This window comes from Glycine max, chromosome 18 (genome assembly GCF_000004515.6).
Source record: "Glycine max cultivar Williams 82 chromosome 18, Glycine_max_v4.0, whole genome shotgun sequence".
Classification (NCBI taxonomy): Eukaryota; Viridiplantae; Streptophyta; class Magnoliopsida; order Fabales; family Fabaceae; genus Glycine; species Glycine max.
This window is the reverse complement of record NC_038254.2, coordinates 8322582-8394670: the sequence shown is the minus strand read 5'-3', so window position 1 is coordinate 8394670 and position 72089 is coordinate 8322582. Positions and strand designations below refer to the sequence as shown.

Below are 72089 nucleotides of genomic sequence, written 5' to 3'. Positions count from 1 at the left end.
CAGAAGTGGGAAAATTGTTCAGTGTCCTTGCCCCTTTTCAATTTGTTATAAGCTTGTAATACTGATAATTTTCTTGTTATTGAAACAGTTGTTCAGGGGGTATATTCTCGGACTAATAAGTTTGATGGTAACAAGCTTCCCATTCGCAGTGTTGAAGACGTAGCTAAATTAATAAAATCACCATCTACAGGCCTGTGGCTAAATATTCAGGTAAATGGAAGAGTATTTGTTTCTTGTCCTTGAACTGGAATACACTCTTTGTTTCAAGGCAGGTCCTGAATTTATGCATTTGGGGTCTGAGTTTAATCTCTATTGTTGACTCATCTTGTTTTTTGCATTCTAAAATACAATGCAGCATGATTCATTCTTCAAGCAACAAAATTTGAGTGTAGAAAATTTTCTGCAATCCCTCCCTGCTAAAAGTGTACCTGTCAATTACATCTCATCACCTGATGTGGATTTCTTAAGAAGAGTAAAATCAAGCTTTAGTTCTGGACCAACTGGCTTCATCTTCCGGTTTCTCGAGCAGTCTAAACTTGAACCTACAACCAATCAGACTTATGGTGAACTCTTGAAAAATCTCATGCTTATCAAGACATTTGCTTCAGGAATTCTTGTTCCCAAGGGCTATATATGGCCTGTAGACTCAGGCCTTTATCTACAACCACATACCCCTCTTGTCACTGATGCTCATAGAGAAGGGCTGCAAGTTTTTGTATCAGACCTTACTAATGATGTTCCATTTAGCTACAATTTCAGCTATGATCCTCTGGCTGAGTGTCTATCTTTCATCGATGGTGATGATTTTTCTGTTGATGGTGTGCTGTCTGACTTCCCAGTAACTCCATCTGCAGCCATAAGTAAGTTTTGTTTCCTTTGTATAGAGTCTAAACATTTCTACACAGAGATGCTTTATAATTATTTTTCAAACTAATGCTACATCCTTTAAATAAGACTTGAATTTTCTTCAACCTTCTATTCTTTCACCTTTCTTAGCAAAGTCCTCCCCCGACCCCCAACACCTTACCAAGTACAATCTATTAAGACATATAATGTATTCCCTAAATAAACTTAAATGGAATTGCTATTTTGGAAAACTAAAGCAAGCCAGAGATGAATACATGTAATTTATGGGGACTGAATTGCATACAATTTTCTTTCTATTTTGTGAATTGGGACATGAGAATTAAGATTACAGCATCCCATTCAGATTCTAAAATCTCATATCCTACTGCAGATTGCTTTTCTGGCCTAGGAAAAAATGCCAAAAAACAAGGTATATTTATTTGATTCTCTGTTTATGCCAAAAAATTCCAAAAAAACAAGTTATAGCATGTCCTGAGGGAACATAATATCTAAATGACCTATTTGGTCATTTTATCTTCTTTTTTTTTTAGTTTAGTTTTTTATCTTTTGAAAAGTTCAATTTGGTTATTTATCTTGATTTTTTTGTTCAATTTAGTCCTTTATTTTTTTAAAAAGTTTATTTGATCTTTTTATCTTATTTTTTTGGTTCAGTTTGTTGCTTTATCTTTTTTTTATCTTAGTTTGATCCTTCAAGTCTATTTAAGATTGATGTCATTAATCATTCAAAAATAAATTCTTTTGTTTCAGTTTTTTTTCCTTTTCCTTCACTTCATTTTTAACAAAAAAAAATCATTTTTAAATGATTAACGATGTCAATCCTAAATGGATCAAAAGATTAAACTGAATAAAAAAAAGATTAAATAAATGATCAAATTGAACTTTTAAAAAAATAAATGACGAGTTAAATAACCAAATAGGTTATTTGGCCACCTAATATTTAAGTTGTCTTTATTGATCATGCTATAGTGGACACTTTGGTTATCACAAAATATGGAGCAAGTGGAGATAATCCTGCGTGTACTGACCTTGCATATAATCAAGCTAAATCAGATGGGGCAGATGTACTTGACTGTCCTGTTCAAATGTCCAAGGATGGAATACCCTTTTGCTTAAGCTCTATAGATCTATCAGAGAGCACAACAGTTGCTGATACACAATTGAAAAACCGTGCAACGACTATTCCCGAGATTAAATATCGCAGTGGCATATATACATTCAGCTTGACATGGGATGAGATAAAAACATTGACTCGTAAGTTGAATGGTGTTTTTAATGCTTATTATCCAGGTGTGATATTGTTTAGCCATTCTCCCTCCTTGTTTTATTTCCTAATGGGATATCAATGGGAACTTTGGATTGTTTAAAATTGTTCGAATCATCTGTTCCTAATTTTTTCCCTCTAAAAGTCCCTTATATAATTTTATTGAAAAGTTATAGCAAAGGAAGAACAAAAAATGATGTAACTTGTTCTCAATAAATGCCTACATCCCTCACTTTTGCCATTTTTTGCTTTTCATTGCAGCCTCAATATTGAACCCTTATGAGAAATACATATTGTCCCGGAATCCAAAATCCAAAAATCTAGGAAAACTTATAACCTTGTCTGACTTTTTGTCCCTGACTGAAGGCTCTCGCATCTTGATTAGCATAGAGGTGAGTTCTGTCTTTCCATCTTATTAAGTGTTGAGGATTGTTCATGTTTAAATGATCATATGATGAATATTTTGTTAGAGAAAGAAATATGTCTTTATGAAAAGGCTATAAAGGATCACATTTGTTATTTGTATAGGAGTTAAAAGACAGGAGTGTTATTATGTAATAATGAAACCAATTTACACAGTTGGATGGTACTCGTTGTTTAGTTGTCTTTAATTCTTGCAACATGACCAGAAGCTGATTCAAAATTTCATGTGTATTTCAAATTATTGATTTCTTGACTCCAAACCTCTGTTCTGTAGGATAAGTGAAGTTCAAGTGATTGCTACTTAGACAATGTTGTATTTCATTATTATAAAAAATGATTAGATAGTTCATCAGCAACACACAACAATTGTTTCCTCCTTGAATAATTCCTTTTATGCTTTGTTAATGCCATTTTCTTTTTTTGGTTATCAGAATGCAGCCTATCTTGCTGAGAAGCAGAATTTACGTGTGACTGATGCAGTCCTTGATGCTTTACAGAAAGCAAAACCAAGATCACATAAAGTTATGATTCAGTCAACTCATAGCTCTGTGCTTAAAATATTCAAAGATAAATCCAAATTTGAAAGGGTTTACAAGGTTGATGAGAACATTGGCGGTGCAGCTGACTCGGCCATTGAGGACATCAAAACATTTGCTGATGCTGTTGTTATAGGAAAGGCATCTGTTTTTCCTGAAAGTTCAGCCTTTCTAGTTAACTTTACAAATATTGTGGCAAGGCTAAAATCATTTAAGCTCCCAGTTTTTGTAGAAACTTTCAGCAATGAATTTGTATCTCAAGCATGGGACTACTACTCAGATCCATCCATTGAAATAAATTCATTTGTCATTGGAACCAAGGTTAATGGCATTATTACTGACTTCCCCAAGACAGCAAATAGATACAGGAGTAAGTTGAACCATATCAACCTTTGCTTCTTGAACTAGAGATTTTTTAAAATTGACATCACTTAGTCCTTTGTGTTGGTACTTGGTACAACTTGAAAGCTCAAAGTCAAAGTCTGTGGTTTAAGAAAACATTTTTCTGTTTTCATAAATAATTACAAAACTGTCACCTTATGTTTACTTTATTTCCTGTTTTTACAGATGTATAAAACCTAATGAAAATACGGTAACAATTTTGTAATTATTTATGAAAATAAGAAATGAAAGCAGAAAATGTTTTCTCAAATCATACAACCCTTGCTTTACATAATATTAATGAGACCTGGGCTCATCAGTGATGATACTAATTCTTCATACTATAGTAGGCTAGTAACAGACCTGTGCATAATGCAAAGTGCAAATTGAAAATTTATATGGATGTAATGCAATTTTTTTGTAGTCTACAGTTCTTCATTCATGATCATTGCCAACATAGTTATTGGTTGCTAGGTTAAGCTATTAGTGTAGAAATACCCATGCCACCATACAAGTTTTTTAGGTCTTACCATATTTTCTATGGTTTTTTCATTTCTATTATGTGCCTAATAAAAACAATTCTGGGAAAGAACTAATAACTGTTTGTCTGAATCTATTATTGCCCCATTTCTGACTTGATTGTTGTTCTACTTGTTGCAGGGAACTTGTGTTTAAAGCATGGCAATGAAGCACCTTATATGAGCCCTATTGAACCTGGCAAACTTTTTAAACAAATTTCTAACTTGTACCTTCCACCACTTCCCCCTCCTCTCCCAATCTTGACTGATAGTAATGTGACAGAGGCACCTTTGCCTGGTGTCTCTGGAAGAGTTCCAACTCCTGGAGTAGGAGTAGCTCCAGCCCCCATTACAGCATAAAGAAATGTAAACAAGAAAACTAAGTGTGGCATCCATACATGCCATAACCTTGTGAACTCCATATATAGTTGGAAAAGGAATTAAAGGATTTCTTTCTCTAAGGAGTATTTTTTTTATTAAATTGAACATTAGAGTTATTATGATATATAGTTGCTATTGTAATGATCCATAGTGTTTCTTCATTATCAATTACATTCATTTGGACTGTAGAGATTCTTTTTTCTTGCTAGTTGCTTCTATCAAGTGCAAAACAATTACAATACACTACATTTGATCTTGAAGCAAATCTGAACCAGTAATATATATATATATATAATCCTAAAAGATTTTTACTATCACATTTAAAAAAAATATTAATCTATTAGTAAAACAAATCAATTACAATTGAAACTATAAACATAAAATACAAAAATAGGACATGCATTTTTCGTTAAATTGTTTGTACATCATTTTTGTTCTGGTAATGTCACATCATTCCCCAAGATTTTAGAGATTAATATCAAGTTGACTTAATAGTAAAGAAATTAGAAGAAGAGAAGAGGGAAAGTTGTGGGTTAGAATTTTTCCACAAATAAAAAAAATTAACAATTAACGATTAATATTTATTGATGAAGAAAACATATTTTTAATATTAATCTATTACTTAAACAAATCAATTAAAACTGATTATGAATATAAAATAAATTAATAATTAATTAATAAATTCACAAACTATCACAAATTGGGTTAAAAAATTTATAGTTTGTAAATTTATTAATTCAATTAAATTAAACAATTTTCCCTTCTTCTACTCTCCCCAATTTTTAGGAAAGTTAGAATTTAATAAGAGGAATTTACACCACCTCCATTTTCTTCCCTTTTCTTTTTTTTATTATTATTAGCTCCTTGATTCTTAATCTTTAACAAAATTGTTACAAAGATCCTAGCAATCAAGAAATATCATCAAATGGCAAAGACGCGCGCAATGCCTAGACTCTCGTCTCAATCCAAAGATATTTGAGTATCTAATAGACTAATATCATCCTCCTTATTCGCATATACTCAACCAATTCTTATCCATGTACTACAACATTTCCTTTCCCAAGTAGAGTCTCACGAAATTTTCCACTTTGTCCTCAATTATATAAGAAAATAATTTGTAAATTTTATTATAACAGTTCCTCATTGGTTGTCTGCAGATTTCGATCCATTATCAAGAAGTTTGTATCTATGTCTTATAACTTTATGAATATCCACCCTGAAATAGTTACTCAGTGAGCAAAAATTAATTTGTCACTGTTAATTGGAAACTATATTGATAGTTATTTAGTCTTATGAAAGTTTATTTTGTTTTTTCAATTAAATTTGAAGTCAACGTCAACCCTATAAGATGGTTATTATGTTCTTTAAGCATACCGAAGTTTGATTTCATGATAATATGTATGAAAAAAACTTTATTATACTTCATTGATCTCTATTTCTCAGAAGATTAGTTTTAACACACATGTTTTTGAGAATACATTTCTCTTTCACGAAAAAAAAAATTGCTTTCGAGCAGAGGCAGTGCAACAATAAAATATAAAGTTGCTTTTGGAAATAGGAAAGTAATTGACCGTCAATACAGTACATTAAAATTTGAAATGAAAAATATTGAAAAACAATTTAAGAATAAATTTCTAATAGATATCTTGTTAAGATTGTTTTTTGAATAAAAAGATGAGTAATAATCTATGCACATATATCGAAGTATTTATATTTTCATTTAATTACATTATAACTTAGTTAAATTTTATAATAATTATCCTAAAAAATATTTATAATATTTTTAATTAATTGATTATGTAAAAGGAATAGACTAACAGTATGTAGCTATTAAATTTAAAAAATTAAGGGTATTTGTTTCACGGAATTTTTTTCATTCCTAGGAATGTTAAATATAACAGGCGAATATTATTTCTGATCATTTTTAAAAAAATATATTTAGTTATATTTTAATATTCTTGAGAATATCTTTTAAAATTTAAATAAGAAAACACAATAAAAAAGAAAATAATTTTCCTGAGAATATTTCATTTCCGTCCTTTTTCATGGAAATAAAAATATAGAAAAGTATAATAAAAATGAAAGTTTTTATATTCATGAGAATCAAACAATACTCGAGAATTAACTTTTCAAAACTTGTAACAAACATATACATTTCTGGGAATGAATTTTTATTTCGTGAAACAAACAATCTAAAAGTAGTTTAGTTTCAACTTTTTTTTGAACATTAATAGATGAACAAGCCTTTTATTATCCACATATAATCATATATGGTCCTTGGAATAAATAATAAAAAGGACATTTTTTTTGTATCCTTCTCGACATATTTTCCTTAGTTAGTATCCATGGATTTCTTTGTCAATAATTTTGAATGGGTCAAAGAATTTTCAAAACATAATTTAAAAAATTTACAAAAGATTTGTCCAAAATTAAAAGTTGCTATCATATTTTTTCATTGAAAACTACGTAATGTTGATCTTCTTATGCATTAGATTATTAAACAGCCTTTTTTCCCCTTAGGTACAGGATATAGGCTACGGTAAGGTATTTTACTAATTTTTAGTTTTTTTATTAGTTGAAAAAAATTATTTTGATTTTTTAATATTTTATTAGTAATTTTTAATATTTTTTTGAACGTGTTGAAGTAGCAATTTTTAGTAACTTTTTAAAAATATTGACATCTAACTGTTTATATTTTTTTTCGTTTTTCTATTCAATATATTCATTTTAAATGAATCGTACTTTTTTTTTATCATTTTATGCTTTTTAACTATTTGGACAGTTAATTTTATTTAACATTTATAATTTAATAAATTGATTTATTTTTTAGTTTTCATTAACTTTTTAACTTTCAATTATTTTTTAGCATAACCAGTGTTTCTGAATAACTTGTGATGACTTTAATTTGCATGTTGATATATATTTGTTTTTTCCTGGTTTAAGGCGACTGCAATTCCCGCAATTTTGGAAAACTTGGTCAACTAGTTTTCATAATGAAACTCATTCTTGTAGAAGCCTTTATCTTTAATTTCTTTCAACTTTTGCTGAGAAAGTGTTTTAGTTTATGTTGATTAATTATTTATGTACTCTTTAGTTAAAAGGGAAAGACGGTAGAAATTTCCGACGAAAAAAAGAAGGAAGAAATACCTTATTTGATTAAAAAATCAATTTTACTATTATATCTTAAAAAGATATAAATAAAATTATTAAGTTAAAATATTAATTCAATTAAATTAAACATTTTTACCTTCTTTAAGTCTCTCCAATTTTCAGGAAAGTTAAAGTTTATATAATTTATTTTCGTTGCTCCCCTTCCTTTGTAATCAAATATCTAAAAAAATTAACTAATAAATTATTAAATTATAAATTTGATAAAATCAACGGATTGAAGTAGTTGAAAATGTAAAATAGCATAAAAATAATAGTACATCATAATTTTAAAAAAAATTGAATAAATGTATTGAAGATAAAGAAATAAAAGAAAATATAAAAAATTAAAAATTAGAAGTTAGTATTTTAAAAAATACTAAAGTTTTAAAAAATGTTAAAAATTACTAACAAACTATTAAAAAAAATTATTTACTAAACAACTAAATAAATTTTTCAGGCAATAAAAAAATTAAAATATCCTACGGAACATAACCATTTTATACCGTATTATAGTTGATTATATATGGTATTATCGTGCTGATTGAAAATTATAATGTCCAATTTTAGGTGGATGGTTAAATGGGGATTTCCAATTTTAAAGCAACTCCCATTTTTCTCAAACTAAAACTATGAATAAATTGTAGAAACTTCAAGTAATGCCAATCCACTTTACTTCAACAACTGTAACTTTTGGCCACTAATAAAGGTTCGGGTAAATCGTTTTAGCTCTTTGAGTTGATCACTGCCAATAAAAGTAATTTGAGACCATCTAGGAACGAATATATGTGGCAATTCAGCAAGTGGTGGTGCCTAATTGGTCAACTATTCAGAAAATGCCTATATATATAATATTCATATCGACTTTCCGTTTAGTTCGGGAATTATACATAAACATCCATGCCTAATAAGATCTTATTATATTTCATTTAAAAAGTATAGAGAGAGAGGGGAAGGGTTGGGAACTTGGAATATTGGCAGTTTAACTTATTTATTTCTTTTTCTTTTTAGTTATTTAAAATTTTGATTGCTTAAAATAATTTTATGTACTTTCTTTTTACTTTATTGCTTATAGTTATGTAAACATCGTATCTAAGGATTAATTATGACTCAAACTGAAAGTCATTAAAATAAATTTTAAAGAATATTAAAAACTGCTAAATTGATTCAAAACAAACTGTCAGATATCAGTTTAGTTTATTATATCCAAATTGAATTAAATTAAACCATATATGATTTTTATATTTAATTTAAATAATTTTTATTCAAAAATCAAATCAAATCGCATAAAAATAAAATAATTTCCCTGTCTTTGTGGGATAAACTTAAAAAGATAATTGAACTTTGAAATAGTCATAGGCTAAATGCATTCTCTCTCTCTCTCTCTCTCTCTATATATATATATATATAAAGACATGAAGTTGATTCCTTCAGAAAAATACCAAATAGTAGAAAACAAAATGTTTGTGGAAGTTGATCATTAACTCAAATCAATGTCACATCGACATGTTTCTGTTTTTGTTTTTAAAGTAGACTCACTAAAAGTCTACGAGACTAAAATATCAATGTAATATGCTAATCAAATACATTATCAGGGACCACTGGGGAACTGTAGTTTTTTCCTTTGCATCTAATATTGGTTCTCCTCAGTCCTTCATGAAGAATTATGGGCAATATATATTGGCATTGAGATATAGCTGATAGGTTGGTAAATTATTAACTATCTTTGGACAGTCATTTAAGAGTTTTTTTTATTATTATTAAGTTTTGCCTTGTATTCCTTATGTCGTGATGGCTGATGTATCTTTTACCGTGTGTTTTTTGCGTTTTTTAATGCATCCAGAGTGTGTTTTGCCCTAGTGTCTTTCACAAAAAAATCAACTATATTATTTCATTCATTGAATAGCCATAAAAAGCCCGACAGATGAATATAATTATTTTACATTTTATTTTTTATGTAAAATACAAAATTTTCATTTGAACACATGTTTAAGCCGCACTATTTATTTAGAGTCAGTCTAACGATTAAATTTAGGCTAAAATACATATCTAGTTTTTTATGTTTTAATTTTTTTTTTCAATTTGATTCTTTATCTTTTAGAAATTTGTTTTAGTCTCTAATATTTTTTAATAGTTTCAAATTAATCATTGTTGTGAATTGCTAAACGTGACATAACAAATATATATACACATATTTTTTAAAATGGTCATTTTCGTCTTTAATGTTTTTAAGAAAGGTTTAATTTAGTCCATTGTGAACAAAATCAAAAACATGAAACATGAAATTGAATCCTTCTAAAAAAATTAAGGTAAAAAATGATCTTTTTAAGAAATATATGCATCTATTTCCGTTAGGTCACATTTAACAATTGATAATATTGAATAATTTGAAGTTATTCTCTATAAACTAAAATGAAAGTTCTAAAACGTAACACATTATTAAACTAAACAAAAACTAAAACATAAAAAATCAAATATGTATTTTAACCTTAAATTTATTTTGTCAACACGTCTCTGATAGAAAAAAGAGTTAATAATAAACATAATAATCATTATAATTAATATAGTGTAATAATTGTTATTATCTAAATCAAATATTAAGTCTCATGTTTAATTCTCACTACAGTGCAACCCTATGTAATATAATTAAAATATCAAGAAAGCTTTGCTTAAAAAAATCAAGAAATCTGAATTTTGATGATTGATTTCAAATAATTATTAAGAAAATATTTATGATTATTATCATTTAGGTGTGTGCCTACATGCACAAGAATATCTCCTTGTTATATCCTTTATCAAAAGAATTTGACTTTTCCAAACTGTTGTTAAAATTATTTATTAGTTGCTATCAAAAAAGAAAAGGGCAGAATGGGAGGGGCGGAAGACAAGAACGTGATTATGAATGTGACTAGCTATAATAATAAAAGAAACAAAAAGAAAATTGTACGTTTACTCATTGACTAGTACTCCAATTTTGCATTCGAGGTCTTCTCTTGTTGTCTTTTGGGGCTACTATTCTAGTAGCAATTGATAATGTTTGGTGAATAATAAAGTGAGATAATAAAAAAATTTATTTTAATTTTGAGGGATATTTTAGAACATGTGTATACAATTTTTTTAAAAAAAGGTAAGAATAACTCTATATAATATTACATATAATGTTGAGAAAAATTGGTTATGCACTAATAATATAAAATTTTTACAATATTAAATTGTTATCTAATTATTATGAATGATACGTTTGTTTGGAAAAAAAAAGTATGGTACATTTGTTAATTTTTTTTATGATTATTCATATTAATGATATTTTTTAAAGAAAAAAAATTATATACTAACATTATACAAAGTCATTCAATCGCAATTAAAAAGTTTATTAAATTTTAAAATAATTATTTTAATATAATTCAAACGCTGATATGAAATTAAATAATAATATCAATATATAAACATGAATTTTTATTATTATTATGTATAACTATTAAATCCTAAACGCACCGTTTCGAATCGTCATTATTGGCCCCGCAACTGATGTATTCATGCAGGTGCTGCCATTTAGTGGACCGTACTCTTCATGGCTCAAGCTAGTTATAGTTAGCCGTTATCCTTCAAAAGGGAACAAAATTTTGTAGCACATTAAAAAAATTTAACATTTTTTTATCAAGCTAAATTTATATTCATCTTATCAAGTATATAAGTCATATTTTCTATTTAATAGGTTTTATTTTTAAATTAGTGAGACTTTTATAAATTTAACTATCATAAAAGATTTTTTTGTACATATACAATTTATATGAAAAAGAGAGTTGAATAGTTTTTTTTACAATATTTTGGACAAAATTGTAATGCAGATTCTTTGTTTGGGGTAAAATGAAGCCAAATGAATTAGTAAAGTAGGAAGGCGTGATTGAAATATTAAATTTTCTTCATTTAGATGAAGGAAAAATAAGAAGAAAACTTAATTTTATTAGGACCTTTTCTTTTACTGAACTTTTATTGGACCTAAAAAAAATACTTCTCTTTCAAATTGATATGAAATAGAGAAAAATAATCTCTTTTTATTTTAATTTCTTAAAAAATTAAATATTTTTTATAACATATTTTTAAAAAATAATAAACAATTATATGTTAAAAAATAATAGAGTAAAAATATTAAAAAATTAATTAGTTTGAAAATATTTTTATCTAATTCCTTTTCATTAAGAGAGAAGTGACTATTTTTCTTATTATTATTCATCTAAACAATATAATTTTCTGATTTATTTCTCTTTTATTTCATTAATTCTATTTTTTTCCAATTTCTTTTCTCTTTATTTCACCTTTTATAGTATATATATCACACAAGTACACAACCAACCTAGTCAGTTACCACTCATAGTAAGCTGACTAAAACTCTCGGCTTTTTCTCCGCCAGGCTTTGCCGGAACTTCGCCGGAATGTGGAAGCCACGTGCCGTTCCCCGTGCTCTCTCTCTGCTTCTTCTTCTTCTTCTTCACTCGGTGCTGGCTCTGGTCTCTGCAAAAGTCACTAACAGTACCACTTGGAACACTCTCACTGGTTCGTGTCTCGTTTCATTCTTCTTTCTCTTCCTTCTGTTTTTCGCTTCATCATATGTTGCTGAGAAAATGCACCAAAAAAATAAACAATAAGAGGAACATTTGTTCGAAGCTTGACATAGCTTGTTTAGAGTTCTTTGTTCTTCTTCGTCGAGTTGGTGCTTAGAAAATATATGTATTTATATTTGATGTTATGAGAATTTGAGTGGGTACGTAGGAAAGTGAGAATTTCGGTGTTGGAGCAGGGAATCAACTCGTTGAAGTTGGTGTGGTCATTGTGGTGTAGTTGAGTTGTTCTCAGAATTTCGAAAATCTGTTTTTGTATGTTATAAATGGAAACTAAACCTAGGAGTCTAGCGTAGTTGATTGAACAACATGTATCAGTTATTGTAAATCTCCTGCTATCTATCTTCAATTCCTACGAATAAAAAAAATGAAAACTAAGAAAGCATGTAGCAAGTGGAAATACAAGATATTCAACGCTTTTAGTATAGTCAAGCTATTTCGGTACGATACCATTGGTATCTTCCACAGGAGAGTTAAGTAGGACGACTATGAATGACGAAGCTCTCCTTCAAGGATTTAATGTTACTGTATACAAAGCTCCAACTCAAGGTCACTAGTTAAGTTGGAACAACATTGAGTCAATTGATCCGTGCCTTCCATGGTTTTGTATAGCAAAGTTATGAATTATTAATTATTAAATAGAAATAAATTAAAAGGGGGAAATTTTTGTTAGTTCAGAGTATGTAACGAGGGGGAATTAGTTTCTAGAGCATATTTTTTGTGAAATGGAATGTTTGTGAATTCGAGAAATTCAAATTTTTGTATGGTAATAATGGATTGGAGAGGCCTTCTACAATGAATACAGCTCTAGATATAATTATATTAATATAAAGTTTTCTTCCTTATATAATTTAAGAAGCCACTCTGAATAGTATTTGACACGTACATGAATGATTTATGCACTCTTTTTTTTAGGGAAACATTCTGCTGTGTACTTTGTGTCTTGAAACTCACTTGGACAAGTTCTTTGGTGCAGGAGCTCCACCGTTGGTCATAGCACGTGGAGGTTTTTCAGGATATTTCCTGATTCCAGTGATTTGGCCTATATTTTTGCAGTAAGAACTGGTTTAAAAAATCTCATTGCATGGTGTGATGTGCAATTAACGAAAGATAGGCAGGGGATCTGCTTACCAGACATCAAGCTTGAAAATGCTACCAACATTAATTATGCTTTTCCAAATCGAAGTCAGACTTACCCAGTTAATGGTGTACCAACCACGGCTTATTTTGCTGTGGATTATACCCTAGAGGATCTGCGGTCCTATGTCGTCTGTAAGTTCAACTTATATTACACAATTTCAGTAATTGATGGACTAACTGATTCTTTTCTACCTTTTCAATAGATCCAACACTAATACATTTGTATTATAATGATATTAGAAGTTAAAAGTAACAAACACTTCAATTTAGGTTTGTAATTTTTGCTGTTAAGATTCATGGTAGGATCTATGAACAGACAAAGAGAATTCTTGTCTGTGAACTGAATTTAAAAGTTGAGTGTATCATCTATTCACTGCAAGTAGTACCAGATATTTTATAGAGTCCTGTTATAGGTGACAAAAACTCCATGACTGTCTAACTAACAAAAAACGGTGGTCAGATGTCACTAACAGTGTGTGGTACACTCATATGCTGACTAATACATATACACAAACAGTTTTTAAGAGGGTTGGAGGATGGAAGTGGAGAAGAAAAAAAAAACACCACATAAGCTAAATTGGAAGGCCTAAATTGTGTCTTTGGAAATCTTGTAGGAAAAAAGATGTTCAAAAACTCACATTGCAAAATAAAATGATCTATTTTGTATTTAAATTATATTATAAACAGGTGACATATTAAAAGGCGTACCGGTTGATAGTTCTTAATGTTGAAATATAAACTTGATTTGGGCCTAAATTAATTATTTGGTTCCTTGGACTTAGTTATTTTGGGTTTAAGTAATTATGGGTTATGTTTCTAGAGAATTCTTGTAGTGTTTAGAGTGTCTAGATATTTCTTATGGTTGTAATATTCTCTAGAATACTCTTTGGATCTCTAGAGTTGAGAACTCTCTAGAATTAGTGTGTCTAGAGTTCTCCTTAGAGTAGTATAAATAGAGATATAATCCTACACATTTGTATCAAGCAAAAATACAAAGTTCTCTCCTCCATAAAGAATTCTCCTTCCTATCAAGTTTCTATTCAAAGTCTCCAATATTCCTAAACACTTTTCCTAAACATAAAAAGCCTTATTTCCAACAAATTGGTATCAGAGCTTCAAGATCCTCAAAAGATGGCGAATGGAGGTTTTCCTTTCCAAATGTCGATGCTCACAAAGAACAACTATGATAATTGGAGTATCAAGATGAAGGCGCTACTAGGAGCTCAAGATGTGTGGGATATCGTAGAGGATGGCTTCGAGGAGCAAGATGAAGCCTCGCTAAGCCAAGGTGTAAAGGAGACGTTGAAGGAGTCAAGAAAGAGAGACAAGAAAGATCTCTTTCTCATTTATCAATCGGTGGATGAAGATACATTTGAGAAGATATCCAACGCAACGACGGCCAAAGAAGCATGGGATAAGCTTCAAACTTGCAACAAAGGAGTTGAGCAGGTAAAAAAGATTCGTCTTCAAACTCTTAGAGGTGACTTTGAGCGTTTGTTTATGGAGGAGTCCGAGTCAATTTCTGATTATTTTTCTCGAGTATTGGCCGTAGTCAATCAACTTAAAAGAAATGGTGAAGATGTTGATGAGGTGAAGGTCATGGAAAAAATACTTCGAACTTTAAATCCAAGTTTTGACTTCATTGTTACCAACATTGAAGAAAACAAGGATTTAAAGACCATGACTATTGAGCAACTCATGGGTTCCTTACAAGCATACGAAGAAAAACAAAAGAGAAAAATTAAACAAAAGGAGGCTACGGAGCAACTACTACAACTCAACGTAAAGGAAGCAAACTATGCAAATTACAAGAGCCAAAGAGGACGAGGTCGCGGCCAAGATCGTGGACGTGGACGAGGACATGGAGGAGAAGGAAGAGGTGGTTACAACAACCACTCCAACAAAATCAACAATGGAGAAAGAAGTTGGAATCCACAAGTAACAAGAGGTCGTGGAAGAGGAAATTCATGGTCGAGGTATGACAAATCACAAATCAAGTGTTTCAATTGCAACAAGATTGGTCACTATGCATCCGAGTGTAGATTCTCGAAGAAGGTTGAAGAGAAAGCTAACTTTGTAGAATAAAAAGGCGGAGAAGAAGAAACTTTGCTACTCGCGTGCCAAAACAAATTTGAAGAGAAAAGAAACAAGTGGTACCTCGACACCGGTGCAAGCAACCACATGTGCGGCGATAAAAGCATGTTCGTGGAGATCAATGAAGCGGCAACTGGCGATGTCTCATTTGGAGACGACTCAAAGATACCAGTCAAAGGCAAAGGTAAAATTCTCATACGTTTGAAGAATGGGAGTCATCAATTCATATCCAATGTCTACTATGTGCCTAACATGAAGAATAATATTTTGAGCTTGGGACAATTATTAGAGAAAGGCTATGACATCCATTTGAAAGAACATAGTCTTTTCTTAAGAGATTGTAGACATAACTTGATTGCTAAGGTGCCTATGTCAAAGAATAAAATGTTCCTCTTGAACATTCAAAATGATGTGGCAAAGTGTCTCAAGGCTTGCTATACCGACTCTTCGTGGCTATGGCATCTACGGTTTGGGCACCTCAACTTCGACGGTCTAGAACGTTTAGCCAAGAAGGAGATGGTGAGAGGCTTGCCTAGAATCAACCACCCAGACCAACTTTGCGAAGGATGTCTAATTGGGAAGCAATTTCGTAAAAGTTTTCCAAAGGAATCAACAACAAGAGCAACAAAGCCGCTAGAGCTCATACACACCGATGTCTGTGGACCAATCAAACCCAATTCATTTGGTAAGAATAAGTACTTTCTCCTCTTTATTGATGATTATTCCAGAAAAACCTGGGTTTATTTCTTGAAGGAGAAATCAGAAGTGTTTGAAAACTTTAAGAAGTTCAAAGCCCTCGTGGAGAAAGAAAGTGGTCTTTCCATCAAGGTCATGAGATCTGATCGAGGAGGAGAGTTCACTTCAAATAAGTTCAACAAATATTGTGAAGACCATGGAATCCGTCGCCCACTGACAGTGCCAAGATCGCCACAACAAAATGGAGTAGCAGAGAAAAAGAACCAGACCATACTTAACATGGTGCGAAGCATGCTCAAAAGCAAGAAGATGCCGAAGGAGTTTTGGGCTGAAGCAGTGGCATGTGCAGTTTACCTAACAAACTGTTCCCCAACAAGAAGCGTGCATGAGAAGACACCACAAGAAGCATGAAGTGGAAGGAAGCCCAGGATCTCTCACCTCAAAGTGTTTGGAAGCATTGCCTATACCCATGTTCCAGATGAAAAGAGGACAAAGCTCGATGATAAAAGTGAGAAGTACGTGTTTGTGGGTTACGACTCAAGATCCAAGGGATACAAGCTCTATAATCCAAATAGTAGAAAGATCGTCATAAGTCACAACGTGGAGTTCGACGAAGAAGATTGTTGGGATTGGAGTGTTCAAGAAGATAAGTATGATTTTCTTCCTTATTTTGAAAAAGATGATGAAATTGAACAACCAATCATAGAGGAACATATTACACCACCTGCCTCACCGACACCAAGGCTGGATGAAACAAGTTCAAGTGAGAGGACACCGCGACTAAGAAGCATTGAAGAGATTTATGAGGTAACCAAAAACCTAAATGACATTAACCTCTTTTGTCTTTTTGGTGATTGTGAGCCTCTAAGCTATCAAGAAGCAGCGGAAAACATAAAGTGGAAAGACACCATGGACGAAGAAATCAAGTCAATCACGAAGAATGATACGTGGGAACTTACTACACTTCCACGAGGACACAAAGCAATTGGAGTAAGATGGGTGTACAATGCAAAGAAGAATGCTAAAGGAGAAGTGGAGAGATACAAAGCAAGATTGGTGGCTAAAGGCTATAGTCAAAGACAAGGAATTGACTATGATGAGGTATTTGCTCCTGTTGCTCGTCTTGAAACTATTAGACTGATCATTTCTTTGGCAGCCCAAAATAAATGGAAGATCTATCAAATGGATGTGAAGTCAGCCTTCTTGAATGGTTTTCTCAAAGAAGAAGTCTATATTGAGCAACCACTGGGCTATAAAGTAAAAGGGCAAGAAGAAAAAGTCTTGAAGTTGAAGAAGGCGTTGTACGGTCTCAAGCAAGCACCGAGAGCTTGGAATGTTCGAATCGACAAGTACTTTCAAGACAAGAACTTCATCAAGTGTCCATATGAGCATGCACTCTATATCAAAGCACAAAGTGGAGATATTTTGATTGTGTGTTTGTATGTAGATGACTTGATCTTTACAGGGAACAATCCAAGCATGTTCGAAGAGTTCAAGAAAGATATGTCAAATGAATTTGAGATGACGGATATGGGGCTCATGGCATATTATCTCGGCATCGAAGTAAAACAAGAAGACAAAGGAATTTTCATCACCCAAGAAGGCTATGCCAAAGAAGTCCTTAAGAAGTTCAAGATGGAAGACGCCAATCCAGTTGGCACCCCGATGGAATGTGGCAGCAAGTTGAGCAAGCATGAAAAAGGAGAGAATATGGATCCAACTCTTTACAAAAGTTTGGTTGGAAGTTTACGTTACTTGACATGTACAAGGCCGGATATTCTCTATGCTGTAGGAGTAGTAAGTCGCTACATGGAAGCTCCAACCACAACTCACTTCAAGGCGGCAAAGAGAATCCTTCGATACATCAAAGGTACAACAAACTTTGGCTTGCACTATTACTCTTCTGACAATTATAACATTGTTGGCTATAGTGATAGCGATTGGAGTGGAGACTTGGATGATTGAAAGAGCACTACTGGTTTTGTGTTCTTTATGGGAGATACTGCTTTCACTTGGATGTCAAAGAAGCAACCAATAGTCACACTATCAACTTGTGAAGCCGAGTATGTCGCTTCCATATCATGCGTTTGTCATGCAATTTGGCTAAGGAACTTGTTGAAAGAGTTAAAAATGCCACAAGAAGAACCTATGGAAATATGTGTTGACAATAAATCATCACTCGCTTTGGCAAAGAATCCAGTCTTTCATGAAAGAAGTAAGCACATCGACACCCGTTACCACTTCATAAGAGAATGCATTGAGAAGAAGGAGGTAAAGTTGAAGTATGTGATGTCTCAAGATCAAGCTGCCGACATTTTCACAAAGCCACTCAAGTTGGAAACTTTCGTGAAGCTAAGGAGTATGCTTGGAGTCACAAATCAAGTTTAAGGGGGGATGTTGAAATATAAACTTGATTTGGGCCTAAATTAATTATTTGGTTCCTTGGACTTAGTTATTTTGGGCTTAAGTAATTATGGGTCATGTTTCTAGAGAATACTTGTAGTGTTTAGAGTGTCTAGATATTTCTTATGGTTGTAATATTCTCTAGAATACTCTTTGGATCTCTAGAGTTGAGAACTCTCTAGAATTAGTGTGTCTAGAGTTCTCCTTAGAGTAGTATAAATAGAGATATAATCCTACACATTTGTATCAAGCAAAAATACAAAGTTCTCTCCTCCATAAAGAATTCTCTTTCCTATCAAGTTTCTATTCAAAGTCTCCAATATTCCTAAACACTTTTCCTAAACATAAAAAGCCTTATTTCCAACACTTAAAACATACAAATTCTTTAATAGCGTGAAGACTCTCCGTGTATTCACACCGAGACTCATCTCTATTTATCAGCAACTTTGACAGGTGAAAAAATACGAATACAGTAGTGATTTTTGAAAATCCATTTAGCCTAAGGCTCTATTTATAGCATGCTAAGGATATCAAATTTCTAATCAGATCAAAATCATTATTGATAGTATCCCTTTTTAAGCTATATTATTTCTTGTTACCTTTTATTTGCTAATCATTTAGCAATTAAAATCAAAATAATAATTGACCAAGTCAAACTTATACTTAGTCGTCTTTTCAACCAAAATTTCAAATACAAAATCATATCAAATCTTTCATATTATTTATATTTTAAGTGCTAACAAAAATATAATAATATTCCACCTTTTGAAATCAATTAATCATTTGATCATATTAAATTCTCTAATTTAATTAATCATCAAATATTAAAATAATTTCTTTAACAGAGATTAGAACACTCGTTTGTATATGATCCCGAAGGTTTAATACTAAGTCGATAATATATTAATTAAATTAATATACTAATCAAGAACCATTAGAAGAGTAGTGAAATAATTTCTTCCATCTTTACAGTTCTGGGTTAACTCTAGAGTATAGTATTACTGTCAAACTCTTTTGAATTAACTCATGATGACTTAAGAAACTTGTTTCTTCTTTCATTTAATTTTCCTCGTCAGGATTTAATTTTATTCATAGGGCTCAAATTTATTATCAAGAGTTGATAGATTCCTTCTTAATTAATCATTAATTCTATAGGTATTTAATCATATCCAATATCCATTCAACAAGTGCTCTAAAGCATTAGGTGTCCGAAATCAAAATACAACAAATAACCTGTTAATTACTAATTTACTATGACAATCTCAAGTCAAAAAACTATTATACCTTTTCTTGAGAATTTTCTATTGACAGTTTATGATAAATTTTAACCATTAGAAAATTTTGATTAAGTCAGTTCAATTATCACATCAACATATGACTCATCTATATATGCAAATTAATAAATGAGATCTATTAATATTTATCAAATAAATACTATCACATATATATTAATCTATCCGGATTATTGATATCCTATTTACAATAGTCCTATGATCAAGAATGGTTTAGATTAAAATTAGAACATACTTATTTTTTATTATCATAATCTCTATTATAATAAAAAGTCTTTAATTTTAATCAATGACATTATCAAATGGTGAAATATGACAATGAAAATAAAATAATGCTTTATTATTAAAATTATAATTGATTAAATGATGACTTGGATGGTGAACATACAAATTTATTCTCAATAAATCTTGCAATCAAATTACTGACATACTGTTCTACCAAATATAAAAGTGGAAGAAAATGGAACAAGATATGCCTCTCAAGTTTTAAAACAGATAATTCCTGCTAATTTAAGGAATATATAATACATAATCAACCTGACATTAAAATTATACCTCATTTCGTTAGTTCTGCTATGTTTTGTCAGATTGTTTGATGAATGCATCAAAGGTTAAACCCGAGCAAATAGGAAATTTATGAAGGAGAAGTTATATTCCTGCTAGATTAAGTCAATCCTTATTTCTTTTATTTGATATCAAGCTAACCTTAATTTATTTCGGGTTATCCCTTAAATTTAGTTCTCTCATGCATATAATCATTGTCTCACGCATATGATCACCGGCTTCAATTAATATTACATTGATAGTTGCTATTGTGTTAATTTAGTCTCTTTGCAACTTACACATTTAAGACTAATAAGTTTCACATAATAATAGTTTGTTTTGGGAGTGATGTATACTATTTGTCAACAGAAATTGTCATTTTTGGAGATATATTGCTGACTTTTTTAGTAATTGTGCAGTGAATCAGGGAGATTATTCTCGAACGACCTTGTTTGATTACAATTTATTTGAAATTCTTACTGTGAGTGACTTGGTTAAAAGAGCAGCCCCGCCAGGATTGTGGTTGAATATTCAGGTATAATGTATTTTCATCATCCAGTATTCTAATTTTTCCACAACTAAGACCATTTTTTTCTGATACTTTGCAGCATGATTTATTCTACACAAAACACAATTTGAGTATGAAAAACTACACACTCTCTGTTTCTAGAACAGTAAATGTTAGTTATATCTCATCACCTGAAGCTGGTTTCCTGAGAAGTATAAGGACACAGATCAACCAAAGAAAAACAAAACTGGTCTTCAGGTTTCTGAAAAAAAATGAAGTAGATCCATCAACCAGTCTCATGTATGGTTCACTATTAAAAAATCTAACATCTATCAAGACATTTGCTTCAGGAATTCTTGTTCCCAAAGAATACATATGGCCTGTACATCCAACAAATCTTTATCTACTTAACCATACATCTTTGGTCTCCGATGCACACAAAGTGGGGCTGGAAGTCTTTGCTTCAGATTTTCAGAATGACATTCCTATCAGCTTTAATTACAGTTATGACCCTGTTGCCGAATACCTGAATTTCATAGACAATGAAAACTTCTCTGTTGATGGTGTGCTGTCTGATTTCCCCCTAACATCATCTGAAGCTATAGGTATGCATTTGAACTGATCAAATCTTGTTTACTATTATCATTTTTTTCTACTCATAATTGTATTTTTTCATTGGAATGGAATTGATGCATCTATGATCCTGTTACTAGTTTTACTTTGTTAATTTTTTAAGTGCCCGTGCATGTTTAAAGCAAGGATTTATCATCTATGGTGTGAATCACCTTGTTTGATTTTGTCTAATGATTGAATTCTGAGATCAGTGTAATCAGATATTGATTTGTCTGCGAGCTAGTTTTATCATTATTTTGAAATGTAGGTAAGGGTATATAGCATTTCCATGAGGATGGCACTCAGATAGTTATATCATATGAAATTATTCTTGATCAAAGAAATTGCACTGTTTTAATTTATATTGACCATTACATATAGGATTTCATGTCTTAATGCTTTTGCTAGTGTATGCACATAATCTTACTAAAAATCTCTTGGGCCGACCACTACCAACCCCCTTTTTATGCTTCCACCTTTTAAGCAAAGTCTAGTTTAGACTAGGCTCTTTCACTAGGCAGATTCCAGCTATATACTTTAGGGGACCATTTTAATAAATGACATGATGTTCATTTTCCTTATTGGATTAACACAAATATATATATTTGCACGCTATTATCTTTCCAAAGCGAAAATTTCAGTATCAGTTTACTATGGTTCTGCACCTTCTAAAAATGTCTATGCACTTAAGTATTTGATTTTAGTTGCATGTGGATTCTACATAACTTAACATTCCTAACCTGACTAACTTCAGAATACGCGTATGCATGATTAAACAATTTTCCCCCTTCAAATAAATATTGAATGTTTTTCTTATTATGCAGACTGCTTTGCTCATGTAGGCCTCAATGCAACAAAGAAAGGTACATTAGAATTAATGCTTTGTTATGCTTTTATGAATATGTACTGTTATCTTGTTCTTTAGTCTATGCCTGTTTGATTCATTGAACGACACTTCTACGCTGGTGTAGGTTGCATCATTGTTAACCAGATTCATTCATTCTGTTCATGTTTCAGTTAAAACTTTGGTCATCTCAAAATATGGAGCAAGTGGAGATTATCCTCCTTGTACCAACTTGGCATATGAAAATTCTATTTCAGATGGGGCGGATATTCTTGATTGTCCTGTTCAAATGTCACAGGATGGAATACCATTTTGCTTAAGGTCTATTGATCTTATAGAGAGCACAAATGTTGCTCAAACAATTTTCAGCAACCGTAGCAAAACTATCCCGATCAAATCTGGCAGTGGAATATTTGCATTTGACTTGGCTTGGGAAGATATAAAAAACTTGACCCGTAAGTCAAATAGTCCAATACTCTTTATTCGGGTTATTTATATAGAAGACCTATAAAACAGTAAATGATATATACCTCAAATAAGTGAAAATTCACGTAGAATGAGATACATATGCACAACAGGAACAAAAAAAAAAGGATCTTATCGCTTCTCTTCACAGGATAATCAATTTTGCATATCATAATTGTTTCCGTGCTTTTATTTGTGTAAAATATATGCTTTAAGGCTGGATTTGGACCTGAAGGAGGTGCACTGAACCCTGCTCTGACAAACCCTAAGTTATTTAGAGCTGCTTGAAAGACTAATCTCATGAAAATTCTTTTTTTTTTCCCTCACTTCCAGTTTCTTTTAACTGCCCACTGTTAATATATTTTACCTATAAATATCTGAAAAATTATAAGCAAATATTTGAAGTCTGTATTTTTCTGTTCTTCCTTTTCCCTGCAGCCTCAATGTTCCACCCGTATTCCAACTACCATTTGTTTAGGAACCAAGAATACAACAAGCAGGGGAAATTTTTGAGATTGACAGATTTCTTGAACTTGATAAAAGGTCAGACTTCCCTATTAGGTGCTGTGATCATCATTGAGGTGCGTTCTTCTTATGCCTGTTATTTAAGTAATCCAGTCTTCAATCATTCCATTAGCTGTAGATTATGTGAACATGTAATATTCCTGCCGCCTTCACAATTATCCTGATCAAACTATAATAAAAGAAATGTGCTTCTAATTGTAGCTCTAGAAACACATTGTGGGCTTTACATTTAATATTTCTTCTCTCTGCTGCTAAATTATTTTGAACAAAGATTTGTGGGATACATGGCTTTGTGACCCAGTAGCACTTGCCCTGGTCACAAGGAGTCTGTGGGGGGAATTCAATCCCTGCACTCCCCAGTTTCCTATCTAGATCCCATCGGGAATTTCAAATCACTAATAGTTCTTAACATGTTGTAGAATAAAATAATAAATATTTATAAAGTTATCTTCTCTCATTGCTTTTTATTGAAATTATGTTGTTTTCTACTATTGTCATTTGTCAGAATGCAGACTATCTTGCAAGAGAAAAAAACTTACGTGTGACTGATGCTGTCATTGATACTTTGAGCAAAGCAGGCTATGATAAACAAGGGGCTCCAAATGTTATGATTCAATCCACTAATAGTTCAGTACTACTGAAATTCAAGGAGAAAACCAATTATGAACTTGTCTACAGGATTGATGAGATAGTTGGTGATGCAGTTGATTCAGCTATTCGGGATATCAAAAGATTTGCTCATTCTGTGATTGTCCAGAAGTCCTCTGTATATCCCCTTAACGACTTCTTCCTGACTGGCTCTACAAAGATTGTGCCAAAGTTCAAATCTTCTAATATCTCTGTTTACGTAGAAACATTCAGCAATGAGTTTGTATCTTCTGCATGGGATTTCTTGTCAGATTCAACCGTGGAGATCAACACATTTGTTCAAGATGCTGAAATTGATGGTGTCATCACAGACTTCCCAAAAACAGCTAATAGATACAGAAGTAAGTGCATACAAAACCTTTATTTCTTGTTCTTGGAATTAATGCTGCAATTTTGGCACTATTTGATTTTGATACTTTATGTTTAATCACTCTAGGGTATGACACCTTTTACTTGCAGTTCTCTTCCAAGCATTATTTCAATGTAGTAAAGTATCACTCACAGTCCATTGCTTTCTTTCTCCTGTTGATTTCTTTCCATAATATTTTGCTACTTTGTTTCACTCCTTTCATTTTCCTTTCCTTTATGTTTGGTAGAGGAGAAAGAGAAATTTGAAATTAGAATTGAAGGGAAGTGGAAGGAAAGAAAAAAAATTCTAGAAGTCAACTATTCTTGTTTTTCTTCAACTTTCTCTCCAAACAAATAAAGAAAAAGACATCCTTATGCGTATTTTCTTTCCTCTCAGTTTTCAATCGTTCCACATTCATATCAAATTCAGATATACAATGAAGTCTCACATCTGATTACTGATATGATAGTTCCTCATCAAACTGCAGGGAACAAATGCTTGAATTTGGGTGAGAACACACCTCCATACATGAAACCAGTTCAAGTAGGTGGCCTTTTCAAACAAATAGCCAAATATTCCTTGCCACCGGCTGTGGCTCCTGCCCCTGCCCTGACTGAAGATGAAGTGACAGAACCCCCTTTGCCTTCTGTTTCTAAAATAGCCCCATCTAGCCCTATTGCTGGGACTGGGCCAGTAGCACAACCACCACGAAATGCACAGACTAAGGTCGCTGTCTGCTTCTTTATGTCCACTCTGTCTCTGCTTGTAGCTTCTCTTCTACTTTGAGTGGTGCAGGTCTCCCATTTCCCACTAAATAGAAAGAAGAAAAATTGATAAGAAAAAGTGTTGGTTATGCTGGCTTTAGCTCTCTAGTTCCCCATTTCTTTCTGGGTTAAGTAGAACAAAGCTTCTGGCTTCAGACTGCTTGAATAATCCTTATTTCTTACTTGAAGAAGTAAATTGTTTCCATTCACTGTGGTAGCTTGCTACGTATATTCCCCCTTCTCCAATCTCTTTCTGTTGCTGCTGTAACTATTACGGGTACATATCTTATATCTGAAATGTTTTATAGATGAGTTTTTTATATCTTCTGTTGTAATATATATAGTGAGTGGCTCTAGTGTGAATTACTTAGATAGGTGATATACAGATGAATCATCAATTATTACTATCATATATATTTATAAAATATATAAGTTCCGAAATTAAAGAAGGATAATCACTTAATTCACCGGTAACTTATTTGAAAATTCTGTTTTTTTTTCTTCAACTCATTCTCTCTCCCCTCGTCCTTCTATTGCTGATTTCATCACTATGAAACTGAAAAATTAGAGTATGCTCAAACAAAGTGTGGGTTTGAAGACCAAATTTCATTTTTGCACCACCACACCATCCAATCCATTCTCCTTGAAAACATCCCAAGTCTCTTTCTCAGCCAAAGTCTTGGACAATGAATACATACCGCAACTATTCGAAACACACAAACATAAACACTTATTGCACTCCCAGAAAACACAAAAAATATTCTTTTTTTTATTGGCAAATTGTTAGTTCGTTAGGTTTTTTGGCGGATCAAACCCACAACCTTTTTTTTTCCTTCCCCTCCTTCTTAACCATTCAACCAACCTTATATCTCTTCAAAAAAACGAAAATGAAAAAAATTGAAAACCCCCACTTTACCGCCACGAGCACATTCATGGTTACTTTTCTTAATTGTGGAGTCTAGAAGCTCCTTATGGTGACAAAACTGAAGTGGGGTTCGGCAAAAAGTGAAAAAGATTCAAGATTTAAGAGAAGTTTGTGTGTGTGAAGAAGAGCTAAGTAAGGGTCGTGGGCTTGGTCGACAATGCAGGGAGAGGCAAGGTGGAAAACACCGGCGTAACTGAGAATGACGGCGAGAACAAAGAGAGGGAAGTGGAAGAGAGTTCGTCGGAGATCGAAGAAGAGACAACAGAGATTGCAACGAAGGCTTCGTGGTCGCCATCGGTGACTTAGTTTGAAACCTGTTGTGCTGGTGTTGAATTGATTCGGGATGAAGGCAAAGTAGAATTTGCAAACATATACTTCCTTTTATGTTCTAGTATCTGAATACTCCTCTTACATATTAGTTTTTAACTTAATAAAAAATTTAAAATTATTTCTATTCATAAGTTTTACAAAATAATTCTTTCATTAAATTTTATATATTATTAGTAATTTTAGTGCACGTATCAACATGACACTGATGATGGGCACCAAAATATCAAACCTCTCTCTCTTGTGATTCACTCCCCTCCCCCCTCCTTTCTTTCTTGGAGCTGCTCGAGGGTTGCGATATCTTCATGAAGAGTGCAGAGTGGGTTGCATTATCCATCGTGACATGCGGCCTAACAACATTCTTATCACTCATGATTTTGAACCACTGGTAGGGTTGTGTTTTGCGATTCCACTGGAGGAGGATAGAGGGGGTTTGGGTTTTTTGGGGGTTAGGGTTTTGGAGGGGAAGAGGGGAGAATGAGGGCGATGGTGGCGCCAAGAAGAAGGTGGAGAGATGACTTTGGGAAGGAAAGAGAGGGAGAGGGAGAAGAAGATGAAGGATGATGAAGAAGAAGCACAGTGGTTGAGTGAATGAAAGGGAAGAAGGACCATCTTGCAACATTGTCAACAATAGTGTCACGTTGAATAGTTTACGTGGCACTATAATTGTCAACAATATATCTCATTAACGATGTTACCTTCCAATGTCACGACAATGACTATTTTGCAAAACTTATGCAAAGATAGGGACTATTTTGGATTTTTCATTAAGTTAGGGACTAATATGCAACAGGGGTACAAAACCAGAGACTAAATTGTCTATTTACTTGTTGTTTTTGGCATATTAAGTTTTGGGTAAATACTGACTTGTGTTTTTTAATGGATAGAATATTGATAAATTCATTTACGAAAGATAAAAATTTAAATTTTAGTATCCAAAAGTGAAAAAGAGAACGATAAACTCATCCATCTACTTAACGAAACAGCCTACGAGATACGGAGGGACGAAAATCTCACCAAAATAATTGCTAACATGGTTGCTAAATAGATTGAACCAAAATGTTAGTAAGCTACCATAAAACCAAAATGTCACTAAGTTACAATTGGACCAACTTGTTAGTAATTTTTTCATTGGACCAAAATGTCAATATTTTTTTTAGATCAAAATGTCATTTCTATCGAACTAAAATGTTAGTAAATTACCATTATACTAAAATGTCAATAATTTTTCATTAAACCAAAATGTCAATAATTTTTTTGAACTAAAATGTGAATAAGTTTTCATTGGACTAATTTGTCATACCCCAAATTTCGTTTCATTTAAGGATAAAATATAATTTATTATTCATCTTACACCCTTTTTTTATCATTACAAGGATACCATTACACTAAATAACTAAAAAATAGAGAAACAAACATAAGTTAAAACAAACATAGTAATAAACATAATATTCATTAATAAGCATAATTAATCTAACAAAAATTGTAACTCAATGCAACCACAACAAGAGTAACATTTTTTAAAATTTAATTAATTATTTTTATTGTTACTTACAAGTTATTTATGTTAGATGTTACTTATTTGTAGGATGAAATTAATTACTCTCAACATATTCCAGAAGTTGAACAACCTCTAGCTAATTTTGAAAGAACTCTAACTCCTAATGCTGAAAGTGCTTCAGTTCCAACTCCAACTATCACTCAAAGTGCTCCAACTCTTAGTGTTGTGAGTGATTTTTACATATAATTGATTACTTATTGTTAAATTATGTTATGCATAACTAGTCACTATTTATAATTGTTGTAGAAAACAAGTTTCATACCTCTATGACTATCATTTGTGTTTAGACCACCTCCGGTTAGGCCTTCTGCACCAATTCAAATTATATTCCCAAATGTACTATCTCATACAATGAACAAACCAAATTACATAAGCTTCATACCTAATAATATAATTACAATTATGATCCTGTTGCTGAGTACCTCAATTTTATTGACATTCGAAACTTCTCTGTTGATGGTGTGTTGTCTGACTTCCCCCTAACACCATCTGAGGCTATAGGTAAGTTGTCTTTCTCCTTTTTGTTAGAATGGCCTTCCACAAATATGATGCATTTGAACTGATCAAATCTTGTTTACTATTATCATTTTTGTTTCTACCGAGAGATTGTATTTGTTCATTTAATGAAGTTCATGAAGCTATAGATCCTGCTTACTGCTGGCCTTGTTCATTTCGAGTACAAACCATTCATCGTTATCCTTGTCAAGGAGTTAACAATATTGTATAATGCTAGAAGTGTGAGATCACTGTACTCAGATATTTATTTATATGTAGGCTAGTTTATCTTTATTTTGAAATCAAGGTAAGGGTATACAGCATTTCCACGAGGGTTCCACTCAGAGAGTTATACAATCTGGAATTCTTGATCAAAGAAATGACACTGGCTGAATTTATAATTACCATATAGGATTTCATGTCTTAATGCTGGTGCTAGTGCACGCGCATAATCTTACTAAAAATCTCTTAAGACGACCACTACCAACTTTTTTATGTTTCCAACTTTTAAGCAAAGTCCAGTTTAGACTAGACTGACTTCTTTAGGAAGATTCCAACTATATACACCATTGTAAAGAACATGATGCTCATTTTCCTTACTGCATTAACACAGATATTGATATTTTTTTCTCAAAGTATTGCAAGTGATTATCTTTCCAAATAGAAATTTTCTGTATCGGTTTACTATGGTTCTGCATCTTCTAAAAATGTGTATGTACTTAAGTAGTTAGTACTTGATTTTAGTCGCATGTGGATTCTACATAACTCAACAATCCTAACCTGATTAACTTCAGAATAAGTGTATGCATGAGTAAACAATTTTCCCCTTTGAATACATATTGAATGCTCTTCTTATTATGCAGACTGCTTTGCTCACATAGGCCTCAATGCAACAAAGAAAGGTACATCAGAATCAATGCTTTTGTTAGGCTTTTATGAATATGTTCTCTCATATTGTTCTTTAGTCTATCCCTGGTTGATTCATTGTATTACACATCTATATTGGTGTAGATTGCATCATTGTTAACCAGATACATTCATTCTATTCGTGTTTCAGTTGGCACTCTGGTCATCCCAAAATAGGGAGCAAGTGGAGATTATCCTCCTTGTACTGACTTGGCATATGAAAAGGCTATTTCAGATGGTGTGGATGTTCTTCACTGTCCTGTTCAAATGTCAAAGGATCGAATACCATTTTGCTTAAGCTCTATTGATCTTATTGAGAGCACAAATGTTGCTCAATCAAGTTTCAGCAAACTTGGCAAAAAAAATCCCAGAGATCAAATTTGGCAATGGAATATTTACATTCGACTTGGTTTGGCATGATATAAAATCTTGGCCCGTAATTCAAATGGTCCAATACTCGTCATTCAGGTCATTTATATAAAAGAAAAGACCTATCAAACATTAAATGATATATACCCCAAATAAGTGGAAATTCATGTAGAATGAGAAACATACACACAACACAAACAAATCATATGCCAGGAATAATAGGGATGAAAATGGCCTTATTGCTTCTCTTTACAGGATAATCAATTTCGCTAACAGGTATATTATCATAATTATTTTGGAGTTTTTATTTGTGTAAAAGATATGCTTTAAGGCTGGATATGGACCTGAAAGAGGTGCCCAGAACCCTGTTATGATAAATCCCAAGTTATTTATAGCTGCAAGGAAGATTAATCTACGAAAACTTCTATCCGTTTTGCCCTCACTTGTATCTTCTTTTTTGTGCTTCACTGCCTGCTGTGAATATATTTTAAATTTTATGAAAATATGAAAAAATATTGTAAGCAAATATTTGATGTTCTTGAAATTAAAGGTGCAATTTTGGGAGTTATTTGGTTTTGATATTTTCTGTATAATCACTTTGGGGTTTAGGTATTTTTTACTTCTAGTTCTCTTCCATACTTTATATTAATGTAGTAAATTTTCCCTCACAATTCCTGTAGATATAACCATACAATAAACAGTAGATTACTTAATCCTTTTGATTTCTTTCCATCATATTTTTTATTGTGTCTCACTCATTTTGTTTTCATAGTAAAATTGATTTTCCCTTCATGTCAAATTCAGAACTACAATGGAGTCTCACTCTCACATTTGATTACTAATATGATTGTTCCTTGCCACCGGCTTTGGCTCCTGCCCCTCCCCTGACAGAAGCTGAAGTGACAGAACCACCATTGCCTCCTCTTTCTAAAATAGCCCCATCTAGCCCTATTGCTGGGACTGAATCAGGAGCACAACCCCTGCAAAATGCACAGGCTAAGGTCACTGTCAGCTTCCTTTTGTCCACTCTGACTGTGCTTGCAGCTTCTCTTCTACTTTGAGTGGTGCAGGCTTCCCAATTCCCATTAAAAGGGGAAAACAAAAAATAAAACTTGAAATTTAGTCCTCTAGTTCCCCTACTTCTTTCTGGGTTAAGCAGAATGAAGCTTTAGACTTCAGATTGCTTGAATAATTCTTATTGCTTACTTGCAGTAGTAAATTATTTCCATTAGCTGTTGTAGCTAGGTACATTCCCCCTTTCTCCAATCTCTTCCTGTTTTAGCAGTAGCATATGGAGTAGGAAACAGTTTTTGGGAAGTAAGAAACCCAACTATGGTGGATCTTTGGTTGGTATTGTAAACAATGGCTTCAATGTTTTCAAGTTTCTACCATAGTTATTGATTCTGAAGTGCCATATATGTTATATTAATCTTTGAAAATTGAGGTGCGTAAGAGTATATAAATTGTACTGATCTTTACTCTCCCCACCCTTCCTATCTGTATTAATTGAGAAAGAGTCTAAACCTTTGAAGCACATCCCTCTTCTCTTTGAATATTGTCTTTCTGCGTATGATTGGTTTAAATTTAGTAAAAATGATAAATTTTGTAGATTTTCCACTATATTTAATGTTTTTCTCTTCTGATTTTAACTTTAAAATAACGTAATTCAAGTATTAGTGTATTTTTTAAGTTATAAGGAAACAGCTTTTTAAGAAAATATATTAAAGAAATGCCTTTTTTTTAATATTGGACTTAATATAATACTGTCTTTAAGTCTAAACAAAATATGTAGAGAAGCTTTTTGTTCAATTAAAATAAATCATATCAATCTTTTTTTAATTTTTTATACACAAAAGATGATTTTAGGTATTTATAATATATAGGCTAAATTACATGTTTCTTCTTTTATGTTTTAGGTTTTGTTCAATTTTGTCCTTTATGTTTTTGAAGCTCTAATTTAGTCTTTTTATTTTTAAAATGAGCCAAAATAATTTTTTTGAAATAATGATCATTTTCAATTCTGAAATTTGATTTTGAAGTATTTTTTTTATCATTTTGAAACAAAAATCATTTAATTAAATTCACTTACATAAAAATTATAAAATTTAATTGATGTTTGAATAGAAAAAGGCAATAAACATAATAAAAATCAAATGAAAAATAAATCCAAGGAGCAATAAAATAAAAAGATTTTAAAAATCTAATATTAAATTCTTTTCGAGTTGTTCATGAGACTCATTTTTTATCTGATTTTCATCATGTTTGAGTTTTTTTTATTTCTTATATTAGTTGTTTCCACAAATTTTATGTAAGTAAGTTTAATCGAATAATTTTAATGTCTCAAATTATTTAAAAAATAATTCAAAATCACGTTTTATAATAAAATAATTATTATTTTAAAATATCATTTTGACTCACTTTATAAATATAATATAAAGGACCAAATGAAACAAAAACTAAGACACAAAATATCAAACATGTAATTTAGCATTTGTGCATTTATGCTAAAATTGGACGTGTTATATAGTTTTCATTTTTTTTAAAAAAAAACTACAGTAATTCATGAGGAATTTCTTATAGATTTCAACATGTGAAATTTTCTGCAAATTTATAATTGGCAGAAATCTTACCTGCTAAGTTGGAATTCACAATAAATTTACGTGAGTTTTTTTTTTTTTTTTTGCAAGCGATATCCCATTTTTTTATAATTGAAATGACGGATATAGTTTGTTACTTACTTTCAATTAAAATGACAGATTTTTATAATGAAATACAAGATAATATTACTTCCCTAGCAACTATCATTTGTATCCCAAGTTTAATTACTTACTTTTAATTAAAGTGAAAGATTTTTTGTTATAATGAAATACAAGAGATAAAATAAATATTATCGCTTCACTAGATTTTTTATATGATTAGAATGAAAATAAGTCATGTCAACTTTGTGTACATAAATCTGGTTTGTTATAAAATATGAAAGTCTGGCTTGTTAACTTATCAAAGACCTTTTTTTAGGTATGATTTGACCTCTTCAAAAGTCAGATATGATCTAATAACTTATTTGAATGTCTTTTTATTTTAAATATTTATTTTATTTATAATATAAAATTATTAACTTATTAGGATATTAAATATAAAAATATAATGCACATATATTAATTTTTATTATATATAAATGAATTAACAAAATAACCTATCAGTTTAATAAATTTTTTTATAAGTTTAAATCTATATAATCCATTTAAATAAATAAACTTTTAAAAAACTTTAAATCTATCCTTTTTATTAATCAAGCCAAATCAAGCTTTAAACAAACCATAGGTCTCTATGAGGGGGCCTATTATTATTCTTATATATGTGATGTTAATTGACACAAATGAAATTGAGTTTCTTTTCCCCTTCGTTATGCTTTTATTCCAGTGATGTCATTAATTGAATTGCAATGCTAGTCCATCTTCTCTCCACGAAGATGCTTTTTTGGCTTAGCATCATGATAATTGAGTTAAATTTATTTTTTTAAGGATTAATGGTATTTGTCACCCGTTAATTATAAATCAATTTTGAAATTATTGAAATAAATGTATTTCTTTGATTAACGCAGTTTTTAGAGTTTTAAGTAAAGTTTATGTGTGTAAAAAAAAATAGTAAAGTCTATGTAACTCAAATTTTGAAGAAAAAAAAATACAACAAAAGAATGCTTGGTATTGTTGGTAAATAACAGCTCGCTAGCAGTTATTGACTTCCATGACAAACTCCTTGACCACGCAAATTTTGGATAGAAATTCTTTCAACTTTGATGGCACATTTATTGAATGCAAAATCCTTTCAACATTTGTGTAGGTACTTGCGGTTTTCACCCTTTCACAAAATGCCACAGAAAAAAGGTTGCAGTTTTCTGAATGAGCCTCGTCTTGTTGCCAGGAAATTCTTGGCACGACCTCAGATTGAGGGTGTCGGGGCTGTTGTTAGAAGAAGCATAGGACGGTAAGTAATAACAGAGAATGGAAAAAAGTAAAAAATAAAATAAAATTTCGAGACCCTTTTTTCAATTTGCATTAGAAGTTTGCACTCATTGCAAAGTTGAGATCTTTGAGTTGATTTGTTAAGTGGGATTGATCAGGTTTGAGCTCAAGTACTTTGATCCCTTCATTGTGTTGGATGAATTCTCAGGTGCCAAGCCCTGTTTTTTGCTCTGTTTTATTGCAGGGGAAAGTGAATGTGTTTGTTTGTTTGTATGTTCTCTAAGAATGTCAAATTTTGTAACATTGCACTTACTGCTCCTGCTGGTTTTCCTGATCACCCCCATAGGTTTTAAAAATTGGCCTTTTCTAGTCATTTTATTTTGTTTTTGAGAAATTTTCTCTGATGAGATATATTGACTAATCTTTCCTTCTTTGTGATGCTTTTTTGTTTGTTTGTTTTTTTTAAAACAGGCTTTGAGACGGTCACATACATGTTGCAGATAGAGGAAATTGAATGTTTCAATTCACAGGCTTCTTCTCATACTCAATTTTCCCAATGGCAAACATCTCATGAGGCCTATATAACTTTTTGCCATCATTGGGCAAATCTTTTTATTGGTTATTTGACTTCTGTTGAAATCCTTTATAAAGTTGGAAACATATTATTTTGATGGACTAATTATAAAGGTGAGGCCCAAAATAATACATAAATGGAAACTGAGGCCATGTAAAATGTTTAATGCCCTTCTCATTTTCATGTTTTCAAAATTGTTTTGTAAAACAATTGCACAGTATTTATCAAATCCATTTCTATTAAATTTTGAAAATTGTTTTTAAAATAAGTGTTTTAAAAATCAAAAGACAGAAACAGATGAGAGACACATTTTTTCATTCTCTTATATTTTCTTCAAGTGTTCTATTTAAGTGCTTCTAGAACAAACATTTAGATAAACACTTTCAAACATACTCAGACTCTCGGAGGGAGAATTTGTTTTTTTAAAAACGCAACTTTTTAGAGACAATAAAAAAAGCAAGCCTAAATATATGGTTTTCTGATTTGAATAACCAGATATATTATGCCATGCATACACATGTAAAAGTTAATTCACGGTTGCCAAATCAGCCATATTAATAAGTGACATCTAAACAACCACGAAAGAATTGCCCCTAAAGCTGGTTACATAAGCAAAAAGACAAGAATGACCCCACATGTTAATGTCTTTTATCTGCTTCTAGAATACCAACTAAGCTACTACCAACTTGTACCTAAAGTTGTGATTTGTGAAGGTGCTATGTAAGTCCCTTCCCTTGTGCCTGTGCATTTATTTATTAATAGTGTACAATCTTTTGTCTTATTAAGGGAGTTATAATGCATGAAGATTTTGAAGGACATAAGGGAACAATAGAAGCTGGTGACTTGCAATGGATGACTGCAGGGAGAGGGATAGTTCACTCAGAAATGCCTGGGGCTCAAGGAATTCACTCAAAAATGCCAGGGGCTCAAGGAACCCAAAGGGGTCTACAGTTGTGGATCAACTTGGCTTCCAAATATAAAATGTAAGTGAATTAAATTTCTTTTTATTTGCTCATTGGATTTTTATCATAGGGCATTTTTTGAAACATTAGTTTTTAATTGAGTCGAATAATGTTGTATTATTCGTACATGTAATCTCATTTAATGGGATAAAATTTTGTTGTTATTGTTGTATTTTGATCGGGGTATTTTTTATGTTTCATTATGTTGAATAATCAATACTCTCACAAATAAAATTATTCATATCCATAAGAATAGTGAGAATACAACAAAGATTCCACTATAGAAAAAATAATAACAAATACAAGAATTTAACACCTCTTGTCTACGCCTACAGAACTGTCTCAAAATAGTTTAATATCACAAAAATGGTTACAAGATTGTAACTCACCTCAAATAGTGTATCACTCTACAAACCTAAGTATCTTATTCAATGGTTAATTACTAGAAATGATAATGCTTTCATACAAACACAATTTTCTCTCAACAAAGTGATTTTATTTCACAATCTCTCTTCTCACACACTCTCTCTTCATGTGTTTTGTTTCTCTACTAATTCTCTTCTCTATTTATAGTGAAAATTGTCACCAACTATAATAAATAAGTTATCTTTGAAGTTGAAACAAAAACAACTTCCAATGCATTCATTCAACTAAGGTTCATCTAGTAAAATGCAATCTTCCACTTTGCATTTAAATCACCTAAACCTTAGTGATAAAAAAATTCAATTCCCAATGTGCATGCACTTTATCTTTTGGCATGAAACTCTACAATTCTCTCCCTTAAGCCAAAAGAGAAATATTTTTCAATCAATTTGAGAGTGAACAAACTTCTCCTCCAACGGAAGTATCTCCAAACACTTTTATAACGTTAGAAAACTTTAATTTCTTCTTCACTTTGCTTTCATGGTTTCTCTTCAAGGCTTGTCCATCCAAATAACAAAGGTTGCTGTTATTTTTCTGTCCTCACAACACCAAGTGTCTCCCCTTATACACTTTGCATCCTCACTTTGAACCAACATATTTGTACCCTTGTGATGTCTTCTCCCCTATCTCTAACCTTTGTGTGCTCCTAGCCATAGCTCTGATACTATTGTTGGGTAATTAACACTCACAAATAAAATTACCCACACTCACAAGGATTGTGAGAACACAACAAAGACTAGACCGTAGGAAAAATAATAACAAACACAAGAATTTAACGTGACTTGACATCTCTTGCTTACATCCATAGAACCGTCTCAAAAAATATTTCACTATCACAAAAATGATTACAAGATTGTAACCCACCCTAAATAGTGTATCACTCTACAAACCTGAGTATCCTATTCAATGGTTACAAAAAATGATAATGCTTTCATACAAAAACAATTTTCTCTCAACAAAGTGATTTTGTTTCACAATCTCTCTTCTCACACACTCTCTCTTCATGTGTTTTGTTTCTCCACTAATTCTCTTCTCTATTTATAGTGAAGATTGTCACCAACTATAATAAATAAGTTTTCTTGGAAGTTGAAATAAAAATAACTTTCAATATATCCATTCAACTAAGGTTCATCTAGTAAAATATAATATTTCATTTTGTATTTAAATCACTTAAACCTTAGTGATAAAAGAAATTCAATTTCCAATGTGAATACATCTTATTTTTTTGGCTTAAAACTCTACATATTAAATCTTACCTAGCCCACCTTTAAGAAAATTTGAATAATAAAGATCCCCCAATAAGGATATTAGAGGTAACCATCAAGGAGAAGACTTTTAAGCTTTTCTCTTTTCTCAAAAATGTTACCTTTGCCTTGGCCTCAAGGTTAGATGACATATTTTTTTGCATCGTTGGTCATCATCATTATGTCATCTTGAGTGATTGTTTAATTCGGATTATGCTTACCATCAATAAGACAAAAAGCGATTCCTTTCTTTAGAGTAACTTTAGTGGTAGATTTTAAATTGGGATCTTAGATCATTTTTTGTTAGATCCCACATAGTCACGTAGGATTGAAGATCTTTTAAGATCTCTTTTATTTTTTTAGTGATAAATCTCATTTTGGGATCTTAGATTATTTTTTGTAAGTCTCACATGAACCTCATTTTAAAAATTTTATTTAATTATTTATTAAATTAAATAGAATTAATTAAGTAATGAGAATGACAATTGGATGTACAAATTGTTATTGTTTGAATCAATTTATATTGTACAAATTTTTTTCCAACTATTACCGTTCATTTTTTTTTCAATCGTTTGTGCTTCCTTCATCACTGTGTACACACTACGGTCACTAGTGCTTCCTTTCATGGTGTCTTTCTCCCTCCCCCACGCTTCCTTTTTCTTCTGTTTCTTTCTTTTCCCCAACCTTCCCCTTCCTTCTTTTTCTTTTTCTTCTCATCCCTCCCTCCTAACCTTTCATCTTCTTTTTTCTTTCTTTTTCTTCCCTGCCACTCCCCCTCCCCTCCACCTTCTTCTTCCTTGTCCTTCCTCCCCCCTCCCTTCCACTTCACGTGGCCTAGTGACGACCTCCCCTTCCATCTCTCCTCTGCGCGGTGATGACCCCCCTCCCCCTTCCCTTTCCCCTCCGCGTCTCTCTACCACGACCGCCCGCAACCCTCCACAAAGACCATAATGACCTTCTTTCCTTTCTGTTGATTTTTTATTTTTTATTTTCAATATTTTTTTTGTTTTTTGTTTTAGATATGTCAGAGATCTTCAGGGTTCTTCTAGAAGAATCCATTCTCCACCTTAGAGATCTCTGATCCCCTTTATTGGAAGATTCACACAATGCCAGATCTTGTAAAGTTGCTTAAACAAAGAAAAAAAAGTCAAATATAATTTTAACTTTTGGAATTAATATATACCTTGCTTAGTTTCACATGCCACTTTATCTCATGATTCCGATGCCATCATGGACCATTTCCTAGAAGTGCTTTTCAATAGCAGCATGATGCAAGTGTGCATAACGGTTTGAAATGGCAAGCAATGACAGAACCATGACCCTAAGTTAGTGGGGACAAATTATAAAAAATAAAATGAGTGGGTTCAACTATATAAATATAGATGAAATAAAATACAAAAATATAAAATTTTATTTACAATTTTTAATTTAAAAAAAAATTATTGGTGAATTTTAAAAAATGAAGAAGTACAAGTGCATACCCTCAACCTAATGTAGGTCCGCCACTCATGGCAAGCATATGTGCCTCTCATCCATATTGCCTATGATGATGGTAACTTCAACAATAAAGGCATCATATTGCCGGTGGTAGCTAGTTTCAGTTTGTCAGGTTTTGAGTTACCCAATATAGATATAGTCTACTTTCTCACTATAGCTTTTTGGAAGTACTAGTTATGTTAAACTGATTTTTGGTCATATTTAAGAAAGGATTAAGATTCTCTCATGTTAGTTTTGGCCTTGTTATAAATGAGAAAGATATGAAATAATTGTAGTTGGACGTACCATATTACTGCAGGCTTCATTAATTTTTCATGTATATTTCTCTTTCATAACAAGACTTTGTTATGTTGTTTGCTAACATAAGAGAATCCTAGTCCTTTAAAAACAATTTCCTAACTTTTAAGTACGTGTTTGGGAGCCAGTTACATTAGACATAATTAACGTTTTTTCCAATCCAACAACAGAGTTACTTCTGCTTTTGGTGCTTCAGAATGCGCAAACGAATGCTCAGAAACTTTCTAACTTTAATCCAAACAAACTTTTAAGCTAATCTTGTATAACCGTTTTGTACTGCTATTATAGGATTGAACCAAGGTATCAAGAAGTGTTGAGTAAGGACATAGCAGAAGCTGAGGATGATGGTATCAAGGTTAGAGTTATAGCTGGTGAAGCACTAGGGATAAAGTCTCCAATCTACACAAGGACACCAACCATGTTCTTGGACTTCACTCTCAAACCTGGAGGTCACTTGCAACAACCTATACCAAAATCTTGGAATGCTTTTGTGTATGTATTGGAAGGAGAGGGTATCTTTGGAAACATGAAATCTCAGCCTTCAAATTCTCACCATATTCTTCTTCTTGGTGCTGGGGATGGCCTAGAGGCATGGAACCAATCTTCTAAGCTCCTTAGGTTCATTTTGGTTGGAGCAGAACCTTTGGGGGAACCTCTAGTGCAATTTGGACCCTTTGTCATGAACACACAAGAAGAGATTGACCAAACCATTGATGATTTTGAGAACTTTGCCAACGGATTTGAGAAAGCAAGACATTGGAGATCTGAAAGCCAAATTAATTAATCTTCATTTTTATTTTATTTTATTTTATTAGCACTAATCATTAGTTTGTTTTGAAAATTAAGGAGTGAGGGAAAATAAATATTGCACGCAATCCTCATATGTATAGCTTAACATTATATTAATGAATTAGATGAAGAATTTTCATGTTTTTTTTTCAATTAAAAAGATAATTAGTTTAGGAAAGATGTCCGTTTTCCAAGTTCTAGTAATGAATGATGATAAGCAACAACTAAATTAATCAAGACTTATCTTTCCTTGTTCCTCCTTTAGCGTATTTGGTAAAAATTAATTGAAGAACTAACTAATAAATATAAAAGACATGAAAGTATGTGTTTATCATTCTTTCATATAAATTCTATTTTTAGTTTCATAGACAAAGATATATTTTTAGGCAATGATTATAATTTTATGTTTCTTATTAGATAATTTTGACCTTTATTTATTTTTGTTTAAAGAGTAAATATTTTATTAAAAAAATATAAATAATGCGAACATCATGAGGATTAAAATAAATATAATATAAAACATTATCCACGAATTTAATAAAGAAATTTAAGGGTTCGATAAAGATGGTTGTAGATTTGTTAATGGAGAAAGTGATGGTATCATGGCATTATGAGTGCGGCAAAAGTACTAGTTTGGGGTCTTTTTTTAAATTATTTACCAAAAGGAGGTTATTTTCAAACTATTTATCAAGAAGGTTTGTTTTTATTTGCATTGCATCAAAGTAAGGGGTGCAATTCAACGAGGAGATGACATTTGGCATTGAGTTGTGTTGTGCCAAAAGCTTTGCACAATGGGATGCTATAGTGCAATGGCGCAACCAATCTTAATTTTATTTTTTCTAGATCTTCACACTTAGTTTTATTTAGTAGATGTTGCTATATAATATTTCTATCCTCGGAAGATAAAATGTTCTTATTAAGGCGCGAGTCCCGTTTGTTAAAAAAAATTATTTAAGTGTTATAAATATTATAATGTGTCCCTCAAATGTCAACTACTATTATACTGTAAAATTGTTCACGTGGTTTGTGGGATCAAAAAGAGAATCACTACCTAACTCAAATGTCAATTACTGTTATAATGTAAAAAAAATTAAACAAATATTGATTGAATAATTAAGAAAATAGTGACAAAAAAAATTCTGATCCAGTCACAGAATTATTATTGGAGATAATTTTTTAATTATCTAATGTAATTATATATATATATATATATATATATATATATATATATATATATATATATAATTCAAACTTAATATCACTATTTAATTTGAAATAATCTATATGGTGAAACTATTTATTCTTTATAATATTGGTCAGGTCACTTAAATTTTAACTTTCACAAAATTTTCATATTTTTGTTTAATTATAAAACTATCATTTTAATTCTTGTAAAATGACAATTAATAATATTTTTAAAAGAAATCAAGCAATAAACTATTTTACAAAATCAATACTAATTAGCTAATACTTATCAAAATTTAATAAAGATGTATTGTTAGTGTAAAAAAAACTAATTTCAATTAATAAAAAATATTATAAATATAACTTTTAAAATAAATTATTTTAAAGTAAATAAATGTATTATATATAATGGTTTGCACATAGTTAGATGATATTAGTGTACATATTATTCATTTCACTTAAAATCAAGAGAATTTTAACAGGTAATTAATGTGTTGAAGTTACAATATAATTATGTGATAGTATTTAAGTTTTATCTTTGATGTAAATAATTTTTTACCACATCTTGCTTATTTTTAGGTTGAATTCTAAATTATGAGATGTCTTAATTTCCTTTGATGAAATCGAGTCTGAAGATCCAGAAAAAAAAAATCAAGAGTAATTGTGTCATTGCAATTATAACAACACATGTTGCCGAAAGCACACGTTGACATAGCCTGTTTAAAAGTGGTTGCGCCACTGCAGATGTAGCAATTCATTGTGCAAAGCTTTTGGTACAACACAACTCAATGTCACATGTCATTTTCCCGTTGAATTGTGCCTATGTCTAATGCAAATAAAAACAGACCTCCTCAATAAATAATTTAAAAATAGCTCCTTTTTAGTAAATAGTTTGGAAAAGGATCCCAAGCTGGTGTTTTTGCCATGAGAGTGCACTGCTAAGGGTCGGCAGGTTGGAAAGAAATATATTGTAATTTATAAATACTATAATGGAGTAAAGGGAATACTTTTTTTTTTTGAAAGGGAGTAAGGGGGATAGTTGTTGAACAATATATATGTATAAATTATTGTAAGTTTTATACTTAGAATTTGACTTTTATAAATAATAATAAAATATTGTAATTAGTAAAGGTTGCGATGAAGTCTTTTTTGAATTAGAAAGAGGTAAAGGAGGAATTTTATTATTATTATTATTATTATTATTATTATTATTATTATTATTATTATATAAAATTTCAATGTTATAATATTTATGTATATAGCATTATAATACTATAATACTATAACTAATATTATAATTGTATGTATGTAATGTTATAACACTGCAATTTTAGAAATTTATTACATAAATATCATATTATTAAAATAATTATATAGATTAATGATGTGGTAAAAAATGAGATAAAAATAAGACAACAAATTATAAAAAAACAAAAGTGACTAAGAAAAAAATATATTAAATAATAAATTAAATAATTTATTTATTAAATATTTTTACTTTTATATGTATTGTTTACCGTATAACTTAAGTAAGTGGTTTAGTAGTTTAAGTGGCTATGAGAAAGAAAAGAACTTTGATTCTTGTTTCAATTTTGTTATTTTCATGATAATTTTTAAATTATAAATCACTTTATCACATTATTCATTTACATAAAAATGTCACATTATTATTTCACAACCAACAACCTAATTTTCAAGAATATGAATTAAAAAATAAAGTTTACATAATTATAGAGATTAAATAAACAAATAAATTTTCCAAATAAAAATCATGTTTCATTTTAAGGTTAAATCATTCAGTAAGTTTTCATGCTTTTACCAAATTTTCAATGAAGTTCTAGAACATTTTTTCTTTTCAAGTGGGTCATTCCATCTAATTTCGTTATGAAAATGAACCCATCTAATTCATATAAATAATAGACCGTGCTTTTGGCCAAGGTGTGTTGTAAGCACATAAAATTAAGTGAATTTGAGTGCTTTTATAAGTCTTTAAGGATCAATTCAACATAAATATTCTTTCACAAGTCTCTCATATTTATTTCACTATGTAAAAGGTTAAAATTGCTTATAACACAATTCAAAAGTATGTCTTTAATTAAGTATTAACTCTAGTAAAAATATCTCAAATTGATTCAATTATGTGTACTTATAACACGATCAAGAAGTGTGTCTTTATTTAAGTGTTAATAGTTAATTTTTTATAATGACAATTAAACAGAATGATCCAATTAAATAAAATTAAAAAAAATAAAAATTTAAGAACCTAGTTGAAAATTTAGTAAAATCACAAAGGATGAATTTAACCTTATTTTAATATAAAAATGAAACATTTTTAAGGGTTGAGATCAGTGCAGTTAAAACTTAAAAAGTTAACGGGAGAGAATCCTGATCCCTTAGGCTGCACTATGAAAAGAATAGAATTTGATCCGCACCAAACTTTTGACTTTTGCTTTTGTTGTCACAGCAATGCCTTCCGGTAAACGCAAGGAGTGAATCTGATGCAAGAAAACCTTTCAGAAAGAAGAAAGAGGGACGACCAAATCCACGTGTTATCACCCCATTGGCCTGTCTTCGTTAAAGAAAAAAAAAAAAACACGCACCTCTCCTTCCTTCCTTCCCTCTTCGCCCCACAACACAAACTCTGTCGTGGTCACCGTAGAGAGAGAAAAACAAGAGAGAGAAAGTGAGGGTGAGAGTAGGAGTGGGAGTGAGTGAGAAGAAGAAGAAGAAACCATGAACAAAAGAACCACGTTGCTTATTCGAACCCTCTTGTTCCTCTTCGTCCTCAACTCCCTCTATCTCTCCCTCTACTTCACCCACAAACCCTCTTATTCTTCTCCTTCAGAAGAAAAAGAAAAATCAGAACTCGAACCAGACACATACCTAACACCCTTTTCACACGAACCTCACTCTTCAAAGCCATGGCCTATTCTCCCTTCCTACCTCCCCTGGACCACTTCTGCGCGATCCCACTCCTGCGAGGCCTACTTCGGGAACGGCTTCACGCGGCGCCGCGACGCCCTCCTTCCCCGCGGCGGCGCGGGGTGGTTCCGGTGCCACCACAACGACGCGCTCCGTAGCTCGGTGTGCGAGGGCGGGAGGCTGCGCATGGAGCCTGAGAAAATCACGATGGCGAAGGGTGGCGAGGATTTGGCGGCGGTTATGGGGCGCACGGAGGACGAGGAGATGCCCGTGTTTCAAAACGGTGCGTTTCAGGTTGACGGGGGTGAGGTCGCCGTTGACCGGAAGGTTCTGGTTGACCAAGAGTTTTTGGATGAGTATGTGCCAAGGGGAGGGATTGATAGACACACCATGCGGGATTTGATCGCCAAGATTCGGATCGTGAGAGGGAAGGATTTTCAATGTGATGAGGTGAGAAAGCAGTGCAAAGTTTGAATTTTTCATGGTTTTGATTGATCATGTGGGTGTTTGTGTTTAGGGGTTCTAATTTTGGACTACGGAGAAAGTTTGAGTTTTCATTATGTGGGTGTGTGTGGTTTGGTGTTTGGGTTTTTGTGTACATGGTTTTAAATTGGAGTCGCAGTTGCGGTTTTTCTGCGTTTTTTTTTTTTTTACTTATATTGTAGGAAATTGTGACTGATGTGGACTCAATTGTGGTCACGGACACTTAAAAACCTTGACATTGCGGCTGCAATATTTTAAAACCTTAGTTGTAGGGGGGTTTCTTTTTTTGATCATTAGTTGCTGGGGGTTTCTAATTTTGGACCAGGGAGAAGTTTGAGTTTTTTTTCTTCTTTTTTTTCTGGGTTTTGTTTGTGGCTTTGGTGAGGTGATGTGAGTCTTTACGATGATGTTATCGGACACACCATGCTGGATTTGATTAGCAAGATTCGGATGGGGGGAGGGGGAGGATTTTGAATGTGATGAGGTGAGGCGAGTGGAAAGGTTGGATTTTTATGGTTTTATCATGTATATTATGAGAAACTGTGGATAAGTGCGGCAGATTCAGCCTCGCGAGCACCCTAAAACCTTGATGTTGTTTCAACTGGTTGCAAACCTTTTTTAAAACTTGGTATTAGGGTTTTTAATTGTTGGTTTTGAGGAGGAAATTACAAAAAATAGAGAAGAGAAGAGAGACAATCAGTATGCAGAAGAAAAAGAATTATTCTATTCTAATTCAAATTGTTCTCAGCGATACAATAAATAACAAAAGATAAACTAATTAGATAACAAGATATTAACAAAACAGAATATTAAAACTAACTTGCTCCTAAAGATAGGAACCACTTATCGACTAGGCTAATCCATTAAAATTGACTTACTCCTAAAATATAAGAAACCAACTTATTTACTAAATCCTATTTTAAAAATTGAAAAATAAAATATTATGCAGTTACAAAAGTATATCTTCAACACTCCTCCTTGCTTTTGGAACTGCAAACTCCAATTCTTTGAGTTCAAGTTTGTTGATAGGTAGTGACTTTGTAAACATGTCAGCCAATTGATCTTTAGACTTGCAGTAAATTAAGTTCACTTCTCCACTTTGTTGCATTTTTATCAAATAATAAATCTGGATGTTGAAATGTTTAATCTTCCCATGACACACGGGATTATTTGCAATAGCAATGGCTACTTGATTGTCAACAAAAATTCCAGTTTTGTTCTTTTTAGAAAATAGAATGTTTGACCTTGTTGAAGTGAGATACATTAGACATCCAATCAAGCTCTCATAATATCCTTCATCAATGTTATCAACACCTTCTTCTTTTCTGAACTTCTCCTTTTGATTCATTAGTGTGCTAGCAGATTTGCATTCCTCCATTTGAAACTTCTTCAAATTTTCTTTTGCATATTTCCTTTTTTTCATGTTTAACATTCTTTCAAGATGACAATGACCAAGTCTCTTGTGCTTGAATCCGTGGGTGTGACTTGAGTGAAATAGGTTGTATGCTCCTCCTCTGCTGGATCAAATGAGAAACTTTTACCTTTCATTTTAACTTTTAGAACTTCCCGGCCAACAATGTCATAGATAAAACAATGTTGATGTTCAAAGGACACTTTAAACCCCTTTTTAATTAACTGACCTACACTTAACAAGTTTTGGTCAATGTTAGGTACATAAAATACATCTGATATTAATTTGGTACCTGAACACGTTGAAATTGCAACAGTTCCTTTTCCTTTTACTGGAATATAGCCACTATTCCCAATTCTAACCTTTGAGACACTAGTTGGCTTCAAATCTTTGAATAAAGTCTTATCATATGTCATGTGGTTCGTACAACCACTATCAATCAACCAACTTTCACTTGATTCACTACTCAAGAAACATGTGGCCACAAACAGTTGGTCTTCTTCTTCTTGATTAGCAATCTGAGCTCCCTCATCATGGTGATTTTTGTTAGGGTAGATCACCGCTTCATGTCCTATCTGGTTGCACTTGTTACATTTTGCATCTGGTCTCCTCCAACATCTGAAAGGTGCATGACCTTTTTTGCCACAATGATGACAAGGTGGATAATTTTTCTTTTTATCCTTATCTTTGTTTTGGTTGTTTGCACTATTTTCGCTGCTTGCTGGTTGATTCTTCTTGAAAAAATCCTTTTTACTTTCATCAACTTCATGATGTTTGGCGGGCAAAGCACCTTCGACAACACGATCTTGCCTCATCAACCTTCGCTGCTCTTGAGCTTGCAGGGCATGTAGCACTTCTGTCAATGTGATTTTCGACAGATCCTTTGTGTTCTCTAATGAAGTTATAGATGCTTCATACCTCTCCGGCACCGTTACCAAAATTTTCTCTACAATTCTCGAATCAGTAAAATCACTTCCCAACAACTTTATCTTGTTGGCAATACCCAACAATTTGTTTGAGTATTCTTTGATTGTATCTGACTCTTCCATCCTTTGAAGCTCAAATTCTCTCCTTAAATTCAGCACTTGCATGCTTAGTATTTTATCATTTCCAGCGTATTCCTCTTTCAGATAATCCCAAATTGCTTTGGATGATTTAAGAGTCATGATTCTGATGAATATTATTTGTGAAACACTAATGAACAAACATGATCTCGCCTTTGCCTTCTTCATCTTTCTTTCCTTAGTCTGGATAACGTTTGACGGTTTTTTATTATTATTATTTTCTGGGTTTTGTTTGTGGCTTTGGTGATGTGAGTGTTTATGAGTGATGTTACGAGACACATCATGTGGGATTTTGATTAGCAACGTTTGGATCATGTGAGGAAAGGATTTTGAGCGTGATTAGGTGAGGGGAGTGGAAAGTTTTGAGTTTTATGGTTTTGTTTGTGTGGGTGTTTGGGGTTGGGGTAGGGTTTCTAATTTTGATCCGGAGAAAGTTTGAGGTTTTATTGGGTTTTGTTTGTGACTTTCGTGATGTGAGTGTCTACGAGTGGTGCTTGAGTTGAGTTGGAATTCTTGTGGAGTTTATGACTTTGGGTGTTGGTTTTCCTTGTTTTTTTTATTCTGAGTTGGACTTTGTTATGGTGATTCATTATTAATCTATTACCTTGTCCGAGTCTAAAAGAATCATTAAATTGAGTTCACTTTTAGGGGGGAAATAAGTGTGTTTTGTTTTTTTCTGAACAAGTGGGGGGTTTAATTCAATGATTGGGTAAGATCGGTTATTTGATAGGAAAGGGAAGTTATTTATTTTGAGAGATAAGAGGGAGAGTGCAACTAGCGAACAAATTAAGAATGCTGCATGTCCTGCCAATTTTTCTGCTTATTAGAGATAGCAATTCCCCAGAAAAAAAAACCTTGAACAGAACACCAAAAGAGTGTCCATATTCTATATCAAGCTTAGGGATTAAGAGACTCCCTTCGAGATGCAATCATTCTCTTCTTTCTATAATAAATGTGTATGAGATATTCAATTGATAAAACTTATTATTCCTTGTATAGTTTCTCACTTTGTAGCTTTTAATTTTCACAATTGTCTTCTCCTCTTGACATAATTTACTGTAGTCTTATTGTTATGTTTCTTTATACAACTTTTATTTTTCTGTGCTTTTGACATGAGGTTTTCTACTTGTCAGTGGATTGAGGAACCAACACTTCTGGTGACACGCTTTGAGTATGCTAATCTTTTTCACACTGTTACAGACTGGTACAGTGCTTATGTTTCTTCTAGAGTCACCGCTCTGCCTAATCGACCTCATGTGATCTTTGTTGATGGCCACTGTAAGGTATGCTTGATCACCTTTGTTAATTTGTTTGATTTACCTTCAATGTTTTAATGATGCTGGTTTGCATCCTATAAAAACATAAAAAATGACAAGGGTGCAGTTACTTTGGTTCTGTTGGTTTGCATAAATTTGACCTCTTCAAAGACTTTTTGGCATTAGCTGTTGATTAAGCACCCTAAAATGGAGATGAAATGTATGATTTTGAGATACAAAAATTGAAAAGGACTGCTGAGATATGAAGAATTTAGGAAGAGGTTATTAACTACGTGGGTAATTTTTGTAACTAAATTTGAAATTAACAAGTACTAGTTGTTGATTGATAAAAGGAACTGATTGGACCAAACTGGGTTTCCAGATCTAAATAAAAATAATCAATAGTTGAAGTATATCTTTGCATTTCTTGAACCTTTTTGGTTGGAAACTTTAGATTAAATAATTATTATAATCTAAAATATTGCATGACAAATTGATCTAGTTTTTTTAAATTTTCTACCTTCCCCTTTTATTTTTGCATTTCCAAAGCCTGTAGAATAATTTTGGTATTTTGTTAGGAAAGAGGGTTTGAATTTTGGTACTTTGTAGTTGTACACAACCAATCCAAAGTATAATCTTCTAAACTTGCAAGTCAAATAGAAGCCCTCTTGTTAAGTATCAATACATGATTATTAATGAGTTTTTGTTTGACTCCAGTGTTTGATATTTTTTGCATTTTTAAGTTTGCAAGTTAAATTGCGTTGCTTAAATATAACTGTGTTCATCCTTCTTCATTAATTATATGAACAAACATGTAATTATGTTTTATTTATTGGTTAGTTTTGCTTACCTTGTTGACAAATATGGAAATTGGATGTTAATTTATTAGTTTCTTCCAAAAAATTCAGGCTCCTCTTGAAGAGACATGGAAAGCCTTATTCTCAAGCGTCAGATATGCTAAGAGCTTCAGTGGTTCAGTTTGTTTTCATCATGCTATTATCTCACCCTTGGGATATGAGACGGCAATGTTTAGAGGGCTTTCAGAACATATAGATTGTTATGGAGCTCCTGCACAAGAACTATTGCAAAACCCTAATGACCACAAAACCGCGCGCCTTTCTGAGTTTGGAGAAATGGTCAGAGCAGCTTTTGGGCTACCTTTAAATGTAAACCATGATGGAAAACCACTCGCTGGACATAATGTCCTCTTTGTTCGTCGCGAAGATTATTTAGCTCATCCACGTCACAGTGGAAAACTTGAATCACGACTAAGTAACGAGCAAGAAGTCTTCGACTCGTTGAAGAGCTGGGCATCCAATTATAAAGGGTGTAAAATTAACCTTGTCAACGGATTGTTTGCTCACATGTCTATGAAGGATCAGGTTCAAGCCATTCATGATGCATCGGTCATCATTGGTGCCCACGGTGCTGGTCTTACTCATATAGTATCTGCATTGCCTAAAACTGTGATTCTGGAGATCATTAGCAGCTATTACAGACGACCACATTTTGCTTATATTTCGCGGTGGAGAGGATTAGAGTATCATGCAATCAACCTTGCTGGATCACATGCTGATCCTGGAGCCGTGATCAAAGAACTGGCGAACATAATGAAAAGCCTTGGATGTTGAGTGTTTTGGGGTTGAAACTGCTGATATCTGAGCTTGAGTGGTGGAATGGAAGGTGATCTGTAATTTTCTGATTCACATCTCATACGTGGCTTGCAATGTTTTTTCCTTTCATTGCGGCCAGTTTTGTTACTACGAAGGTGCTTGAAAGTTGCTGATATCTTGTTGGAGCAGAAATAGCATAACTCTTCTAAACTGAATTTAACTTGACAATTCTACAATACCCTTGAAGATGCAGAATCAGAACCATGAGAGAAAGGTCCATTTGTCTTGGTTTATATTGCATGCTGGATTGTTAGTACATGGCACAGTATGTGACATCTTGCAGTGGATTTTGTTTCCTTCACTTTCTCCTTGCTAGTACCTGGCACACAGTATACAGAAGAGGGGTCTCAATTTTACCCCGCTTTGTTGTACAATAGGCTTTTTCACGAGCTCATATTTTCTGTGTATTTTCGATACGGATTCTATGTTAATTGTTGAGGTAATCCGTATAGATTGAATTTGTACGTGCATTAAGCTTTTGCCTGATATAATTTTCAGTGAACTTGTTTGTCTGAAGTATTTAATGCATACAGTATTAAATCATTTAAGACAAATAATTTGACATTTTTAGGCACGAGAAAATATAATAAAATAATAATATTAATATCACATCATCACTAATGAAAGAAATTAGCATTTTATATCTATTCACAAATATAAACAAATCAAAATAATATTTTTTAAATATAAGACTAAAATTAAAAAACATAATGGTTGAAATGATATTTTAGCGGATTATTTTTTTTTAAATTAAACATTTTTATGTATATCATCTATTATTAGGAATTGAGTAGAATTTGATCTCCACAAAACTTCTGCTTTTTCTGTCATCTAATTTACAATAAGTAGCATGGCTAGAAATACTTTAAAAATACAAACAATATGTTTGGGAGGAGAAAATTATATTTTGTTTCATATTATATTGTATGACGTTTAAAATTTTAGCATGGACATTAAAAAAAATTAATATTTTAAATTTCAAACAAAATATTACGTATATTTTAATATTTTTTTTAATCTTTTTAATTTATTATGAAAATGAAAAAGAATACTCCTAATATTAGTTAAGGATACTTTATACTAAGATATTTAACATGTATTAAGAAACGCGTCTACATCTAGTTAAACAAAAAAACGTTACACATAAGTGAATAGGAAGGAAGAAGAAAACCTTATGAAAGAAGAAAGAAGAAAGAGAAGAGGGACCAAATTCACGTCACGACGTGATATATGTCATCACCCTATTGGCCTGCTTCGTTTGAGAAAATCACGCACCTACTTCTCCTTCCATCTCCGCTTCAGAGAGAGAAAGTGAAAGTGAGAAGAAGAAGCCATGAACAGAAGAACCACTTTGCTTGTTCGAACGCTATTGTTCCTCTTCGTCCTCAACTCCTTCTCTCTCTTCCTCTACTTCATCACCCACAAAACTTCTTCTTCTCCTTCTTCTTCTTTACAACTCAAAAAACCTCGCACCTATCTCACACCACTTTCCCACCAAACGCACTTCTCAAAGCCATGGCCTATTCTCCCCTCCTACCTACCGTGGTCGCAGGCTCCTACCACGGCCCCTCCCCGCTCCTGCGAGGCCTACTTCGGGAACGGCTTCATGCGCCGCCGCGACCTCCTCCTCTCCCGCGGCGGAGCCGGGTGGTTCCGGTGCCGCCACAGCGATACGCTCCGGAGCTCGGTGTGCGAGGGAGGGAGGCTCCGCATGGTACCGGAGAGGATCGCCATGGCGAAGGGCGGGGAGGATTTATCGGCGGTGATGGGGCGGAGGGAGGAGGAGGAGCTGCCCGCATTTCAAAACGGTGCGTTTGAGGTTGACGGGGGTGAAGTCGTTGACCGGGAGTTTTTGGTTGACAAAAAGTTTTTGGATGAGTATGTGCCAAGGGGAGGGATCGATAGGCACACCATGCGAGACTTGATCGCCAAGATTCGGATCGTGAGAGGGAAGGATTTTCAATGTGATGAGGTGAGAAGGGAGTGCAAAGTTTGAATATTTCATGGTTTTTCATCATAAGGGTGTTTGTGTTTAGGAGTTCTAATTTTGGACTAGGGAGAAAGTTTGAGTTTTCATCATGTGGGTGTGTGTGTTGTTTGGTGCTGGGTTTTTGTGTACAAGGTTTTAAATTGCGGTCACAGTTGCGGGTTGCAGACACCTAAAAACTTTCATATTGTGGTTGAATCGCGGTTACGGACTGATTTTTAAAGCCTTATGTTGTTGGGTTTCTAATTTTGGAATCGGGAGAAAGTTTTAGGTTTTCTTCTTATTATTTTATTTTTCTGGATTTCGTTTGTGGCTTTGGTCATGTGATGTGAGTGTTTATGAGTGATGCTACGAGACACGCCATGCAGGGTTTGATCAGCGAGAACCGGATCTTGGGAGGGAAGGATTTTGAGTGTGACGAGGCGAGGAAGTGGAAAGTTTGAATTTTTATGCTTTTGTTCATGTGGGTTGTTGTGGTCAGGGGTTAATGTAGGGTTTCTAAATTTGGACTAGGAGAAAAGAGTTTTTTCTTTTCCTTTTTCTCTCTGTTTTGTTTGCGGCATTCGTGATCTGAGTGTTTATGAGATGTTACGAGTTACCGTGCGGGATTTGATTAGCAAGATACGGATCATGGGACGGAAGGATTTTGAGTCTGATGAGGTGAGTGGAGTGGAACTTTTGGATTTTTATGGCTTTGATCATGCTGGTGTTTGTGATTAGGAGTTCATGTAGGGTTTCTAATTTTGGACTGGGGAGAAAGTTTGAGGGTTTTATTTTTCTGGGATTTAGTGAATTTAGTGGTGAGTGTTTAATGAGTAGTGCTTGAACTGAGTGTGAATTATTGTGGAGTCTATGACATTGGCTGTTGATTTTCATTGTTTTGATGATTCTGAATTGGATTTTTCTTATGGTGATTCGTTATTAATTTATTACCTTGTCTGTTTCTAAAAGATTCATTAAATTGAGGTTCACTTTTAGGGGGAAATAGGTGTTTTATTTTTCCTGATCAAGTGGGGGGTTTAATGTAATGGTTGGGTAAGATCGGTTATTTGATAGGAAAGGAAAGTAATTTATTTTCAGAGATAAGTGGAGGATGGGAAATTCTTCAAAATAGAAAAAGTTGTATGCAAAAATGATAGAACAAATTAAGAATGCAGCAAGTCCTGCCCAATTTTTCTGCTTATTAGAGATAGCAATTCCCCTGAAAAAGCCATGAACAGAACACCAAAGAGTGGCCATAAACATACCTTTATTCTATATCAAGCTTCGGGCCTAAGAGACTTTCTTAGAGATGCAATCATTCCTCTCTTTTTATAATGAATGTGTATTCGATATTCAATTGCTAAAACCTTTCATTTCATTCCCTGTATACTTTTTCTCTTTGATTTGGCTTTTAATTTTCACAATTGCCTTCTCTTGACAGAATTTACTGTATATTGTAATCTTTATTTGTACAACTTTTGTTTTTCTGTGTGCTTGACTAGAGGGTTTCTACTTGCAGTGGATTGAGGAACCTGCCCTTCTGGTGACACGTTTTGAGTATGCTAATCTTTTTCACACTGTTACAGACTGGTACAGTGCTTATGTTTCTTCTAGAGTGACTGGTCTGCCTAATCGACCACATTTGATCTTTGTTGACGGCCATTGTGCGGTATGCATGATCAGTTTTGTTTATTTGTTTCATTTAATTTCAACATTCTAATGCTGTTGGTTTCCATTCTAAGAAAGCATAGAAAGTGTAAAGCATGCAGTATCTATTGTGATGTTGGTTTGCATACATTTTACCTCTTTAAATGATTTTTGGCATTAGCTGTTAGGTTAAGCTCCCAAAAATTATGGAAGTGAAATGTAGGATTTTGAAATACTAAATTTGAAAAGGATGTTGAGATGTGAAGAATTAAGAAGAGGTTATTAACTATGTGAATAATTTTTAACAAGTAGTTATTGATAACTTGGGATTGATTGGACCAAGCTGGGTTTCCAGATCTAAATAAATAAAATCAATATTTGAAGTATATATTTGGATTTCTTAAATTTTTTTGGTAGGAAACTTTAGATTAAATATTGATTATAATTGAAAAATTAATGTTAAATTGACCTAGCTTAACTTTTCTAGCTTTTCCTTTTATTTTTGCATTTCCAAAGCCTGTGCAATAGTTTTGGTATTTTGTTATTCTTTAGGAAAGAGGGGTTGAATTTTGATACAGTGTACCAATCCAAAGTATAATTTTCTAAACTTCCAATTCTCAACAATTCTACAATACCCTCTTGTGAAGTCTCAACAACATGATTATTGTGAGTTTTTTGTTAGACACCAATGTTGGCTTTTCTTTTCTTTTTCTTTTTTTCATTTTTAAGTTTACAAGTTAATTATTTTGCTTGAATATAACTGTCTTATTCTCTCTTCATAAATTAAATGAACACACATGTACTATGCTTCACATATTGGTCAGTTTTGTTTACCTTGTTAACAAATATGGAAATTGGATGTTAATTTAATAGTTTCCTCCTAAAAATTAAGGCTCCTCTTGAAGAGACATGGAGAGCTTTATTCTCAAGCCTCAGATATGCTAAAAACTTCAGTGGTTCAGTTTGTTTTCGTCATGCTATTCTCTCACCTTTGGGATATGAGACGGCATTGTTTAAGGGACTAACAGAAGATATAGATTGTTATGGAGCTCCTGCTCAAGAACTATGGCAAAACCCCGATGACCACAAAACTGCACGCCTTTCTGAGTTTGGAGAAATGGTCAGAGCAGCATTTGGGCTACCTTTAAACGTACACCGTGGTGGAAAACCACTCTTTGGACACAACATTCTCTTTGTTCGTCGCGAAGATTATTTAGCTCATCCCCGTCATGGCGGTAAAGTTGAATCACGACTAAGTAACGAACAAGAAGTCTTTGACTCATTGAAGAGCTGGGCATCTAATTATAAAGGGTGTAAAATTAACCTTGTCAATGGATTGTTCGCACACATGTCTATGAAGGATCAGGTGCGAGCCATTCAAGATGCATCGGTCATCATTGGCGCCCATGGTGCCGGTCTTACTCATATAGTATCTGCTTTGCCTAAAACTGTGATTCTGGAGATCATTAGCAGCTATTTCAGACGACCTCATTTTGCATATATTTCGCGGTGGAAAGGGTTAGAGTATCATGCAATCAACCTTGCTGGATCACATGCGGATACTGGAACCGTGATCAAAGAACTGGTTGACATAATGAAAAGCCTTGGATGTTGAGTGTTTTGGGCTTGGAAGTGTTGATATCTGAGCTCGAGTAGTGGAATGGAAGGTGATTTTTAATTTTCTGATTCACATTATATGTGGCTTGCAATGTTTTATCTTTAATTGCAGTCAGTTTGGTTACTAGAAAGCGATTCAAAGTTGGGGATATTTTGTTGGAGCAGAAATAGCGTAACTCTTCTAAACTGAATTTAACTTGACAATTCTACAACACCCTTGAAGGTGCAGAATCAAAGCCATGAGAGAAAGGTCTATTTGTCTTGGTTTATATAGCATGCTGGATTGTTAGTACCAGACACAGTATGTGGCATCTTGCTGTGGATTTTGATTCCTTCACTTGCTCCTTGTCCCAAGTTGTATACTGAAAAGGGGGGTCCCAAATTTTTTATTTGTATATTGATTTTTCCTCCTTAAACGGCTTTGTTGTACAATAGGTTTTTCCACTAGCACATTATTTTCTGACTAATTTTGACAGGTACTTTATATTTAAGTAACACATACAAATTGCATTTGTAAGTGAGTTAAACTTTTGGCTGACATAATATTTCTTGAGAGACTGATTTCTTTTTTTGTGATTTCTTATTAGGGTTTTGTTGGTGCATGTCTGTACTAAATACTCTTTGGAATTTTCAGATGATAAATGCACGTTCGTTTTATTTACTATAATTTGATTTTTGTTTTTTTATTCCTTAACCATTTGTATTTAATAGTATTGCTGTAACTGTAGCTGTAGGGGGCATATGACAACAAAATCCTTTAAATGAATCACTCTTAACCGCACGAAAAGAATGTATGAGAAACTTAACATCTGAAAGACAAGAAATTAATGACTTTAATGTTATGCTATATTACATGATAATATAAAATTATTTTCTATTGTTAGTATATATATATTTTTTCTATTGCAAATAATATTATGAAGAGTGTTTTTGTCATGTCATCTAGTCTAGTTAATGCGATCTGGTCTTATGTATAAAAAATAAATATTTAATTTATCAAGATTAATAAAAATGATTAAATTGGTTCATTTTAATTAATAATGTGATAAATTTTTATTTTATTTTGAAATTGTCCATAGTATTAAATTATTTAAGCAGTAATTATTTTTTAAGAGATAGTTTTTCTAATCAATGATTATATTTTGTTTTGTTAATAACCCAATATATGCTTTCATTTTCATATAAAATGAGTGTATACTATTAGTAGATCTTAAAATTAATTATGGGTAAAACATAAATTTAGTAATTAATACACTTAAAAGTAATCTTGTATTTATGTTTGCATTTATTATCTGCATTCCTTTTTATCTATTCCCTTCACCCTAAAATAATAATCTTTTAAGATTATGACACAGTAATTAAGAAACATTTAATTGATACAAATTTAAACTAAAATATCCTTAAATTTTCATTTACTTTGTCATAAATTATCTACTAACTACCAATAACAATACATTCTACTATTTATCAACTTATTCTTATGATAAATATCTCTTTTCAATGCAAGTATTAATTAATTTATTTTTTAATTATGTTTACGGTTATTGTTGGGAAAAATAGCTTTAAAAAATTAAGGGGACTATTATTTAAAAAAAAAAATATCTTTTAAGGTTTGTAGAAACTAATAAATGCAATAAAGTTTCTTGATCCTAAAAAAATAGTAGTCGAGTTTCTATTTTATTCTTTTTTTATTTCTACTCCACAAAAATGATGTGTAAATTAATTAAAGATTAAATGAAAGTAAGAGTAAAATTAACAAAACAATAATTAATATAATACAGAACTTTGAAAATGACATATAAATATATTTTATTCTTCAAAATTCAACAATTAAAAAGGAACAAAAAGAATATTTAATTATATGCAACATAAACAAATTTGGTGGACTTAACTATAAACAAATTTTAACTACTTTCACCCAATGATATCATCACACAAATACTCTTCAACTAACTAAGATTATATTTTCAATAACTTATTTTTATAAGGCATTCCAATAAAGATCACTCTCGGAAAGAAACGTCTTTTTGGAAGGGAGACAACTTTTACGTTGTGTGTTGGTGGCAAAGGAGGTGGTTGATGATGCTAAAAGAAGGAAGAAAAATGTCTTATTTTCAAAGTTGATTTCAAAAAAGCATATGATTCGATCTCTTGGGAGTTCCTTTTTGTATAAGCTTTGTAGACTTGACTTTCATGGTGCTTGGATTAAATGGATAACGGGGTGCCTTGAGTCATCTTGGGCTTCGCTATTGCTGAATGGAAGTCCAACTCATAGTTCAAGTGTACAAAGGGAGTATGCCAAGGTGATCCCTTGGCTCCTTTTCTTTTCTTGATTGTCACATAAAGGTTGAATGGTTTGATGTGGAAAGCACAAAAAAAAACTTATTTGAGGGGTATAAGGTTGGAAAGCATAATTATGAGATTAGTTTTCTACAATATGTTGATGGTACAATCTTTATGGGAGAGGTAAATGTAAAAAATGTCTTTACTATCAACATTATTCTTAGATTGCTTGAATTAGTTTTTGGACTAAGGGTGAACTTTCATCGGAGTAGCTTTGGGGTAATTCATATCTCATTGTGGACACGATTGTGATTCATATCTCGTTGTGGACGCGATTGTGATTTTGATCTTCCTCTTGGACCATCATGTTTCCTTGAATGATTCCTTCCTCGCTCAGTTTCCATCATAGCTATTGCATTGTGTTCATCATCAACATTTTCAGTTCTCATCATTTTCCCATTTTCTCTAGGAGTAACAGTCACCTCATCCAAATTCAAAGTTGATCTTCCCACAAGCAATGTTTGAACCAAAGCTTTAAACGACCTTGGTAGTGAGGCCATAACAACAACGCCTGCTCCTCATCAGAGAGTTTATCATCTACATTCAACAATTGACTTACTAGCTGATTGAACTTGTTGATGTCATGGAGATCTCCTTCCATCTTCATTTTGAGTTGATACAAATCCATCTTCAAACATAAGCGATTGGTTAACGACTTTGACACATAGATATTCTCGAGCTTCTTTCACTAGGCCTTCGATGTTGTCTCCTTCAACACGTTGTGTTTTATCTCGAGAGAAAGGGCTAACCAAATCATGATCACAATCCTCCTTTAGATCTTAGTCCACTCGGTTTCATTTATAGAAGTTGACATTTCATCTTCTAACGCCTGATCAAGATCTTGCTGCACCAAAAGGTCTTGAATAGTACTCTGCCAAATCATAAAATTTATTTTTCCATCAAACAACTGTATCTCAAACCTTTGTGTGTTCCTGGCCATAGCTTTGATACCACTGTTGTGTAATCAATGCTCCCACAAATAAAATTACCCACATCCACAAAGGATTGTGAAAACACACAAAGATTACACCATAGAAAAATAATAGCAAACACAAAAATTTAATGTGGTTTAACACCTCTTGCCTACGCCCACAGAATCCTCTCAAAAATTATTTCACTATCACAAAAATGATTACAAGATTGTAACCCACCCCAAATAGTGTATCACTCTATAAACCCGAGTACCCCGCTCAATGGTTACAAGGAATGATAACACTCTCACACAAAGAAACTTTTCTCTCAACAAAGTGACTTTATTTCACAATCTTTCTTCTCACACACTCTCTCTTCATGTGTTTTCTCTCCACTAATTCTCTTCTATATTTATAATTAAGATTGTCACCAATTATAATAAATAAGCTTTTTTGGAATTTGAAACAAAAATAACTTCTAATGCATTCATTAATCTAAGGTTCTAAAATGAAATCATCCACTTTACATTTAAACCACCTAAACCTTAGTGATAAAAATCCAATTCCCAATATGCATATGCACCTTATCTTTTGGCTTGAAACTCTACAATTAGTACATCTACATGTGCTGGCAATGCTGCTCCTTGATTCTCTCCTTCAGCCCTTCATTCCAGCACCGGTTACTTATTAAAAAATATTGTATAGTTATTTGGCCATTATGGTGTTGATCTTGTTGCCTTATTCTCAGCCATTTCGTTGCCTTATTTTTAGCCTATCTTAATTACTAATTGTTGGCACAAGTTGCTATTTATCTCGCGTTGTAAACATGCAAATATACAATTTGAATACACACATTGTTATTACATTTTACAAGTGTGTGGAGGGCTTAATAAGGAAAAATGGTTGGATGATGAGATCCGGTGAAAAATAGGAATTGGGGATAAAGTGAGATTTTGGGTTGATACTTGATTGGAAGGAAATTTTGGCAAACTTGCTTCCAAGGTTATATTTAATCTTGGAACAAAAGTTGGAGGTGGAGGAGAATATGGGATTTTGGAGGTTATGACATATGGTCTTGGGAGTTTAAAAGGTGAAGAGAACCTTTTGAGTGGGAGAGGGGGATATGTTTTTACAACTAACAACTCTTTTGGAAACTGTGCAGGTACATAACGGCGTTGTTTTTTTTTTTTGAACGGCCAAAATTATATTAAATATATAATAGAAGATACATAGTACCAGAGGTACTACAAGAAGCCACAGGAGGTAGGATCTCCTGGGACATAAAAGTAAATAAAATTATCCAACATCCCAACAGAAACAATTCAACCCAACCCAACAACACAAACACTACTTAAAAGCCAAAGCCATAGATGAAGACCATTGGTGAAAAGGAACAGTAAAATCCTTTTCCCACCCCCTCATCCAAGACCAAGAGAGGAAAATTGTATTATCCAGTAGCTTCGAGATGACAAAAGGATGATTGTTGAAGATAATGTCATTTCTGAGCTTCCATATTGATGTTGTAGCTGCTATCCACCAAAATTTCCACCTTCTGTTAGTATCCTTCAATCCTGACATGGGAAAGTGCTGGAGGAAATTATCCATAGGCCTACAATAGAGCACTCTAGGTTCCTTAACCCATGATTGAAATTCCCACCATAGAGGCATAACTTTATGACACAAGAAGAATAAGTGAGAGGCAGATTCAGCTTTGTTTTGACAAAAGGGGCATAGATTATTTTCAATGGTAACATGCCTCCTAATTAAATTATCCTTAGTGGGCAATCTGTCCCATAGAAGTCTCCAAGAAAAAACTAGGGCTCTAGGAGGGATTTTGATGTTCCATAGGTGCTGGAAACCAAGACATTGATCTTCATCGAGATGTTCAGCTTTGACATGAAGATAGGCAGAATTAGTAGAGAAAATTCCTTTAGGGTCAGCTCCCCACACCCAAGAGTCTTTCAAAGATGTAGATGGACTCATTGTAGCAGTTTGATCAATAAACTCTGAGGCTCTTCCCATTTCATTATCAAACAGATTGCGCCTCCAAGAAAAGCTCCATTCCCATCCAGATTCACAAAAGGATCCCATGCTTGCCATTGTCTGAAGTTTTTGAGATGAGACTTGATATAATTCAGGGAATTTATCTTTTAGCCTTGTCCCTCCTTCCACCCAAGAGTCCTCCCAAAAAAGAATTTGATCACCCCTACCCAGCTTCCAAATGAACTGCTTTGAAACATCTGCCATACTGTTGTGATTAATTGTAGACCTCAAATCAGACCACCAGTATGAGAAGTGCTGCCTTGTGGACCCTTCATCTAAGCCTCTACATCCCCTGTACTTTGAAATTAAAATTCTATTCCACAGTTGATCTGGGTGCTGAAACATCATCCATATCCATTTGATTAGGAGAGCTTTGTTGAAAGCTTTAATGTCTTTAACTTCCAATCCTCCCCTTTCTCTAGCAGCACACACTTGACTCTAAACCACCCAAGCTATCTTCTTCCCTTCTTGGTTACCACCCCAAAGAAAATTTATTTGAATGGTAGTGAGATTGTTAATCACTGCTGAAGGGGCCCTGAAAAAAGACATGTAAAACAAAGGCAGAGCTGTTAAGACAACATTAGTTAGGGTGATTCTACCAACCATTGATATGCTTCTCTGCCTCCATTTGTTCAATCTAGCCTCGAATTTATTGATAATAGGTTCCCACACCACCTTCCTTCTTGGATTAACACCTATAGGCAGCCCTAGGTAGCAGAAAGGAAGCTGCAATGGTCCACAGTTCAAGAAATCAGCAGCACATCTGATCCACTGTTCAGACTGACCAATTGCTCCGAGTTGGCTCTTAGCAAAATTGATTGTCAGGCCAGAAGCTATTTCAAAGCTTCTAAGAATAGCCTTGATAACACTAACATTCTCCATAGAAGCTTCCCCAAAAAAGATGGTGTCATCCGTAAAGTGGAGAATATTCACTGGGACCTTGTTCTTCCCTACCATAAAGCTGTGAAATAAGTTTCTAGACACTGCTTCCCTCATCAATCCTGTTAACCCTTCAACAACCAAGACAAATAACAAAGGGGCCAAGGGATCCCCTTGTCTCAATCCTCTTTGAGGCTTAAATTCTTCAGTTGGGCTTCCACTTACAAGGATGGATATTGAGGCTGATGCAAGGCATCCTTTAACCCAGCCAATCCACTTTTCATGGAACCCCATTCTTCTCATCATATAAAAGAGGAATTGCCAGGACACAGAGTCATAAGTTTTTTCAAAATCCACTTTAAACACCAAGCAAGGTTTCTTTAGCCTCCTCAACCACCTCACTAGCAATCAAGACTCCATGTAACAGCTGTCTGCCCTTAACAAATGCTGACTGTCTTTCATCAACAAGGTGATTCAGAACCTTACTTAGCCTATTAGATAGGATTTTAGCAATAATCTTGTATACACATCCTATATGGGATATGGGTCTGAAGTGACTAATATGTTGAGGATCCCTGAGCTTAGGAATAAGAGCAATGAATGAAGAATTAAGGTCCTTAGGAAAAGCAGCATTCACATGAAATTCTGCTAAAAACCTTAAGAAATCAGGTTTCAGCTCATTCCAAAAATGCTCGATAAATCTAAAATTAAGCCCATCTGGCCCTGGGCTTTTGTCATTGCCACAGGCCCACACTGCAGAATATATCTCCTCCTCTTTAAATGGCTCAACCATCAAATCTCTCTGGATTGGGTGCAGGACATTAAAAGCAACTCCATTTAAGTTGGGTCTGAGCAGATGAGGTTCAGAAAATCTACTCTGAAAATGATGCATTACCTCAGCCTTAATCATGTTAGGGTTTTCTACCCAAGAACCATCAATCAGCAGTCCCCTCACAGCATTTCTCCTTCTGCTGTAATTAATAATTCTGTGAAAATATGAAGTATTGCTGTCACCCTCTTTAATCCACTTGCTTCTAGATTTCTGTCTTACAAAGGACTCATGGATAGTTGCCTTTTCCCAAAGATCAGCTTGAGTCTTCTTGAGCTCCTGGATTTGCTGATCAAAAGGTTGTGCTGATAGAGAGTTCTCCAGATCATTTAGCTTTTGCTGAATCTGCTTGACTTTGTTACCCAAGTCTCCAAAGTTTTCTTTACTCCAGTTTTTCAATCTTTGCTTGAGGGTCTGAAGTTTGCATTTCAACACATATCCACCCCACCCTGTAGGTTGAGATTCAGACCAGCAATCCCTCACCACCTTGTGATAATCTTTGTTCATTAACCAACCATCATACACCTTAAAAGGCTTAGGGCCCCAATCAATGCATTTAGATTGCATAATGATAGGACAATGATCAGAATAATTTCTTTCAAGGATAAATTGAGAGCTATCAGGCCACTTAGATAACCATGCATCAGAGACCAACACCCTATCCAGTTTGCTTTTACAGGATCCATTTGGCCTAAACCAGGTAAACAACTTACCCACACAGGGGATATCATCAGCCTCCATATCGTGTAGCCAATCATTGAATTCAGTTATCAGATTAGAATTTGAATTACTATGATTGTTACCCAATCTTTCAGAGGGATGTTTGATACAATTAAAATCCCCTACAAGACACCAACAGTCCACTTGAGATTGAAGCTTCCTTGTACTCAAAGATTGCCATAATTGTCTTTTACCTTCTAAATCACAGGGAGCATAAATATTAGCCACAACCACTCTCTGCATCTCAGCCATCCAAACCCCTTCCAGCAGAATCAGACCTTTTTCTGATAGTCTAAAATCAACCTTAAAATTGTTATTATTCCAAATACATAACATCCCCCCAACAGTGTTCACAACTGGATACTATTCCCAAGCAAAATCTGGGTGTCCCCACAAGGCTTGAGCAACTGCCTTATCAAGAGAATCCCTCTTAGTTTCTTGCAAACAGAGTAGATCCACCTTATGCTTCCCAACCAAATTCTTGATAGAGGCCCATTTAATACCTCTACCCAACCCTCTAATGTTATAGGATAGGATATTCATGTATGAACTTTCCTATTCCCCAACTCCATAGCTTCCTTTCTGTCCCTGGATTCCATATTAGCATAGTGTTGAATGAATTCAGAGTGTTCTGTTTCAGCTTCCATGCCTATTCTTTTTCCAACATCCCATAGTTGGTGGGCCTCCTCCATCACCTCTGTGGTACATATAATCTTGCTTTTTAACCTGCTGTCTGCCTCAAGCTGGCTCGGGTTGTGGGTCTTGTCGCATTTATCAGTAATGGCCTCCATGTCATCATCTTCTTCTTGTAAATGGAGTTGCTTTTCCACAGATTGCATGTTACGGGGTTTATTCAGGGGGTGTCTTTGTCTAACATAGACTTTAGAGTATTTATCTGGTGTCTCTTTAGGGTGTTGGGCTGCAAGAAATTTTTTTTTCTTATTGCACCTCTCAGACATCAATAATGGGCCCAAGTTATGACTGGGCCCAACACCAGCACTAGACTGCTTGGGGTACAGGTCCGAATGGGGTTGAAGGCACCTTATTTCTCCTTCTGCTTCCCCATTATAATATATTTCAGAAGTCACTTTATCTCTTTCATTCAAATTATTTCCTTGTTGTTGACTGTTTTCTTTTTGAGCAACAGTCTGAGCCATGTCACAGGTTGCCATTTTAGTGAAAACCTTCTCGTTATCCGTTGCTGCCCTGCTAGGTTCAAGGTTAACCTTTGCCAAATCAGGATCATGAATCTCCTCTTCGATACCTTATGCCTCATCACTATGGGTATCGTGATATTGGGTTTTACCCGTTGGACCGATTTCACGGCAGTACCCATCAGTCTCTTCCCCTGACCACTGGTTATTGCGGAAAATTGGTTTGTTGGATAATTCCGATGAGAAGGATAAGTTAGTATCCTTATCGTCGTCGGCGCTGCCAATGTCTCCGCCGTCATCCGAAGTTATCTCCTCCCACCAGTCGTCGGACGGAGACAATCCTTTCTGCTTCGTCCCGCCATGTGTCCCTGTCTCCTCCACGAACCACACCCAGTACTCAAACTCACCCACTCGAACAACAACCTCTCTCCTTATCGACGGCGGGAGAGGTGTCCTCACCAGTATTCGAGCACGGTCAAGCGTTCGGCGGTCCTCTGTGTCGTCGTCCAGCTCAATGACATTGCTGATGAAGGAGATGGCTTTCTTGAAGTGTTCGACTTCCCAGACCTCTAACGGAAAGCCCCATACTTGGATCCAAACCACCCTGTTGTTAGGCCGACACCCCGACCTCCATTTCTCCAGAGAGTAGAAGAGTGAGTTGCCACTCTCTTTCTCCGTTTGGATGATGAGTTGGGCTTTTTCATCCGATACCCCAGAGAAGAGAATCATGTCATCTCCGAGAAATCTGGTACGAACATTGTACCCCAATTCCCAAGCAATATGATCTTCTAGAGTCTCCACTGCCATAACCTCCTTTAACTTCCCCACCCAAGCATCATTACACCAGAGTCCCCTACCGCGTACGGGGTAAGCATTATAGATGGTATTACAGCTTCGTTGCTCCTCTTATGGCCTGAAAGCTTCCCCATAGTCGTCACTTCCACATACGATCTCCGATAGGGATCTGTGGGAGCATCGCAGAGTTTGGGAAACGTGTTAATGAGGTTTCTTCCAATAACAGTGTTTTGCTGCATCCCTTCAGTCCTTGCTGTCCTCATGAACCTAGGTAAGTTGACAAACAGTTTATGCTCATTGATGAAGATATTGTCCAACTTCACCTCCAAACCTTTTGCGTTCGAGACTCCCTTGAAACGCACAAAACCATATCTTCTACCTTCCCTATTGCGCCTTTTCGCTATGTAAACTTCTCTCACATCACCCCATTTTTTAAAATGCTTCCACAACAACTCTTCATCAGCTTCCTCAGGAAAATGGGTGAAGCAGTATGACGTAATGTCATCCTTGTCCCTCCATTTGATATGGTAACGTGTAGGTTTACCCCTTGCCCCTAGGTGCTGCGTTTGATTGTCAGCCTTCAGGGTCTTCTTCAAACCTTTCGCGGTCTTTTTACTAATCACCTTAGTCCATACTCCTTCGTCATCACCAGCATTGTCCCATCCACAGTTGTTGAAGTGCATCCCGACAACTGGTTTTTCCTTTCGATCCATGCTTCTCCACCTTCTTGTCCATCTACTGTTTGCTCTAGGAGAGGCTCTGCCTCTCAACCTATCTCCAAGGTCCTTACGATGAAGCTTATACTCTCTAGGATGGTGTTTTTCACTCTCCCTCGTTCTCACTCTCTCGCTTCCTCTCCCTCTCCCTTTGTCATGCTCTCTATGTCTCTCTCTCACTCTGTCTCTCTCTCTCTCTTGAGACCTCTCTCTTTCTCTCTCTCTCTCTCTCTCATCTCACTATCATGCGAGACCATTCAATGGTGGCAAGCACATAACGGCGTTGTTGATTCTTGGGTTTGGAGAGTAAGCCCCTCTACAAATTCTGCATATTCACAACGAACTGATGGTGGCTTAAAGGCTCTGCACATCACCTTAGCAGAGGTATGGCGGATAAATATATCAAGGAAAGTTACGTTTTTAATCTGGATAGCATTGAGAGATAGGCTTCCCACTAAAGATAACTTGTGGAAGAGGGGAATTATCACAGATGAAGCTGAGTTGATGTGTCCACTCTGTAATCAACAAGTGAAAACTATGCAGCAATATTCTTAAACTGTAAAGTTGTATTTAAAATCTGGTTGGAATGCTACAGTTGGATCTCGCCAGATTTTGCTCTAGCTTTACCGGAATCACTTCAAGAGCATTTTTGGCTACACTTGGGCCAAAAATAACCTTGTTTTTAATATAGAGTCTGCTCAAAGGAATAAATAACCTTGTTTTTAATATAGAGTCTGCTCAAAGTTCTGATATGGTATAGGATGTTATGTTCTGTGCTTGGTCATGGTTGAGATCATTGGCACCAGGCTTTACTTGCTCTTTTGTTCAGTGGAGTACCAACACTCCCATTTGCCTACTCTGTGCCTAATCAGAGTATAATTTTGTATTTTGATGAAATAATTTTTTTTATCTTCAAATATGATTTGATATTAAATTTTTAAAATTTTTTTATTGCTTGTTGGATTTATTTTTCACATGATTTTAATTATATTTATAATTTTTCTTAATTATAAGTTTACTTTCATGTACATGAATTGAATTTAGTAGAATAAGTTTCATGATGATTAGAATGAGTTTAAAATTGTGTCTCTAAATTGAAAATAATGATTATTTTTAAAAACATAAATAAAAAGTTAAATTAAACTTTCAAAAGATAAGAGTAATCAAACTAAATATAATTAAAAAAAGATTAAAAAATAATTTTTATCTATAAAATGATTAGATTGAGATTTTTGTAAAATATCTTTTTTTTTAATTATCAAATGTAAGTGATCATAACTCATTCAAAATTTACCAGAGAGATCAATCAAACTTAAATAATATCCTACTAATTTAACTTTCACTTCAATACATTAATAAATTATTTCTTACTAAATCGGTTAGACTCTTATAAAATACTTGTCCACAATCCACCCTTATCTCATACTATGGATAACAGTACTTTTATTTCCCTTAATTTATGATTTGCTTTACATAAAGTTTTTTCATACTGGCTTATTAGCCTATTAACTTATTTAAATATATAGATGGTCTACTAAATTTTTTAACATGAAAAAAACTTTTAAGCAGGTTCAACGTAAAGCCTTGTTCAGAACTTCCTATTTCCATCCGTAATTAAAACCGAAGGACAAATAAGAGAGACAGAGAAAGACAAGGAAGGAGGAGGAAGCGCTTTCAGAACCGCTGTTTAGTAATAGAAGCGCTTATTACCAAGACCCAGAAGCCAAAACGTGATTCCGTATGTTTTAATTGATAAACCAAAATATTTGATTTTCATAGTGATGCCAATTTTCAATTCGCCTATGGTTTGGTAGAATCATGCTGCTTCTGCTCTATTTGTTCGTTTCTTTTTTTTATGATGATGCACCCCACTTGTTTGATAAAATGCCCTCTAATATGAATATCAACATGGTGAATGTTTTGTGTCTGTTTTCATTTTTTTATATAATTACAAAATTGCCACCATATTTTCTTCCTGTTATTCTTAAAAGTAAAAAATATTATAATTATTAATTAAAATATTAAAACCAGGACTAGTGAATTGACACACAGCGCCAATTACAATCCTTGGTTTCGTGTAAATTTTATGCACCAGTGAAAGGTGCATTTGTGTTATCAAAGATGTGGTGACATAAATTATTTTGTGCCTTCACATGGTATAAACTTTTGAAACGGTTAATTCGTCAGTAGCATTAAGAGTTCTAGAGTTCAATCCCTATAGAGTACTATAAGTTATTGATGTATGTTCACTTGATAGTTGATGACCTTTGTGATAGGTGGTTGGACAAATGGTGCTGTGTTTTCCCTCAACACCCAAGAAACTGGCCATGACCATAGCAGTCTCCCTCTCTGGCGCTTCCATTTTAGCTGTTGGGATGCACCTTTCTTATGTCAATGTTGAACCCCAGCGAGCTCGAACCAGAGATCGCGATGCTTTTGTCATGGAGACATTGAACAAGAAGTATGGTTATACTTCCCCATATGAGAAATTGGCTCGCAATGGTTCTTCTGTTGAGAGATCACAGGAATCCTCTATGAGAGAGAATTATGCTCGGGCTCGCAATGATCTGGTCAAAGAGACTTTTAGTAACCTTGGATTTAAAAAATAGAAGAGAGATTCTGAAAGCTTTGGTCTCAATTCTTGCTCCTTTGAGTTCTTCTTTTTGTGATTCCTAAATCAACGAAGAATAAATGCTTATTGCCAATGCTAGCAGCAGGCACATCTTCAATGTTTATAGCAGTGCATGAGTTTCTGCATTGTTTTTAGTTGCTCTCTTGTATGAAATTTCTCAATTTTGGCTCCAAGTTTATTAATTTTTCTTTGTGATCCTTGCCAAATACCGGGTAGATATTTAAAGGGGATTGAGATAATGCAGAGAATCTTTTAAAACTTGACTAATTTCTGCAACGTTTATAACCTTACCAAATACTTGGGTAGATATTTAAAGTGGAAAAAAAAGAGAACCAAAATTACATATTAGAAATTAAAACGATACTAAAATAACAATTTAATCTAAAATAATAAAAGTCAATCTTGAAGCTTCTTTAAGAAGAAAATTAATAGGAAAACCAAAGTTAAAACTAATCTCATATTGCAATTTATATTATTTATTATAAATTTAAATATGATTTATATATTTGAAGATATTTATTTATTATAAATTTTAATTATATAAAATAAATATTTATTCTATAGTGTGCACATGTTAAAATACTTATTAAAAAAAAACCAAAATTCACATATTTCCAAGGATTGACATTTGACAAACATGTTAAAAAGACATTCCGTGAAATGATACGAACACAATTTTTAAACATACTTTACTTTATTAGTTAAAATTGATTGAAATTACAAAATTTTGATTGTTTTTACTCTTTTCTTTGTAGCATATTGTCCATACCACAGGAAGAGAAAGAAAGAGTGAGGCAGTGGTAGAGAGAATCAGCAGCAAAGTAACATGTTCATTAATGGACAAGGATCATCTCATGTCCATTTAACTTATACATTATCATTTAATTTAATATGCACAAACAGCACAGTTAATAGTACATAAACAAATGTTATGGCTAGAATATATTGTAAACCGGCAGAACCGCTACTTGAAGTGTTACATGTCCTCCTTCATTCTAAATGTAAAGAATAGAATTTCCAAGCTATTGCAATTGAAGCTGGGAAAAGGTTAGCTTACAACTTTGCTGTGTCCTGACGGAAAGTCAAAGATCTCCAACTTATATATGTGAAAGTGCAGAATGAACCTGCCTGTGCATGTTTCCATTCACAATTCAGTAAAAATTGCATTGGCAGAATCAAGTCTACTCAGGTCTTTTGCTAATTCTAGGGATGCTGATAGTGAGTTTTATGTGTGAGAAAATAGGCTATAGTCTGTAGTACCATAGTAGATTTCAACTTAAAATCAATTGACACTAAGTGAAGTTATCCAAAAAATATATAAGCTGTATTTCAAGAACTGAGACAGGCAATGTGAGACTTTCTAACATGTAGGACTGCACTGCTTGTTTCAGCTGTTGGAGGGCAGTGGAAAATTGTAGAGAAGTTGGTGCAACATGTGCCTGCACAATAACTTGGAGAGCTGGACTTGATGGGTTGTACTTGCCTGCACTATGTTGCAATGGGTGAAAACACAAGTGCTGCCGAGGCATTGCTGGCTAAAAATCCTTCTCTGACACAATTTACCGACTCTATCGGATTCACACCACTTAGTATTACCTCTTCTAGATGCAAAGAGATGGTGTGGTACCTTGTTTTGAATACTTCAGATGAGAGACCTGGCTGTCCATTCTCTGGTCCTTCTGCTGATAAACTTGTTGCTTTGCTTACTCTTGTTGGATTTCGTGGCACGTAAAATGCTTTGCTGAATATAGTATGCATTTTTATGTGTTTTCTAATTGGTTGATTGGGTAAAAAAATTTATACTGACAGTGCATAGAAATTAAACAAGATGATCTTTTTCTTTATAATGTTTTCTATTTTTACAAATAATTACAAAACTGTTAGTTTTCACTTTGCTCTATGTTTCGGTAGAAGTAAAGTCTCACATCGCTGAGGAGTCGAGGTCATAGGTCATTTATAAACACTCTTTCCTCTCAACCCACTTAGGTGTCTTTTACAAAGACAAAATCAATGGTCATAGAACACTTAAGTGGACAATACTTTGAATATGGGGAACCAAATGATGGCTGTGACTGTGATTCTCTATTTTTAATATTTTATAAAGAAAATTGTGAAAATTGAAAACAACATTAAAAGAAAAGTTGTGTACAAAATGGTAAATGTTGTTTCCATCATTTCATTTACAAACGTTAGAAACCAAGAAACAAAGGAAATAATGTCATTTTCATAATTATTTGTGAAAACAAAATACATAAGCAAAACATTTTCTTGGACAAAACAAATCCTTATTGTTTTCATGGCTTTATCCATGCTTTCACTTGATGTAAAACTATTATTGACAACATTTGAGTCATCAATAGTTATTAAGGAAGACAAGTTGGCTGAGGCAACAATTATTTTAATGATTTGGTGCTACAGTCAGTGGTATTGATTGGTGACATTAAAAGCTAGTGATGCTTCAATGCTGTTATTCATTCCACTTAATAACTTATTAAACCAGAAGATACTTGTCTTGCAGACAAACTGCAATGTTTGTGTTTAAAAACATTATGATATGGCTAGTGTATATGGGTCAAAAAGTTGAGATGATTTCTTGCTAAAGAATTTCCAATATACGTAAAATTTACTTGAACTACTAAAGTATAGGGCCATTCTTCTAGTCTTTCATTTAATTACTAGAAGTGTTGCAGACTTTCAGCACTACAGTTTTATATATTTACTGCACTAAAAAGCCAGAGTATTATTTTTTAAAAATTAACCCATAAATTATTGAGACTAATCATATTGCTTTGTTCCATCTAATTAATTAATGTACGGACAGAATAATGGTTAGAACTATAATCCAACCTAACCCGACCTAATTATATTGGATTGAATTTCTAAAGTGTTTAGGTCGAATCCAACTCAACCCAATTAAGACCTGATCATGAACGAGTTGAGTAAAGAGTTTTATTTATTTTGAACCCGACCTATCTCATATATAATTTAATTTAGGCAAAATTACACTTTCGGTCCCTTACTTTAACTCCAATATCGCATTTGGTCCCAGGTAATTTAATTCACAAATTTAGTCCTCTGTTTTATAAAATCCTGCAATGTTGATTTCGAACACCTCAATTGGATGTTGACCATTAAGCAGTGACATTGACTGCCACGTGTCACGTTTTTATTGGATGATAAGTGTCACATGTCATGTTCTGATTGAATGTCAACTCCATTAAAGATGAAATGCATTGTTGTTTTCATTGACCAATCAGAACATGACACGTGACAATTATCATCCAATAAGAATGTGACACATGGTAATCAACATCACTTCCTAACGGTCAACGTCCAATTGTGGTATGAGGGACCAACATTGCACGATTTTACAAAATAGAGGGACCCAATTCGTGAATTAAATTATTGGGGAACCAAATCTAAAATTAGAGATAAACCGGGAGATCAAAAATGTAATTTTGCCTTTAATTTATATATATATATATATAAATTAATTATTAAATACAAAACATATTAATAATTTTTAGCTCATATAGTTTATTAAATTATTAAATTAAAACATTCATAATTTTTTCCTTTTTAAGTTATTTTTTCTCTATCTTAATTTTATTTATATTTTTGCATGTTAATATCATACTTAATTTTTATCTAAAATAATAGTATCATACTAGCATTGAAATCATTAATTATATTAATAAAATATTTTCACAATTTGATCTCTTTTAAGTGTATTTAATCATTATAGATTTACAAAGCTTTAGACAAAAATAAATTGTTATTTTAAAAAAATATTTTCAAAAAATAGAAACATTTTTTAAATATTTAAATCTAATTAACCCAATCTGATTATGACCAGGTTGGATTGGGTTGGAGCTGCAAAAAAGTTAGCACTCCATCCAGCTTCATGATAGCATCCCCCTGAGTAGAATCCCAAGTTTGAGAGACAAGATTCCTAAAGTCTGGATGAAGAGTCCAAGCAGCTTGAAAATGGAAGGAAGTATTCTTGATGGATGGTGATTTAAAACAGTGGACCAAGACGGGGTTGTGGTCTGAACCATACGGGTTCAGAACTTCAGCAAGACCGTGAGGGAAGAAAAGTCTCCATCCTGAGTTCACCATGCATCTATCCAACTTTTTTCTCATGTGGCCTCCGTTTTGGATATTTTTGCGCCATGTAAACCTACCTCTCACCGTACCCAGGTCTAGAAGTCCACACTCGTTGAAGAAATTTGCTAAAGCAAAGGCTCGAGAGGGATAAAATAGGCCCCCAGATACCTCTGAGGAAAGAATAATATCATTGAAGTCCTTAAGCATCAACCATGGCCCTTGAATGTGCTCCCCCAAGGTGATCAAATAGTCCCAGAAGACAGTACAAGGGACCAAAACTGGTGGGGGATACACTGTGGTGCAAGTCCACAGAACATTATACTTTTTTTAACAGTAAAGGTAGTAATCGCATGAGGCATAGAGTCAACCAGGGTGGAAGAAAAGTC

The 72089-nt window shown here is 33.4% G+C and overlaps 6 protein-coding genes, 1 long non-coding RNA gene and 1 pseudogene across 8 annotated transcripts in view; 6 read left to right on the top strand and 2 right to left on the bottom strand.

Annotated features, from left to right (window-relative positions):
- Positions 1-4555, top strand: part of LOC100799882 (glycerophosphodiester phosphodiesterase GDPDL3) — a 6716-nt gene extending 2161 nt beyond the window's left edge. The window contains exons 3-9 of the mRNA XM_014771271.3: positions 89-210; positions 356-860; positions 1238-1276; positions 1834-2118; positions 2390-2520; positions 2983-3457; positions 4129-4555. Coding sequence (XP_014626757.1) covers positions 89-210; positions 356-860; positions 1238-1276; positions 1834-2118; positions 2390-2520; positions 2983-3457; positions 4129-4346 — 1775 coding nt within the window. The 3' untranslated portion in view covers positions 4347-4555. The remainder of the gene's footprint in view (positions 1-88; positions 211-355; positions 861-1237; positions 1277-1833; positions 2119-2389; positions 2521-2982; positions 3458-4128) is intronic.
- Positions 4556-11886: 7331 nt separating this feature from the next.
- On the top strand, positions 11887-25323 carry LOC100819251 (glycerophosphodiester phosphodiesterase GDPDL4-like; annotated as a pseudogene). Its single transcript, XR_137487.3, has 9 exons — positions 11887-12068; positions 13110-13405; positions 20721-20836; positions 20910-21414; positions 22246-22284; positions 22439-22720; positions 23169-23311; positions 23761-24244; positions 24740-25323. The product of XR_137487.3 is annotated as a glycerophosphodiester phosphodiesterase GDPDL4-like (transcript).
- An 8144-nt stretch (positions 25324-33467) lies between these two features.
- Positions 33468-39595, top strand: LOC100815529 (pirin-like protein). Its single transcript, XM_003551536.3, has 6 exons — positions 33468-33583; positions 33720-33769; positions 33871-33907; positions 34031-34059; positions 34920-35118; positions 38847-39595. Exons 1-6 carry the CDS (start codon positions 33468-33470, stop codon positions 39340-39342), a joined length of 927 nt encoding a protein of 308 aa, XP_003551584.1. The 3' UTR covers positions 39343-39595.
- Positions 39596-43132: 3537 nt separating this feature from the next.
- On the top strand, positions 43133-49811 carry LOC100812319 (beta-1,2-xylosyltransferase). Its single transcript, XM_003551531.5, has 3 exons — positions 43133-43904; positions 47546-47695; positions 48577-49811. Exons 1-3 carry the CDS (start codon positions 43266-43268, stop codon positions 49297-49299), a joined length of 1512 nt encoding a protein of 503 aa, XP_003551579.1. The 5' UTR covers positions 43133-43265; the 3' UTR covers positions 49300-49811.
- Positions 49812-50482: 671 nt separating this feature from the next.
- On the top strand, positions 50483-55241 carry LOC100810186 (beta-1,2-xylosyltransferase). Its single transcript, XM_003551529.5, has 3 exons — positions 50483-51313; positions 52830-52979; positions 53850-55241. The coding sequence occupies exons 1-3, from the start codon at positions 50675-50677 to the stop codon at positions 54570-54572; spliced, it is 1512 nt and encodes a 503-aa protein (XP_003551577.1). The 5' UTR covers positions 50483-50674; the 3' UTR covers positions 54573-55241.
- Positions 55242-59175: 3934 nt separating this feature from the next.
- On the bottom strand, positions 59176-60075 carry LOC102667400 (uncharacterized). Its single transcript, XM_006603100.1, has one exon. The coding sequence runs from the start codon at positions 60073-60075 to the stop codon at positions 59176-59178; it is 900 nt and encodes a 299-aa protein (XP_006603163.1).
- A 6297-nt stretch (positions 60076-66372) lies between these two features.
- LOC100806976 (uncharacterized) lies at positions 66373-67769 on the top strand. The gene is made up of 2 exons (XR_419371.4): positions 66373-66702; positions 67241-67769. It is a non-coding gene; the product is annotated as an uncharacterized lncRNA (long non-coding RNA).
- A 3673-nt stretch (positions 67770-71442) lies between these two features.
- The window catches only part of LOC102667015 (uncharacterized), a 976-nt gene continuing 329 nt past the window's right edge, over positions 71443-72089 (bottom strand). The window contains exon 2 of the mRNA XM_006603099.1: positions 71443-71996. Coding sequence (XP_006603162.1) covers positions 71443-71996 — 554 coding nt within the window. The remainder of the gene's footprint in view (positions 71997-72089) is intronic.

Bases quoted from the DNA above. Each gene is read 5' to 3' on its own strand.
- LOC100812319 (XM_003551531.5), top strand. From the start codon at position 43,266: ATGAACAAAAGAACCACGTTGCTTATTCGAACCCTCTTGTTCCTCTTC. The intron at 43,905-47,545 runs GTGAGAAAGCAG...TCTACTTGTCAG, and splicing joins AGGATTTTCAATGTGATGAG to TGGATTGAGGAACCAACACT. The intron at 47,696-48,576 runs GTATGCTTGATC...CAAAAAATTCAG, and splicing joins TTGTTGATGGCCACTGTAAG to GCTCCTCTTGAAGAGACATG.
- LOC100810186 (XM_003551529.5), top strand. From the start codon at position 50,675: ATGAACAGAAGAACCACTTTGCTTGTTCGAACGCTATTGTTCCTCTTC. The intron at 51,314-52,829 runs GTGAGAAGGGAG...TTCTACTTGCAG, and splicing joins AGGATTTTCAATGTGATGAG to TGGATTGAGGAACCTGCCCT. The intron at 52,980-53,849 runs GTATGCATGATC...CTAAAAATTAAG, and splicing joins TTGTTGACGGCCATTGTGCG to GCTCCTCTTGAAGAGACATG.
- LOC102667400 (XM_006603100.1), bottom strand. From the start codon at position 60,075: ATGGCAGATGTTTCAAAGCAGTTCATTTGGAAGCTGGGTAGGGGTGAT.
- LOC100815529 (XM_003551536.3), top strand. From the start codon at position 33,468: ATGCCACAGAAAAAAGGTTGCAGTTTTCTGAATGAGCCTCGTCTTGTT. The intron at 33,584-33,719 runs GTAAGTAATAAC...GGGATTGATCAG, and splicing joins GTTAGAAGAAGCATAGGACG to GTTTGAGCTCAAGTACTTTG. The intron at 35,119-38,846 runs GTAAGTGAATTA...CTGCTATTATAG, and splicing joins TTGGCTTCCAAATATAAAAT to GATTGAACCAAGGTATCAAG.